The sequence below is a fragment of the Apium graveolens genome, chromosome 10 (genome assembly GCF_009905375.1).
Source record: "Apium graveolens cultivar Ventura chromosome 10, ASM990537v1, whole genome shotgun sequence".
NCBI classification, from domain to species: Eukaryota; Viridiplantae; Streptophyta; class Magnoliopsida; order Apiales; family Apiaceae; genus Apium; species Apium graveolens.
The window spans coordinates 197,748,373-197,820,461 of NC_133656.1; the positions used below are offsets into that span (position 1 = coordinate 197,748,373).

A 72,089-nucleotide genomic window follows, 5' to 3' on the forward strand; every position below is an offset into this window, starting at 1 on the left:
TAAACTCAGTGAGCATGGTAGAATCTCCAGTCATGTGCCTTGAGCAACCACTATCCAGATACAAAATATTTTTTCTGTTAACCTGTACACATCAAAATCAAATCAAGTTAATTTTGGTACCCAAGTTTCCTTGGGTCCTGCCTTGTTAGCCTTTTTCTTAGGTTTACTAGGCTTCCCACCATCATACTTATGTGACTGAGGATCAACCTTAGTCCTACAGATTGACTATGAATCCCATGATCAATTATAGAATTATTATGCACATTTTGATTAACATGATATGGCATAGATTGTGCAAACATGTTATTCTAGTATGACATGCTAAATGACATTTGTGGCATATTGAATGCAGCATAATAGGAATTTTGTGCAAATGGCATATTAGCAAATTGTGCATTCAAATTCTGTGCAGGCATAATAGGCATGACATTCATAGGTAATGTGGGCATGTTGGGAAATGAGGGAGGTGCAGACATGGGTGCAGGTATAGCAGATTTGCAATTAACAGACAAATGATTAACACTGCCACACTTAACACAGATTTTTCTAGGTGCATATTTGTCAGTTGTTTAGTTGTTGTATTTGTTAATTCCTACTTTCACATTCCCGTTGTTCTTCCTTTTAGAGTCTGCCTTGACCTCAATTTTATCCAATCTCCCGCTCAACTGCTTCATTGACAGATGCCCCACATTTACTCTTTTGTTCTCCTTGACTTGGTTTGGTTCTCATGTAGCAAAGTTCTTGGAAACTGATCCATATTTCTCGTTTAGCTTAGCTAGCTTGGCTTTGCTAATAAAATTCTTTTCAATCGACGGATGTGGTTCCTTGTCTTTTGACGGATTATCCTTTTTAGCTGTCGACGGATAAACTTCATCATCCGCTGACTCCACATCCGTTGATACACCTTCTACCAACTCAGGATCCAGTTTCTCCTTGCTCTTTTTCCAGGATTCTTCACAGAATGGCTCTATTCCTTGAACTTTAGCATTTTGAACATGTACATCCCTTGATGACTTCCCAGCTTTGATTACCTCTTGCTCTCGTTCAAACTGCTTTCTCAAAATTTCCTCTTTCTTCAAAGATTCAGTCAATTCATCTTTTGCAATCTTACACTCTATCTTCAGTTTCTCAAACTCAACAAATTGAGTTTCTAACACAGTATTTCTCTCACTTAAAAATAGATTATTATCTTGAATTTTGTGTTTTCTTTAGTGAGTGATTTAAGTGTAACACATAAGTGATATAATTCTGACATGTCGTTTATTGCATCATTACACTCATATTTAGAAATGTGTGCTAGATTAGTAGTGATTACCTGATTGCTTGAAGAACTGACTTCTGCTTCATCTGATTTGGCCATTAGGGCTAAGTTGACATAGCTTATTTCAACATCCTCATCTACCCCGTCAGTTGCCCAATCATTTTCTTGAGCCCTTTCCTTTTGTTTGAGCAGTTCAAAGTACTTCTTTTTGTAATTCACAAGCTCAAACTTCTTTTTCTCATAATCAGGCTTTCTGCATTCATTGGCAAAATGACCACTCAAGCCACATTTGAAACACTTGAATTTAGATTTATCCACCATGTTTCTATTTGACTTGGTTGCTCCAAAATTCTTTTTGAATTTGATCTTGGAAAATCTTCTTGATAGGAAAGCCAAATGTTTATTTATGTCCTCCTTTCATCCTGACTAGGATGGTCTTCATATTCAGCCATTAGCCCCTTTCCTTTGCCTTCACAAATCCTTGAGCTTGGTGCAGATTCCACAGCTTCAACTTTTATCTCTTTCACTCTCTTGTTCAGCTACCAATGCAAGATATCCTCCCTTCTTCCTTCATTTCTCTAACTGTTCATCTTGTTCCAACTCAAGCTCATAAGTTTTTAGAATGCCATACAGTCTTTTCAAAGTAAACTCCTTATAATCTTGAGAGTTTCTAAGAGAGACAGTCATAGGCTTCCAATATTTTGGTAGAGATCTAAGGAGTTTCAGGTTTGAATATTTTGTCTGATAGACTCTTTCATGCAGCTTCAGTGCATTTAATAGTTTTTGAAATCTACTAAAAATGTCACTCAAAGATTCACTATCTTCACAATGTAAGTGCTCATACTGCTGGATTAGAAGTTACATCTTGTTTTCCCTCACGTGTTTAGTTCCATCAAATATTATTTGAATTGTATCCCAAATATCCTTGGCATATTTACAGTTGATAACATTGTCAAATATATCGCTATCAAGATCATTGAACAAAATGTTCATAGCCTTTTTATCTTTGTGCACTTGCTCAATGTCTTCATATGTCCATTCAGATTGTGGCCTTGGAATACTTTGCTCATTGCCTACAGCTCTATCAGCATCTATAGCAGCTCTTCGAGGAACATGAGGACCTTTCTCGATGCAATCAACATACCTTTCATCTTGAGAGAGGAGATGCAGGTGCATTTTCATATTCCAGTGGTGATAGTTGTCTTTATCCAGAAAATGGATTTCCACTCCAACATCCTTCCTACTCATGTTGTTAGTTGCTTTGATCTTTAAACTCTTAGTGTGTCAAGAGCTTACTCTGATACCAATTGTTATTCCTGAACAATCTAACTACAAAATTACATGGGGGGTTGAATGGAATTATGGTTTCTTTTGGAAATTTAAAAACTTCTTACGAATATATATATATATATAACAGTGTTTGAATAAGCTAGTTGCGGATAAGAAGTATTCAAGTATTCAAACACAAAGTAAATAAACAAGGGTGTTTAGAAACTTTCTGGTGGATTGATTTTTTCACCAGAGATATATAAATGTAGAAGATCTCTTTGATGCAAAAGCACACAGCTGCTTATAAAAGTTTTTACAAACTGAATTTGAGAGTACTAAAGATACAACTTACAAATACTCTTTTGTTCTTGATTGTCTTAATTAATTCTTTTAACTCTTTGCTACACTTGATTTATATATCACCAAGTTACATGTGTGATAAGACAAAACATACGTCTATTATCTAGGTCTTATCACATGTTTCTTCATTTCTTTGTCCCATGCAATCCAGATAGATATAACATCTTTGAACGTCCCTGTTTTGCATGGAAAAGGAAAATGCTTCTTGATCTTCATAATCCTGATTACAGGCTGCCACATTCCATTTGTATACAATCAACCCGTGTGACTGTCAAGTCGCTTTCAACTGTTATTCAGATCTGATTGTTCTTTGAGACTTCAGCATTATCAGTTGAGTCCGTTATGAATCATCCGTTGAAGGTGCCTTGAGTCATCCATTGAGAGCTTTGCAGATTATCCGTTGATAGCATTTCTTTAGCAGTTGACACTCTTTCACTTATGCAGAATTGCAATGCATCATCTATTTATAATTTAGCAAACCTATTCTGCATATCTTACTAATAGACAACATGATTGGAATTTTTAACAACTTCTAAACTTCTGAGACATTGTAGTATACATGAATGTGCGACGAACTTATTTAAACATAAGTTACTCCATCATTTTGATGGTTACAAAATCATTTAACTTATCTACTTAGAGTGTTTTGTTGAGTTATCATCAAACCTACAACATATTCCTAACAATAAAAATAAATTATTCATAATTATTACTCATTTTGTGTCACACTTTGTTAGGCCGACACATGCTATACTATACATAATATAACAAAATGGAGTATATTATTCTTCATGATACCAGTTTATATCACGTCTTCATAAATCGATAATATTCATACTAATTATGAGGTTTTGTTAGGCCGAAGCCTGTTTTAATAAAAAAAGATTAATTAGATAAATTCTAATATAAACTAATATTATAATTTAGATAAAAATTAGTTTGAGCCGCTCTCCCGTCAAACACAATACTATTAATAATTTATAATGATTTAGATAAAAATTAGTTGGAGCCGCCCTCCTGTCAAACACAATTCTAATGAAAAAATTATTAAAATTTAGATAAAATTTAGTTTGTGCACCCTTCCCGTCAAACACGATACTAATAAAAATTATTAAAATTTAGATAAGATTTAGCTTGATCCGCTCTCCCGTCAAACACAATATCAATAAAAATATATATTATAATTTTAAAATTTAATTTGAGCCGTCCTCCCGTCAAATACAATACTAATAAAAAATTAAATATTGAAAAATATTTAAATATAAAAAAAATAGACAGATGCAAACCTCTACATATAAAGAATATTGTATTGAATATCTTTACATACACTCAATAGCCAACGTCCTTCAAAATTAAATAAAAAAGGTTACGATAAACAATTTTAAATATTTGTACATCAAGGGTTTATCGGCCCCCTTTAACCTCCACGACCATGGTCTTTCCTTACTCTTTGCATGCTGAGCATTATTTAAATATCATATATATTTGAAAAATCTTCATCTATTATATATATAATAGAGCAACTAGGGGGTTTATTGAGACAATTTATTCATTTAAAACTACTTAATTAACCCTCATAAATATGTACTAATAAATATCAAATTTAATAATATATATTAATTACATTTAACTTGCTAATTACTAATAATTATATATTCATTACGACTCCATTATTGTATAATAATAACTTATATTTATACTTATAATTACATATGTATTTTATAAATATAGACTACAATTTTAATATTTTATATTTTTATATATCTATTATTATCGCACTTAATGTTGTATGTCATATTTTAGTTATTCCATTTATAGTAGAAAAAACTTAAATTCGAACGGAAAAATAAATATTGTATTCTTATTTACGGTAGATACATATAACATTTGGATTATAAGTTCACAATACACATGTACGTATGTTAAATTAATTAGCGTATAACTTATTTTCACACATTTAAAATTCAAATATATACATTATATACATACACAGTGGCGGACGCAGAAATCTTTTTTAGGGGGGTCCGAAAAAAATTTCGTGCCAAACTTTCATGCGTAACATCCGAAAAAAATTTGGTGCCAAACTTTCATGCGTAAACTTTTTTATTTTACTTGAAAGTTTGAAAACCATTAATAAAAAACTATAAGATTTGAAGAATAATTTGTATATATCACCAGTTCACCATGATGCATTACCTGTTCTCCAGGATTTATATGGTTGGACTTATATAAAAATGTAAAAAAAATGTAAAAATTGAAGAGGTATATAAGGTAATACAGCAAAACACGAATTTGGGGAATGGGTTCGATCCTTGGTTTCCAGGGAGAACTACAATACTAACAACCATCTAGGCTATAGTACCAACTTCGAATTTAAACATACAAAATTCAGTCATATTTGGAAATTTAGGGGGGGCCAGGCCCCCTGGACCCCCCAGATCCGCCTCTGTACATACATACATACATACGTACATACACACACATACATACATACAGACATATATATACATATATATATACATAAATACATACATACATGCATGCATGGCATAAAAGATATAAAAATTTAAGGTAACTAACAAAAATAAACTCAATTTTTTCGTAACCGATAAACATGATCTTGTCAAATAATGAATTTCAATACTATACGGTAACAATTATGAAATTTAACAAAATTTTGAACACTTTGAAGTACATCTTTTACAAAAATCATCTATAAGTCATCTGATACAAAATTCAAAAAGTGTGTCTCACACCATAAAATATTTTTCCATTATATGACATGTACATATTAGTTTTGAAATTATGTGTGTCTCATTTGGGTTATAAAATATACATGACAAAAAAATTCATACTTACAACAAAGACTATACACAGATAAAATAACTTCTCGTAACAGAAAATATGTTCCATTTCACAAGCATGTATACAAATTACATAATAATTAATGTTAAATCATGTTCGTGCCTCGCACGGGCTATAGAGCTAGTTTATATATACTTGTTGAAATTTATATTTCTTTTCTATTTTGAATATATTAGTAGCAACTTATTTTTCTTTTGTATTTCAAATAAATTAAAATAAGTTTTAATTATTATAAGTATTTATCGTTTCGAATATGTAAGTAGAATTTTTTTATTTTGAATAAATTAAAATAATTTTTAATATTAATAGCCATGCCTAAAATTTAGAACTTTACACTCAAGAGCTTGTAAAATTAAATAAAAAAAATATTACGGTAAACAATATTAAAGATTTGTATGTGGAAGGTCTGTCGTCTGTTTGTATGCAGGAAATTGTTAAAATATCATACATTTTCGAATAATCTTCATATATATATATATATATAGTTGTTTTAATTTATATTTTCTTTTATATTTCGAATATGTTAGTAATAACTTATTTTTCTTATATTTCGAATAAGTTAAAATAAGGTTTAATTATTATAAGTCTTTTCCATTTCGAATATGTTAGTAGCAATTTTTTTTTTCTATTTTGAATAAGTTGAAATAAGTTTTAATTATTTTAAGTTTTGAATAAAAATTTTAATAAAAAATTTATTCTATATAAACTTGAATTTTATTTTTAATTCTACATGAACTTGGATTTTATATTCTAAAATATAAAACCTAAACAAGGGAATTTTATACACTATATAAACTTGGATTTTATTTCTAATTCTACAAAAACTTGGATTTTATTTTTTTAAATATAGGAACTAAGTAAGGAAGTTCCAATTTTTTAGTGAACTTCAAATTTAAATAGGAAATTACGATTTAAGTTATTTGAGAAAAAAGGTAAAAATTTGTTTAATAATTTCTAAATATGATTGACTTCTAAATATTTATTAGCTTTTCTATTAATTCAAAATGATTGGAATGAACAAATTCTAAATATGATTGATTTCTAAATATTCATTATCTTCCCTATTAATTCAAAAGAATTCAAATAAATAAATTCTAAATAAGATTGACTTGTAAATATTTATTATCTTCCCTATTAATTCGAATGTATAAAAGGAAATTTAATTTTATTGAATTAAAATTTAGGAGTTTTAGAAAAATAGATAAATGATTTAATATTGATATTGTTGATTGATTGATGATTATATCTCTTAAGGTCGTTTGGTTCAAGATGTGGTATCGGGTTGCAATCAAGAATCAGGTTAGAATGATATGGGTTTCTGGTGTCAAATCTGATATCATATCATGTGTTTGGTTCAGTATTGAAATAAATTTTTTTAATTTAAAATATGTTAATTCAATAATTTTATTTTAATTAAATATATTGATTGTATTATTATTTTAATATATTTTAGGTTCATAAATTTCTTTTAATATTAAATATATATATTTAATTGCTTAAATAGAAATTAAAAATGGTAAAATTAAATTTGATACTCGTACCTTTCTCTCGTACCCACCTCGCTATTTGGATATGAAAAATCAATATCTTGGGATTTGAGGAATGAGTATGAAATTTTATATTTTTTGAACCAAATATTATGGGATTGAAATAAGTGAAACCCGTATCTCATTATAGAATTTGGCGAAACAAAGTACGGCTTAATATTTTGATAAATTATAAAATTTTCTTATAAAATGATGATATAAATATTAGCAAAAATTTCACCAGCCAAACAAATCGGTGGATACTAAACCAGTCACAGAAGAAACAGATAACTTCTTAACTCTCTCGGCAGATCAAATTTTTATTCCCATCTTTAATAAAAAAATATACTTTAATTTATATTGTCATTTGCAATGTTAAAGAACCAATGAAGGAGCTTCATTTGAATGGTTGTGGTGAATTTGATGTGTAATGGGAGCTCAAAAGAGCATCCATGCTGGCAAAGGTTTGATCTTTATGTGATTCTTGAATTACCCATTTGTTGTTTTTACATGATTGTATGTATTTATATGTTTTTCTGTGTTTGGTTCTTGATTTTACAGCTAAAGTAGACTTGAATGTTGATTTCACACATAAGTTATGTGCTGCTTTGATGCTTCAGCCTTTCAGGTATGTCAATAATTTGTAATACAGGGGGGTGGCAGAGAGAGAGAGAGAGAGATGCCAATGTGGGTTTTTGACTGTGTAATTGACTGAATTATTTGTTTCTTGAATAGGGGGGGGGGATGCCAATGTGGGTTTTTAATTTCGTAACTGAATTGTTTGTTTTTTGAATAGGGATACTGGTAGTCCACTCTCACTTGTTATTGGAAGGTGGGGAATTTTTTTATATAATTTTGATTTGATTTTTAATGTAAAATTTACATTTTTGATGAAATTGTGACTATTGGGCACTTTGATTTGCAGTCTTTGCATTAAGCATCCTAATTTATTTGGAAAGAGTGAGAAGCTTGATTTATTGTGGGACAAAGGACTTTATGACTCCAATGTGTCAATTGCTTACAGAAAGCCGAGGCCTGAGTGGCTTACGCAACAAACAGTGTTCCTTCAGGTAACTATTTTTTCTGTTATTCGTTCCCTTAACTTGAAGTAGGTAATGTGGAGGTTGCAATGTATGGGTTTGAGAGAACTTCTGTAGTTTCTTAGAATTGCAAGTTTTTTTTATTAAACAAAGTGTTGTCAAATTTTAAATTGTTTGAATGTTCTTTTGCCAGTGTAGCGACCACCTAAATCTTGTAACATTCTTGATGTGAATTTGGTTGTGATCCCGAGTTTTTTATGTGTAGGCAATATACAGCCGAAAAAAATGAAAAATTCAGTTTTAAATTTCTTGTACTCAGATTATAGTGCCACATGCCATAAGTCTTGCTGCTTCGGTTTCCTCAGCTGTGTACTAAGAATTTTGTGCCGTGAAGTTTGTATTATTATCTATCAGATACATAATATAAAACTGTGAGGACCAAATGACATCTTTGGATACCATTATGTGCTTGTAACCTGAATTTTCTTTACTTCCAGCACTCTGTTTCACCTGAAGTCGCTATCCATGGTTTGCCCTTTGACAATTTCTCCCGTTCAGGGAGTGGAGATGTGAATCTCTGTCGCGTATCCGCAGGGCTAGATCTAAGTGAGCCTGCAGGTACCAACTGGAGCAGTAAAACAAGTATAAAGTTCGAGGTGGGTGCCTTACTGAGCGGCCAGGACTCTTTCTTTGTGTATTTCAGTCCTAAATTAAACATTACCATGTGCTTCCTTTTATAGACGAGTTCTCATTGTTGTACGAATGCAGCATGTCCGTCCAATCAATGACAGCGGTCATTCTATCACCAGAGATGTTCATGGCTTTCCAGTGACTTGCAGGTAGCTCAAGATTTTACTATAAGTATATCAACTGGTTGCAGACTGTAATCTTCTTGTGTGAAATCCTTGCATGCAGTGGTGCACATCATGACAGCATGGTAGTACTTAAGCAAGAGTCTCGTTTTGCAAGAGCAAATGATGGGAGTTTCACCAAAGTATATTTTTGAACTCTCGAATCATGATTGAAAATGTTTTGGAGTACGCATCTAACATAATATATAATCTTTCTTATTTTTAGCTCAACTTACAAATAGAACAAGGGATTCCTCTACTATCCAAGTGGCTAATCTTTAACCGGTTCAAGTTCGTTGCATCAAGGGGGCTTAAGATTGGGCCTGCTTTTCTATTAACCAGGTGAAATTCACTTTGTTTTTTGGGTTCTTAGCAAGAAAATGTAACTGAATTTTCAGTTATGTTCAGTACAACCAGGAAGGGAGACTCTAGCTCTTTTTGTAGTAGTACTGGTTATATTTTAAGTCCAAAAGCATGCAATATTAGTTGGGAAGTGTACAGGAGTAAATCATATACATCTAATCTGCCAAATCAGAAGTAGATTCATGGTGTGGGAGAAGCTTGCTTTTATTTTGTAGCCTGTATGGAGTTTTAGTAACTTACATTAGTTGGCGGAAGATTTAGCATTTGAAATGAAGAACAAAGTTACATGAGAGTACGACTACCAATCAACTCAAAACAAGCAAAAGTATTCTCAACAGTATAACCATTTTAGAAAACATTATCTTTCTTTAAAAAGATTGATAATGACGTCTTTGCAAATTCCAGTTTATAGTTAACTTGAACTTTACTACACAGTATTGTTTTTGAGACGTACATGCATAATGAAAACTGTTAGCAGCATTATATGATTAAGCGTTTAATTGGCTTTCTTTATTCTTTTTCCTTTTGTATACTATCCTCAAGTTTGCATCTTTTCCTTGGATAGCCTTACAGGTGGTTCTATCGTGGGAGATATAGCTCCTTACCAAGCATTTGCTATCGGAGGACTTGGTAGTGTGCGAGGATATGGGGAGGGTGCAGTTGGATCCGGTAGATCCTGTTTAGTTGCAAACAGTGAATTGATATTACCTTTGGTATGTAGTAATCTCACTGCACAGTAAAATCCTGATACAACCTCACTTCTTTTCTTTATGAAGTCCTATGTAAAGCAACTCCAAATAGTTCACTAATTACTTGAGGTTTAGAAATATTTTCAAACTCATTGTTTCTACCTTGGAGCCGAGACTTCTTCTAAGCAATAGAAATTTGAACATACTAAACAGCTGTATATCCTTTGCATGCTTCTCTCAAAATGTCTAAATTATCACAGTGTTTATCTAGTTTTTTTATTCATTAGATAACACAGTGAGGCTCGTATACAAATAAATGCAGAATTTAATAATGCTTTGCCTTGGTCTAACTATAAGATTTAGGGTGATGTTTAAAAATACCCATTTTTTGGGTGTAATGGCTGAAAATACCCATTTTTAAAACACATGGCTGAAAATACCGTTTTGCTTACGCATTTTGTAATTGGGTAAGTGTAATACGCATTTGAGAATTGGGTATCCAAGAAAATTACTAAAGATACGCATTTGTAGTTTGGGTATTACCATTGGAATACGTATTTGCCAAATGCGTATCTTAAAAAAAAAAAAATTGGATACCCATTTGACAAATGCGTATCTAGTACAAAATAGGATACCCAAATGGCAAATGCGTATCCAAAACGGTATTTTCAGCCATCTACTTCCAGAATGGGTATTTTCAACCATTTGTACCAAAAAATTGTTATTTTTAACATTTTTTCTAAGATTTACAGTCATTATCTATCTGGAGAGCATATGAACATTATCAATCTGAATCTATTTGTTCTTTGCACCCCATACCTCTATAAAAAATGGAGAGAGACACTGATTTCTGGTTTAACAGCAGCTAACCTCAATAAAAAAATGGAAGAGAGGCATTGATTTTTGGTTTAACAGCAACTAACCAAGTGGCCGGGCAGATTTTATGGGTATTGTTGGGCAAGCTGTCATTAAAAGCAAACTCATAAGTTCTCTAGCATATGGTGGCATCATATTACCAAAAAATATGTGTACTGGAATGTGCTTAGAATTATTAGTTATTGGACGTGCAACACTGAAAGTTGTTCACTGAGTTTTACTTCCATTAAAGGTAGAACCCTTACCCTAAGAATGGACCATAATTAAAAATTAGACATCCCCATCTTCACATATACAAATTAAAAGCTTTATTTTCAACTGGTTTTTCTTCTATCTCTACTATGTGCTACACGAAGGCATTTTGTAATCATCTGTTTGTCCTTGCCCTAAATATTGTGTGCATCAACTTTACAACCTCTAATACCATTATAATTTACGCAGAATCAAATGTGTGAAGGTGCGATTTTTATGGACTGTGGATCTGATTTGGGGTCTGGGCGTTACGTTCCAGGTTATTTCTGTGCATTGTATGTCAATTGCCGTTCTATATTGTGTGTAGTTTTTTATTCTTTATTATGATGAAATCTTAAGTAATTTGACAATTATATGGCAAACTAAACTTTGTGGGCAAAGGTGCACGAATGCATACTTTTTAATGAGATGCAATTTGTTAAGCATCTGTAACTGTTGAAGTTCTATTAACTCAGTATTATAAATCTTTAAAGTCGAGCTTCTAAATAATCTAATATATATATATATATGTTTGTTCACATCTAAATAATCTTATATATATATATATATTCTGTTTTCAATCGTTGCTACTCTACAACTGATAATGGTCTAATACTTTTGGTTTTGATTACCAATTAGCAACGCCTTGTGTTGCTCACTCTCGTGAAGCTAACCATAACATGACCAATTACAGTTTTTTCTCAAACTTTCCCTTTCTTTTTTTGATGAAAATGTTTAGTTCAAACCGCTGAATACCTTGGATTTGAATTTAAAGACTATATTCATGATGAGTAACAGCCTTTTTTAGGATGCGACTACCATTATTGGCTTTTTATAATGGCGTTTATTAGATTCATGGTTCATGGTTGGAACCAGCTAATTGGGGGGTTTGCTCTCATGTTATAACTGCTTGTGATTTTTTAGTATAAAAGCCATATGGGTATTCCATACTTACATTTATACTTTTCTTCTATGGTAATTCAATAATTATCATAGCAACAGAAAACTAATCTTAACTGTAGACTATTCCTAATCTCAGTTATTAATAGGATCTGGTGGTTGAATCTACCTTCGATTGCATATAACTATATATTCTCATTGTTTTTTTAATTTTTTTCAGTAACACGGTCCAAGTTCTAAGCATATACTTGAGTATAAAATTTATGAAATACCGAAATAATTATCTAAAAATAACATTTCCATTCCAATATAAACCAATGAAGTCGTGAGGCCTGCAAAAGCATGTAAGACTGTGAGGTGTAGTAACTTGATTCCTTTTTTAAGTCATCAGGTGTTTATGGGGCATCTGAGGTTTTAGTATGGCTGGAAGAGTATTAGCAGAGCAAGTTACCTTAATATATAGACTTTTACAAAATTTCTCGTCTATCGCAGGCATGATTGCTTTACATTTGATATTCTCTAATTTCTGTATAATCTCGTTGATTAAGCTATTATCAGGCATGATAGTACTAAAATGCTATTGTGTTTTCTTGTTAGTCATGTCCCCACCTCTCCCAGCCACCCTATTTTGTTACCAAGAGCTTAGGGAAGCAAACTTATATATCAGTATCACTTTGAAATTCAAAGAGTCATGTTAATGAGAATTCTGTCCATCTACTAAATCTATGACTCTCAGTTTGTATTACTTCCCCTAAAATGACATGCTCATATTCTGCAGGAGATCCTGCCATGAGACACGGTAAACCAGGGAGCGGAGTTGGCGGTGGATGTGGCCTTCGGTTCAAATTTCCGCTAGGTCACCTTCAGGTGGACTATGCTATAAATGCATTTCAACAAAAAACCGTTTACTTTGGATTCAGCAATGTAGCTTCGTGATATTCAAATATCGTGGCATGGAAGATGCAGACATAGCAATCTCAGATGGCGGCAATGTGTTGTCACACCATTTGACACCTTAATCGAAGAAAAGTTTGCATGTATAGAAGTTGTTTCTTCATTTGTGCTATTTATAGGGTAGATCTAAAATCAAACATGATCAAGTGCCTTTTTCGAGGACTGAAAATGTAGTTTCTTTGATTTTCTTGTTACGTTTTCTCTGACACAAGTACATGTATAAAATCTCATTCAATTTTTATGTACATCTGTAGAAAAATTGAGGATAACTTGGATTATTCTGAATTTTTGACAAACAATTTCAGATTGAAACAATTTGGTGGTTATCCAAACTTTTCAACCGGATAAACAAAGAATGATGTATTTTGTGTGAATTCAACGACCAACCTTTTATTTTTTTCTATCTACATGACCAAATCTGTTGTAAGTATTATATAGGTGTCCAAAAGACATGTCCTAAGACACGTCCATACATGTCCAAAAGACATGTCCTAAGACACATCCTTTGAGGTATGCGGTTGTGTCTAAAAGACATGTCTTTTCACATTAACACGAACCCCGCCAATACCGAAAATCATATTAAACTTAAACAAGCATGCACTCCGCACCCTCCCGACTTGTTTGATGAAATATTACAATCACATTGGTCAACTAGTTAATCCAATTACACTAAAATATCTAACAATCCTCCCCCATTTTAGCGTAATCCATGATTAACTAAACAAAATCACAACAAATAACAAATTTATGCATAAATGAAATATCATGACGATTGAATTTCATATTAGTATATTACACATTCCAGATATTCGAATATCAAGGAATCACAACTGATTGAACCTTTGTTATTCATAATGAATACATGAAGATAATGTACACATAAATTTACATTCTCAAATGTTCTCACTTCGCACTATCCTTTACTAGCCTTGTGTCATAATCCTTCATAAGCATAATAAAGTCAAGTCCTAACTTCTTGAAGCGGCTAAACTTCGTGCTCACATAGGTAGCTCTTTTATTCTTGCACCTGCATATGCAATTTTTCAAAAGAACTATTAAGAAGATAAACTTCAACCTCCTCAACTTGCAGGTCTGAACACATACCTTGGGATGATACTATTAATGTGTTCCAATCTCTAGATGTTAAGCTTTCCACATTGAATTCAACATCTAATGTCATATTAGATGGGAATTGGGTATCTCAACATGAAAAATTTAGATGGACTTTAATCCCACCCCTACAGCCGATTTGTACACAAGATCTCTTCTCAACCCTTTGGTCAAATGATCGGCTAAATTATGTTGAGTTCTTATAAACTCCACTGATATAACACCATGCATGATAAGCTCTCGAATCATGCTGTGTCTAACACCTAAGTGTCTAGACTTGCCTTTGTACACTTCTCTATAAGCATTAGCCAAGGCAGACTCACTATCACATCTGATAGATATGGGAGATATCGGTTTAGGCCACAATGGAATTCATAAATCAGATTTCTTAGCCATTCAGCTTCTTTACCAGCAACTGATAATGCTACAAACTCAGATTCCATTGTTGAGTTAGTAATGCAACTCTGTTTTTTTGATGCCCAAGAAATAACACCTCCCCCAAGAAGGAATACCCAACCACTCGTGGAAGAATGATCTTCTTTATCACAAATCCAACTTGCATCTGAATGACCTTCAAGAACCGAAGGAAATCCAGTATAAGTCAAACCATAATCCATGGTTCCTTTTAAGTACTTGAACACTCGGCTTAAAGTTTGCCAATGATGTGAACTTGGTTTGCTAGTAAACCTACTAAGCTTACCAACAACATAGGCTATATCTGGCCTGGTGCTTATCATGGCATACATGAGGCTACCAATCGCTCTTGAGAATTCAAGTTGAGATACTACAACTGTTTTACTAGATACTAGCTTAAGACTAGGATCAATAGGAGTGCTAACTGGAGAACAATTATTAAAGTTAAATCTTTTCAGAATCTTCTCAATATAATGAGATTGAGAAATTGAAATACTATTTTTCGTACGCTTGATCTTTATACCAAGAATCACCTCAGTCTCTCCCAAGTCTTTCATGTCAAAATTAGATGACAACAATTTCTTGGTTTTATCCACTTGATTTTAGTCAGTCCCAAAAATCAACATATCATCTACATATAAGCAAATTATAACTCCTTTACCAGAAGCATCAAACTTGCTATATACACATTTGTCTGCTTGGTTAAGAAGAAAACCATTAGACAAACCACACTATCAAATTTTTGATGCCAATCTTTTGGTGCTTGTTTAAGACCATACAAAAATTTCTTCAACTTACACACCTTATGCTCACTACCAGGCATAACAAATCCTTCCGGTTGTTTCATATAAATCTCCTCATCTAATTCACCATTCAAGAATACAGTTTTTACATCCATCTGATAAATTACAAGGTTGTGTATAGATGCAAGTGCTATTAACAACCTGATAGTAGAAATCCTAGCAACAGGAGCATAAGTATCAAAGTAATCAATCCCTTCTTTTTGCCTAAAGCCTTGTATAACCAATCTGGCTTTAAATTTGTCTATGGTACCGTCCACTTTCATTTTTCTTTTGAAGATCCATCTGTTTCCTAATGCTTTACAACCAGGAGGTAGATCGCTCAATTCCCATGTGTTATTATTTATGAAAGAATTCATCTCATCCTGAATATCTTCTTTCCAGAATGCAACATCCCTTGATGTCATTACTTCATTAAATGTTTTTGGATCCTCCTCAATAATAAAACAATATTGGTACTCAGACTCAATCTCAACCTCATCTCTTGAACCTTCAACCAAATAAAGTTGAAAATCAGGTCCAGATGATTTGTTTTTTTTTTCTAGCTCTAAAGCTTCTCCTTGGTTCAGAAGGTCCATGAACATCTTCAGTTTGAACCGGGTTCCTATTGAAAGAATTCTGAATCATGTCTCTTGGTCTAGGTATAGATGTAAATCTATTTTCATCAAAGTCAGCATCTCCTGACTCGATAATCGTATTCACAAATACATAATCATTAGATTCTAATACATAGAACCTATATGCAATGGAATGCTCAGCATACCCCACAAAAATACAATCTAAACCTTTTTCACCCAAGTTTCTCCTTTTGGGTTCAATGAGCCTTACAACTGCTCTACATCCCCAAACTCTCTGAAAACTCAATTTTGGTGGCTCTTTATATCAAAGTTCATAAGGGGTAAATTTATTCCTCTTAGTAGGAATCCTATTCAACAAATAACAGGATGTTAACATAGCATCACCCCAAAAACCTTCATTCAAACCCGAATATGATAACATGGAATTAACCATCTCTTTCAAAGTCCTAATCTTCCTTTCTGCCACACCATTTTGTTGTGGTGTATAATGAGCAGTGGTTTGATGTATTATACCAGCAGATTGAAAGTATACTGGATCATAATACTCACCTCCTCTATCAGTTGGCAGATTTTTAATCATAGTACTTTTATGTAGCTCTACTTCTTCTTTATAGATTTTAAATTTATCAAGAGCTTCATCCTTAGTGTTAGGTCACACTATCACTGTAGAGGGGGTGAATACAGTGTTTATTACAATCAAATCGAACTTCAAGAACTTAAGTAACAGAAAACAAACTTTATTGAAACAATAAACTCTGTTACAATCTGGAACTGTTATCTCTCAGTGATGAACAAAATATCACGAGAGCTGCTAGGGTTACAGTTAAATAATATTCTCGATAATGATAACACTTCTAGTGTAAACCCTATGTCTGTGTTTATATATTACACAGTTACAATATAATCGCTAATTGATATGGAATATAATTCTGCTTCCTAATATATATCAATCAGATATCTTTTATTCCAAGTATTCCATTCTTTATGGAATTCCTTCTTCATGCATATCTCTTCTTATGTTTATCTTGATCTTCTTAACTTTAATCAGCTGTTGTCCTTATCTGATCGTCCTTCAGCACTTAAGTTCTGATATCTATCTCCTGATGCTTATCTCCTGATAACATAAGTACTGATATCCCTTAAGTCCTGACTTCCAGTATAAGTACTGATCAACAGTTAAGTACTGATTTGTCCTGTTCAAATAAGATCTGAAATCTAAACATAAAACATATTAGCCATGACATTATCAAATATATCTAACAATCTCCCCCAACTTGTAAATTAGCAAAATATACAAGTTTAACAGATATTTGATGATGTCAAAAACATTAAGTACAAATGCATGAGAATTAGACAAGATAACTACAACTTACAGTCCTTAAAGCTTTTACCAATTCAACTTCTGATAACAACTTTAGTCTGTATACCCATCAGAATTTAAGCAGTTGTAGATCTTCGACTTGGCTTCATCATTTTCTGATCTCTCTGATGTCAGGAGTTGTTCTGAGATAATTCTTCAACAAACATTTCTCAGCATATCTGAATTCATCAATCATTCTCCGTTTGACATCTTTAAGCTCTGCAGTATCTTCACCAGTTTGAAATATTGCGGCTCTGAGATCATTAATCTTTGCTTTTCTCAACTCCTGATCTAGTCTTATGACATAGGCTTTGTCAGACTCTAGATTAAACTCATGCCCCTTAATACCAAGATATGTTCTGATCTGTGCAGTATTAGGCTTCATATCAACAATATCACCATTGTGATTTCTGTACTTTGGAACATATATGCTGTCAGACTTAACAGAATAAAGTCTTTTCTGTCTCTGAATCTGTTCTTTCAAATAGTTTGCAGCAGTCCCTGTCAATCTGTCATCCACTTGAAGTAAGAATAATACATGCTCCAATTCTTCAAAATACTTCAATAGAATGGCATTTTGTCTTATATGATATACCCTACCATCTGTCATGAAATACAACAAGATGTGTTCCTTCAAGTAGGTATGGTAAACCATTTGTACAGATTCCAGTTGATTCAATCTTTCAGGAGTTGCTCCAATACCTGGTTCACTCAAGGAAGTTGGATCATTGGTAGTGTTGTGTACTCTTCTTTCATCAGCACTTCCCAATCCAGTTTTATCTCTTGCTTCCTTTCCAGTAACTACTCTAGCTTCAAAACGACTTGCAGTAGTCTTCAAAGATTGAGTTTGTTTTGCCTTAGTGAATCCTGGTAGGAGTGTTTTTGATCTTCCTTCTGATATCAAGTTAACTTGAGCTGTGTCAGAGGTTACTTGCTTCTTTTGAATATCAGAACTTACAATTTCTTGACTCTGAACAACTTGAGCCATGTCAGAGGTTGTTTTAAGAACTTTTCTTGAAGTCAGAGCAAGATTATCTTTGTCATCAGTAATTTCTTCATCTTCAGGAGGTACATAAACTTTAACAGGTTCACCAACCTTTTCTTTACCCTTGGATCTTGGATCTATCTTTGGTTGTGATTTAGCAAATGTTGCTTCAGTTTGTGCCTTTTCTTTAATCACAATGCCTTTAAGTTTTGGAAGTGACTTTTTACCAGAAGCTTCAGATTTAGATGTGGCTTTCTTTGATTTAAGTCTAGCTTCTTCTTCCTTTAAACTTTCCAAGTCCATTCCTGGATTTTCTTGAAGAAATAACTGTCTTGACATTTCTTCATCAAGATCTAGAAGTTCATCGGAATTTATTCTTTTACCAGTATCAGAACTTATTCTCTTCCCAGTATCAGAACTTATCCTGTGACTTGCAATTTCAGCATTTCTTGATGAGAATCTTTTACCTTGACTATGACCTCCACCCATTCCAGAGTTTCCTTGGTCATCTTTTTCATCATCCTTTCCTTGCAGTGTCTTGTCATCCTTGCATTTGGACTTAATTACTTTCTCCCCCTTTTCGGCATCAGCAGGAAGTAGAAGAGAGATAAGCAATTCCACTGAAGATTGGATTTCAGTCAATTGTGATTGCTGAGAAGCTTGATTTTGCAGAATTTGATCAATCTGTGCTTGTTGACGATCTTGAGTCTTCTCAATATAAGCAATCCTGTCAATAGAAGGTTGAAAGAACTTTTTCTTATCAAGTTTCCAAACTTGTTCCTGCTTGATAAAGTTCTCCTGAATCTTGTGTATTTCTGCATGAGTGGTTGAATGAAGACCTTGTAGATGTTTAGTACTCAATGCAGTGACACGAAGCTGGGTTTTGAAATCATCAGAATTTAACATTTCATCAGATTTAGTCAAGTGCTCAGTAAGCTGTAACGCAGATGGAATACATGAAACTGAGTTCCATTCCTTAGTCCACTCCTGACCTGCAGGAGTTTCACTCCAAGGCACTGGTGGTTCCTCTGTAACAAACTTCTTTACTAGTTCAGACTTAGAAAGAGGAATATGTCCTGAAGGACCTGCTGCATCAGTATCTGCAGTTGGAGCAGCATCACCAGTATCTCCAGCATGTGCAGCATCAGAACTTATAGAATCAGTATCATCTGATATAATAGCAGTGTGAGTAGCAATGGAGGCTTCAGCATCCTCTAGTTGCTGAGCTGATGCTAAGTTCTGATCAACAGCCATATCCTGATGCTCACCTAAAGTCTGATCATCAGTGTCTAGATGCAGAGAAGGTGACTTAGATAATTCCGGAGTTTGAATAGCATCAGGAACAGGTGTTGGCAAAAGATTTGTTGCTGTTGGAGCTTCTAAGAGAATTACTCCAGGCACAACTAAGTGTTGATCAGCATTATCAGCACTTGTGCCTTGATTACCAAGAGACACAGAAGGGGAATTAGCCTTGTCAGATACTGTTTCCTGAGATGGAGTGGATGGAGAAGAAGTAACTGGAGCACATTCTTTTTCTTGTGAGATCAGAGATTCCTGATCCCCTTCCTTAGCTGCTTCCTCCTCATCATCTGAAACTGGCCTTTGTGCCCTCTGTTTCTTGTATTTCTTGTTTGATTTGGATTCTTTTGGAGTTTCAGGAACAGTCATTCGTCTAAGCCTTTTGAGAAGCTTAGAACCCCCAATATCAGAATCCTTCTGAGAAGTTGCTTTCTCAGCTTCATTTACCACAGGTTCTGAAGAAAGAATCTGTTCTTCAGAATCTGATTCATCTCTCAAAGTAATCCTTCTCTTCTTCTGAGGTGTTTGAGAAACAGTCTTTGTTCTCTTTGCCTTAGAAGATGTAGGTTTCACATATGACTTGAGATATGTTCTGAGAGATGGTTGAGAGGTTTGAGGTGGCTGAGTAGAGGTGGTAGGTGCTGATGAACCAGGTTCTGATGTTTGAACATCAGGATAAAGTGCAGTGTACTTCACAGGATCATAGGTGATTAAGGCTTGTTTGACAGAGAAAGGTATTAAGAGGGGTCGTAACACAGCCTTTTTATTATCAGAAGATAATAAATCAGTAAAAGATAGACTTGAAAAAGAATAACAGTCATTGGAAAGGGATTTGCACATGTAACAAGTAAGAGTGAACTGTTTAAGTACGAGTGCCATTAATCTTAACCATAGACTATTAATCTTCCACTTCAACATATTCTAAATTAATTTGAGACTGTTACCAAATTTTATTCACAGATAAGTCAAGTAAAGGGTTAGACTGAAAAATCAGAACTTAGACCTATACCAGAACTTAACAGTCATCAGAACATAATGTCTTTACTCGAAAAAGGAATATCTATCTTAGTAAGTTTTCATACAAGTTCTGAGTTATAGTCTTCAGAACTTAATCATCAGAACATGTAACTAGAACTTGTCCTCAGAATTTGTGCAAAGTGACACAGTGACTGTTTATCTAAAATAACAGAGACCACCACAAAAATTTCATCATTCATATGGAGTGATTTGTGTGTGCATTAAGCTAAATAACCAATAAAGAGTAAAGTCTGATTTACTTCAGTACATCTTAAAAATAAGTCATAATTAAAATTTTGCTAAAGAGCTGTCATTATCCTGAAACTTACTGATAAATAAGTTCATGCATGAGTCCACCTCAACTGTTTTTGTGCTAATTTTATGCATCTTTTTAAATTCTATTTTACAGTGGCTTCTCAGTGTAAGTGAGTTACAACTGCTTATCAGAATGTATGCAATTATCAGAGTATTTCTCCAGTAATCATAGAGTGTGAAAAGTCACCAAGAAAATATTTTGCTTTTCTAATGCATATTTACTTAATACCAGCTATGCACTTGGGTCGTCCCATTCACATTTTTACTCTAGATCTCAAAGGAGTACCTAATATTCTTCTTTGATTCTTTTTCTTCTTCTTTTGATAAGTGAGGTTTATCAGCACTTAGTACATTCAGCAGTTTTACTAGAATCAGAACTTAACAGATGAGTAGCATTATTCTAATTTGTGACTTAGTAATAAGATGAATAAAGTAAACTAAACTAAGCTCAAGTATCAGAATTTGCTTGTGTCATTAGATTTCCACAGAAATAATTACTTCTTTCATGGGATCATTTGTTCATTGAAGACTAGTAGGTCAGTATCTAGCACAATTATCCTCATAGGATTGAACAATTACTTAAACAGACATATCACTTATTAGAGTTAAGAGATATATATCAGACAACAGTCAGTACTTAAAGACATTTATCAATTTAGCATAGAATTCACAAAAAGAGTAATTCTGTAAATACTGATCATATAGTCTGATAACACATAACAAGTTTAAGCAGATTTAGAGAGAAAAAAAAACCTGAAATCATTCCAAGTTCATTTACCAATCTTGTAAAGGTAGCTTCACACAGTGGTTTTGTGAAGATATCTGCTACTTGTTGATCTGTGGGAACAAAATGCAATTCCACTGTACCTTCATCCACATGTTCCCTGATGAAATGGTACCTGATGCTGATGTGCTTTGTCATCGAGTGTTGAACTGGATTACCTGTCATAGCAATAGCACTTTGATTATCACAGTAAATAGGGATTTTGAAATATGTTAACCCATAATCCAGTAACTGATTCTTCATCCAAAGAATCTGTGCACAACAGCTTCCTGCAGCAATATACTCTGCTTCTGCAGTTGATGTGGAAATTGACTTTTGTTTCTTGCTATACCAAGAAACCAATCTGCCTCCAAGAAATTGGCAGCTTCCACTTGTGCTTTTCCTGTCAATTTTGCAACCTGCAAAATCTGCATCTGAGTAACCTATTAATTTAAAATCTGATTCTCTAGGATACCATAATCCTAGATCAGCTGTTCCTTTAAGATACTTAAAGATTCTCTTTACAGCTGTTAAGTGAGGTTCTCTTGGGTCTGCTTGAAATCTTGCACAAAGACAGGTAGCAAACATGATATCTGGTCTACTAGCAGTTAGATAAAGAAGTGAGCCAATCATACCTCTGTAATCAGTAATATCTACTGATTTACCAGTATCCTTATCCAGTTTTGTTGCAGTGGCCATGGGAGTGGATGCACTTGAACAATCCTGCATTCCAAATTTCTTCAGCAAGTTTCTGGTGTACTTAGATTGACAAATAAAAGTGCCTTCTTCACTCTGCTTGACTTGAAGGCCCAGAAAATAACTAAGTTCTCCCATCATACTCATCTGATATCTTGACTGCATTAGTTTGGCAAACTTTTTGCAAAGTTTGTCATTTGGAGACCCAAAAATGATATCATCAACATAAATCTGGACCAAAAGTAAGTCCTTGCCATGGTTGAGATAGAACAGTGTTTTGTCAATAGTTCCTCTGTTGAATCCACTTTCCAGAAGAAACTGAGCTAAAGTCTCATACCATGCTCTAGGAGCTTGCTTAAGTCCATAAAGTGCTTTATCAAGCCTGTAGACATAATCTGGATGTTTGGAATCTACAAAGCCTGGAGGTTGTTCAACATATACTTCCTCCTCCAATTCTCCATTGAGAAAAGCACTTTTCACATCCATTTGAAAGACAGTAAACTTTTTGTGAGCAGCATAAGCCATGAATATCCTTATGGCTTCTAACCTAGCAACTGGTACAAATGTTTCATCATAGTCAATTCCTTCCTGTTGAGAATATCCTTTTGCAACCAGCCTTGCCTTGTTCCTTGTAATTATGCCATCACTATCAGTTTTATTTCTGAATACCCATTTTGTACCAACAACAGATCTATTCTTAGGTCTTGGCACTAAGGTCCAGACTTTGTTTCTTTCAAATTCATTCAACTCTTCCTGCATTGCTTGCACCCAATCAGCATCTTGAAGAGCTTCTTCCACTTTCTTTGGCTCAGACTGAGAGAGAAAAGAATTGTAAAGACATTCATTAGAAGTACCTGTTCTAGTTCTGACACCTGCATCAGGATTTCCAATTATCAAATCAGGTGTATGTGATTTTGTCCACTTCCTTGCAGATGGAAGGTTTTCTCTAGAACTGGATGCTCCCCCATGATTCATGCTGTCTTCGTTTTCATTTTCTGATGCTCCCCCTGAAACTATGCTCTCTGAGTTGGATTCTTCAGCATTTAGATTTTCAGCACTATCAGTACTTGGCTTATCAGAACTTGACGAATCAGAACTTGAAGAGCCAGATGTGTGTTCTGATGCTTCTTGAGATGTGATAATATCTTGAGTATGCTCCCCCTGCATTGGTGCAGCTTCCTTTGACGTAGTCACCACAGTTTCAATAACATCAGAGTTTAATCCATCAGAGTTTACAGTATTAGAACTTAGACTGTCAGGATTTAAGGTATCAGAATATGAATCTTCATTTTCAAATCTCAGCTGATCATGATCAATGCAATCTTCAAGTCCAGTGATCTTCTTGTCATCAAAAGAGACATTGATAGATTCCATGACCACTTTTGTTCTCAAATTATAGACTCTGAAGGCTTTTGTGGAAAGTGGATATCCAACAAAGATTCCCTTATCAGCTTTTAGATCAAACTTGGATAGCTGTTCAGGATGAGTCTTGAGAACAAAACACTTACATCCAAATACATGAAAGTATTTCAGATTTGGCTTCTTGTTCTTCACCATCTCATATGGTGTTTTTCCATGCTTGTTAATGAGTGTTGCATTTTGAGTAAAACAAGCAGTCTGCACAGCTTCAGCCCAGAAATAGATTGGAAGCTTTGCTTCTTCAAGCATTGTTCGTGCAGCTTCAATGAGAGTTCTATTCTTCCTTTCAACAACTCCATTTTGCTGTGGAGTTCCAGGAGCATAAAATTCCTGCTTTATTCCATGATTTTTGCAGAACTCTTCCATTATCAGATTCTTGAATTCAGTGCCATTATCACTCCTCAAAATTTTCACAGAATCTTTGATCAATTTATCCAGACGTTTGATATGATCAATCAAGATAGATGCAGTTTCACTTTTTGTGTGCAAGAAATACACCCATGTGTATCTGGTGAACTCATCTACTATGACCAACGCATATTTCTTCTTTGCAATAGACATGACATTCACTGGACCAAATAGATCAACATGAAGTAGATAATAAGGCTCAAGAATCGATGATTCAGTCTTGCTCTTGAATGAAGATTTTCTTTGTTTGGCCTTCTGACATGAATCACAAAGACCATCAGGAGCAAACACTGATTTTGGCAGTCCTCTCACAAGATCCTTCTTGATTAGCTCATTTATCTTGTTGAAATTTAAATGAGAGAGTTTCTTGTGCCAATTCCAGCTTTCTTCAATTGAGGCTCTACTCATCAAACAGATTGCAGAACCATCAGAACTTGTTGAAAGCTTAGCTTCATAAATGTTGCCACGCCTGAATCCCTTCAGAACAACTCTTCCTTTAGATTTACTAACTATTTCACAATGTTCTGCAAAGAAATCAACATGATAACCTCTGTCACAGATTTGACTTATACTCAGTAGGTTGTGTTTAAGTCCTGAGACCAGAGCTACATCTTTAATGATGACATTCCCAAGATTGATATTGCCATATCCCAAAGTTTTTCCAATGTTGCCATCTCCATAAGAAACACTTGGGCCAGCTTTCTCCATAAAGTCTGATAGCAGGGCCTTATTTCCAGTCATATGTCCTGAACATCCACTGTCCAGAACTAAAATATTTTTTCTGTTGCCCTGCAATCAAAAAGACCACTAATTATTAGTTTTAAGGACCCAGACTTGCTTGGATCCTTGGGCCTTTTTAAGTTTGTTAACATTTGCAGCGGATTTAGCATCAGATTTTATGTTAACAGCTTTCTTATCAGAACTTATACGACCAGACTTTGAATCAGAACTTACACTAGAAGGAACAACAGAAACTTTCTTTAAAGAAGGTTTTATTTGATAATAATCATAGTACAAACTATGATATTCCTTACAAGTATAAATGGAATGCCATAAACTACCACAATGAAAACAAGGATTTTGTGGTTTGTATCTAACAGACTGACTCTTAACTCCTGATTTTGAAGATAAGGAGTTAATATTCTTATTCTTCCTGCAAAAAAAAGCCAGATGGTTAGAACTTCCACAGTTATGACATGCTTTCCTAGGAGCATCAGGAACAGATTTATAATTATTGCTTTTATTCACTCCTTCCTTTCCATTCCTGTTTTTCCTAGGTGATTTTACCTTGTTTGCATTCTTAACATCTTTCAGCTTATGCTTAAGCTGCTTCTTTGTCATTAAGCCTATGTTAACTTCAGCTATCTTTTCCTGTTTTAGTTTGTCAGAAGCTAATTCCTTTTTAACTTCTGATTTCTCATTTTCAGATTTTTCAGTTACAAACTTAACAGGTTTTAACTTCGGCTTTTGCTTATCAACAGGCTTAATTTCTACAGTTCCTTTTTCATTTTTATCTTCTCCATAACCTAAGCCCTCCCTCCAGTTTCCACTGCTTAGCAAATTTTGAGTTGTTTTGCCAGAGTTAGTCCAAGTCCTAATAATCTCTCTCTCCTTTTCTAACTCAGTTTTTAGAGATTCATTCATTTTTAGCACTTCATCCCTAACATAAAAAGCATCATCTCTATCCTTCTGAGTTTGATGGAACATGACTAACTCTTTTTCTAAGAAATCATTTCTTTTCCTAAAAGCAAGATTTTCAGAAGTTAATCTTTCACATGTTAAAGTTTGATCTCTATAACTAACAAACATGGTTTTAAGATATCTTTTCAACTCATTAATATCATCAGTATGAAAAGCATAAGTAGTCTGAGGTACCTTTGTTTCAGCAGCTTCAGAACTGCTCTCAGAACTTGATTTATCAGCATTTGCCATCAATGCATAGTTCTCCTCACTTTCAGAGTCTGAGGTGTCTGTCCAGCTTTTCTGCTTTGTGACAAGAGCTTTGCCTTTGTCACCCTTAGTCTTCTTGCAATCAGGAGATATGTGGCCTTTCTCACCACAATTATAACATTTAACATTGGCGTAATCTCCTCTGTCAGACTTTCCTCCTCTTCCTTCAGATCTTCTGAAATTCTTCTTATCAGAACTTATGCCTTTCCTGGAAAACTTCTTTCCCTTCCTGAACTTCCTGTATGCAATCTTTGTGATTCCTTTCACCATAAGAGCACACAGCTTCATCATCTCCTCATCAACATCAGTCTTAGGCAAGCTTTCAGAATCTGAGTCATCATCACTCTCAGAACTTGATGACTCAGTATCAGACTTTATGAAAAGAGCTTTACCCTTGTCTTTCTTTGAGGAAGGTGCTTTGGGGGATTCCTCTTCAGCCTTGAGAGCAACTGTCCTTGACTTTCCTCCTTTCCTCTTGCTTCTTTGTTCCATCTCAAGTTCATGAGTCTTGAGCATTCCATAGATTTCATCAAGAGTTGTTTCATCAAGATTGTAGTTGTCTCTTATTGTTGTTGCCTTCAAATCCCAGCATTCAGGAAGAGCTAACAGGAATTTTAGGTTGGTATCTTCAAGATCATACTCTTTATCAACCAATGACAAATCATTCAAAAGTTTGACAAATCTATCATATAAATCATTCAATGACTCATTCGATTTTGAGTCAAAATGTTCATACTCTTGAGTGAGTATTGTCTTCCTATTCTTCTTAACTGTTTCAGTTCCTTGACACCTTGTCTCCAGTGCATCCCATATCTCCTTGGCAGTCTTGCAGTTGATTACCCTATTTGACATTACATTATCAATGGCACTATGCAGTAAGTGTCGTACCTTGGCATCCTTAGCAATAGATGCTATATCTTCAACAGTATAATCACTTTTTTCCTTTGGTACGGTCTTTGCTGCTTCTCCTGCAATTACAACAGCGAGCTTGGTAGGTTTGTGAGGCCCTTCCTTGATTCTATCAAGGTATTCTGGATCTGTTGCTTCCAGAAACATGGTCATCCTTACCTTCCATATGGGATATTCAGATGGTCTCAGTATGGGAACTCTGATGGTCTCATATCGACTCTGAATTAATGTCTTTGATGATTCCTCAGTTTTGGCAGGCTTAGTTGGAGTTTCTGTGTCAGACATGATTGTGTTTGGATCTTTAACTGTATGTGTGTTAACAGCAGGCTCTGATACCACTTGTTAGGTCACACTATCACTGTAGAGGGGGTGAATACAGTGTTTATTACAATCAAATCGAACTTCAAGAACTTAAGTAACAGAAAACAAACTTTATTGAAACAATAAACTATGTTACAATCTGGAACTGTTATCTCTCAGTGATGAACAAAATATCACGAGAGCTGCTAGGGTTACAGTTAAATAATATTCTCGATAATGATAACACTTCTAGTATAAACCCTATGTCTGTGTTTATATATTACACAGTTACAAGATAATCGCTAATTGATATGGAATATAATTCTGCTTCCTAATATATATCAATCAGATATCTTTTATTCCAAGTATTCCATTCTTTATGGAATTCCTTCTTCATGCATATCTCTTCTTATGTTTATCTTGATCTTCTTAACTTTAATCAGCTGTTGTCCTTATCTGATCGTCCTTCAGCACTTAAGTTCTGATATCTATCTCCTGATGCTTATCTCCTGATAACATAAGTACTGATATCCCTTAAGTCCTGACTTCCAGTATAAGTACTGATCAACAGTTAAGTACTGATTTGTCCTGTTCAAATAAGATCTGAAATCTAAACATAAAACATATTAGCCATGACATTATCAAATATATCTAACACTTAGTATTCAACAAATAAACATAACAATATCTAGATGCATCGTCAATAAATGTAATGACATATTTTTTATTTCTCAACGAAGGTGTAGCATGAAAACCATATAACTCGCTATGTATCAGTTCCAACACTTCAGATATCCTGTTTACGTCCTTAAAAGGCTTTCTGGTTATCTTAGTTAACATACATGTTTTACATTTCTCATTGTTTATATCAATAGCAGGTATGAGACTCATTTTAGACATATCCTTTATTCTTTTATAATGTACATGTCCCAGTCTAGCATGCCACAATTTAGATTTATTCGAATTATTGGTAGCACTATTAGAAGCCATACAAGCAGATTCATCATCAAATGAGACATTAACATTCAACATAAACATGTCATTACATAAATAACCAAAGCCAACAAAAGTACCATGCTTTGACAAGATATACTTGTCACTTTCAGACACTTGTTTGTAACCACAATTATTCAATACAACACCAGACAAGAGATTCTTTCGAATTCCAGGAATATACAACACATTATTTAATAATACATATTTTCCAGAAGTAAAAACAAGCTTTACATTTCCTAGTCCTTTGATTGGTTCAGTTGCAACATTTCCCATCTTTAACATAGATCCATCTTCGATTGGTTGAAAATCTTCAAACCAACGAAGATCTTTACACACATGACTTGTTGCTCCAGAATCAATCCACCATGCAACATTATCATCCTGCACATAAAATGTCTCAGAGATTAGTGACACATAATTCTGCCCAGAATTATAATTTTGTACTAAAATATGACCTTGTTGCTTTTCTGGATCCTTAGATCCACTTGGACCAGCGTTATGCTTGCTTTTACCAACCCGACAATCCTTCTTGAAATGACCAGGTTTGCCACACTTCCAACATGCCAATTTTGGTTTCTTGTTGGAAGAGGTATTGTTATTTCCTTTAAACTTCCTCTTCTTACCATTGTCTTTGTTAGAATTCTTAGAAGATCCACCATCTTCAACCATACTTACAAAAGAGCTACCGACTTGATTCTTTCCCTTAGGATTATTCTTAATTTCTTGAGCCCTTAAAGCCTCTTCAATTCTGAAGTGACTTCCAAGTTCAACCAAAGTCATCTCTTCCTTATTATGTTTCAGGGTGTGTTTGAAATCTTTCCACGAGGGTGGCAGTTTGTCTATAACACTAGAAACCGAAATGGATTCATCCATTTTCATGTCGTGTTGAACAAACTGTCCCAAAATCCTTAACAGTTCACTATACTGTTCCATGACCGGTCTAGTATCAACCGTTTTATAGTTAATAAAATTACTAACCAAAAACTTTTTGCTAGAAGTATCTTCAGCTATGTACTTGGATTCAAGGGAATCCCACAATTCTTTTCCAGACTCAACATTTTGGTATATATCAAAAAGAAAATCAGACATACCGTTCAAGATGTGACCTCGACAGATGTAGTCATCATTCTCCCATTTGCAGCGTCTTCTAGTTTGTTCTACAGTTTCCTCCTCAATCATTTCTGGCATTGGAGTACTCAAAACGTACACAACTTTTAATGTGGTTAACAAGAAATTAGGGGTGACAAAATCATACACGACCCGAAACCCGACACGAACCCAACCCGCAAAATTACGAATTAGGGTTGAGAATTTTGACTTTCGGGTCGGGTAAAAATTTACCCGAAAAAATCGGGTCATTTTCGGGTTGACCCGAAATACCTGAACCCGACCTGTTTATTTAAATAATTAATATATATATTATATATGTATATAAATGGTAGGTTATATTTTATAAATCATTTGTAATATTGTGTTTTATTATATTTCTATTTTTTTTATATTAATTTGGCATAACATTTTAGTTTTGTAATGATGTAAAATATTTTTTTTAATTTTAATTTTTTTAATTTTTTTTAATTTTTGGGTTATTTCGGGTCAAACAGGTCAATTTCGGGTTACTGGGGTACCTATCAGGTCGGGTTCGCGTCACAATTTTTGAACCCGTTTCGGGTCGGGTCGGGTTCGGGTTAGACTAAAAAAAAATTAGGTACATCTAACACGACACGAACCCGACTCAAAACCCGAAATTACCACCCCTACATGAAATGCATCTTCTTTTACCATCTTCTAAAGTCATATCCCTCGAACTTGTATAGTTTTGCAAACTTGCTAGTAATGTCTTTTACAGATTCGTTGTTCGCCATCTTCAGAAAACAAAATTGTTTCAATCTTTGTAGTAGAAAAATTGAGAATAACTTGGATTATTCTGAAATCTTGACAAACAATTTCAGATTGAAACAATTTGGTGGTTATCCAAACTTTTTAACCGGATAAAATCAGAATATAAGAACAGAGAATGATGTATTTTGTGTGAATTCAACAACCAACCTTTTATCATGACCAAATATGTTGCAAGTATTAGCTGTCCAAAAGACATGTTTTAAGATACGTTCATAAATGTCCAAAAAGACATGTCCTAAGACACATCCATACATGTCCAAAAGACATGTCTTAAGACCCATCCTTTGAGATATGCGGTTGTGTCTAAAAACATGTTTTTTCACATTAACACCACCCCCGCCAATATCGAAAATCATAATAAACTCAAACAAGTATGAACTCCGCACTCTCTCGACTTATTTGATGAAATATTATAATCACATTGGTCAACTAATTAATTCAATTACACTAAAATATCTCACTATGAGTGCAGGTGGATCACCAATGTACAACAATACATTATGGCTACTGTTAAAGAATCAGGGGAATGCCTTAAAAAAGAAATAAAATCTTAATATCCGATGTTTAAAAAGTCCATGCAAACTTAGATTTTTGTAAAACATGTGCTAATATAAACTTGCATAACTACATATTTAAAGACAATTTAATGAAATTAATATAGACCTACATACTTGATTTGATTTTCTCCTAAAAACAAACGATGATATTAATTGTTGTTGTTCATGTACAATCTTAAATCCACTTCTCCTTTCAAAATGTCTAACTTAAATATTTTTAAAATTTACATTTTAGTCGTTTTACTTTTTAATACAAGTTATTAGAAAAAAAAAGTTGCACACTAATATTTCTCTTAATTATATGCTCAGAATTTTAATCCCGCAAAATAATAATCACCAGTTCTGAAAAAAGTAAAAAATCCAAATTGACTTGCATTTTAATTTCAAATTATTTATTATCAAAAACAAATAATAAAAACACTATATCGATAAATCCTAGTTGGAAAAGAAATAAAAAACCAAAAACAAGTAGAAAAGTCATAGTCTCCGATTAGAAGCCTCTAGAATTGAATCCACGGCCCAGATTTGTCCTTCTTCCAGTCGAAAGAACATTCTAGATCACTTCTTTATTTTTGTATTTAATCTCAGCCGTCCATTGTAATCCCCCCCTTCATATAAACACAACACACGACCTCTTTCATACAATCAAGAACCTTGTAAGCTCAAGACTCCACCTTTCCTCAAATTAAACAACGTTTTCATCAAGATGTTTGGAAGGGCTCCCAAGAAAAGTGATAACTCAAAGTACTATGATGTTTTGGGCGTGTCCAAGAATGCTTCACAAGATGACTTGAAGAAGGCTTATAGGAAAGCTGCTATCAAGAATCATCCTGATAAGGGTGGTGATCCTGAAAAGGTACAATCTTTACCCTTTTTTCTTGTTGATTATTGTGTCTAATTTTGTGTTTTTGTATGTATAGATAGGCCAGATGGGTCTGTTTCTTTTTGTGTTAATTTTGATTTGTGTATGTAATTAAGTGTTTATCTGTGTATAAGCCAGATGGGTTTGTGTTTTAAGCCATGTTTCGTGTTTTAATTTTGATTTCTGTATGTATTTTTGTGTTTATGTGTGTATTGATCAGATGGTTTGTGTTAGATCTGTGTGTTTGTTGGTTTTGGATGTGTAGATGTGTATGTATGTATGTGAATTGTAGTGGGTTGTTGTTGAAATTTGGGATTTGATGTAAAGGTTTGATCTTTGTGATTTTGGTTAGGAAAGTTTCGATTTTTATAGTTTTGGTATTGTTTTTGGATTGCTTCTGGTGTAATTTTGTGTCTAATTGCTCTAGATTAAGATTTTAGATTGATCCCTATATTTTGTTTTGCGAGCGTGTGTGTAGAATTTACTAGTGAAGACTAATAATGTTGTTTTAGTTCTAGAGCTACGACTGTGGTTAGTTTGATTGATGAATAGTTGGTGGTGCTTTGTGCTTTTGAAAGGCGGAAAATCTTGTTTTTGGTTTGGTTATGTAGTTTCGTGGTTAATTTTTGTAATCCATAGATTAGAGTCTGTATATTATTGGTTATTGTGTGTAGAGTCTTGGTAATGTTGCGGTAATGTTATTAGTCTTTCTTTAGTTATGTTTTTGGATTGATAGATAGATTATTGGTATCTACAGTTCAAGGAGATATCTCAGGCTTATGAGGTTTTGAGTGATCCCGAGAAGCGGGAGATTTATGATCAGTATGGTGAGGATGCACTCAAGGAGGGAATGGGAGGTGGTGGTGGCGGCCATGACCCATTCGACATCTTCTCATCTTTCTTTGGTGGTGGAAGCCCCTTCGGTAAGTTATACAACAATGTTGTCAAGTGTATTGTATCGAATTGCTGGTGATGTTTCTTTGTTTGTGTTTAATTGTAGTAGTTGTTGACAATTGCTTTGTTGATTATCAGGTGGTGGTGGTAGTAGCAGGGGACGAAGGCAAAGGAGAGGAGAGGATGTTGTGCATCCCCTTAAGGTCTCGCTTGAGGACTTATACAGTGGTACTACAAAGAAGCTTTCTCTTTCCCGCAATGTGATTTGCTCTAAATGCAATGGGTGAGTTAATTACTTCTGTTTCTCAGCTTGGTTGTGATCAAATATTAGGTTCTTATGTATTTTAGTAGTATGAATGTTCATGGGTCTGATGTGATATTTTGTTTATGACAGTAAGGGATCAAAGTCTGGGGCATCGATGAAATGTGCTGGTTGCCAAGGGTCTGGAATGAAGGTGTCAATCAGGCATCTTGGACCTTCTATGATTCAGCAGATGCAGCATCCTTGCAATGAATGCAAAGGAACAGGAGAGAGTATTAGCGACAGGGATCGGTGTACCCAGTGTAAGGGTGAGAAGGTTGTTCAACAGAAAAAGGTTTTGGATGTCGTGGTGGACAAGGGTATGCAGAATGGGCAGAAGATTACTTTTGCTGGAGAAGCTGATGAAGCGGTATGACTCTTTCTGGATCGCTAATTGATATTGGAATCTTCTTATATACGTGACATCTGACTAATTGGTTTTTTGTATTGTTTTGCAGCCTGATACTGTCACAGGAGATATTGTGTTTGTCTTGCAGCAGAAAGAACATCCCAAATTCAAGAGAAAGGGTGATGACCTTTTTGTCGAGCACACTTTGTCACTGACTGAGGCTCTTTGTGGGTACCAGTTTGTCTTGACTCATCTGGATGGCAGGCACTTGCTGATCAAGTCTAATCCCGGAGAAGTTATCAAGCCTGGTATGTGTAGCATTAAGATTTGTTTTGATTGTTTATTTTAATGTTGCTTAATGATTCTTAGGCTTGACTAATGCTAATGTCTTGGTCCGAATGTGCACAGATCAATTCAAGTCGATCAGCGATGAGGGTATGCCAATGTACCAGAAGGGCTTCATGAAAGGCAATCTTTACGTTCACTTCAACGTCGAATTCCCTGATTCCTTGACCCTTGACCAGGTCAAGGCACTCGAGGGCATCCTTCCACCAAGGCCTTCTCAGCAAATGACCCCGATGGAGTTGGATGAGTGTGAAGAAACTACATTGCATGATGTCAACATCGAAGAGGAGATGCGAAGGAAACAAGCTCAGGCACAGTCGGAGGCTTACGACGAGGATGAAGATATGCATGGAGGAGCTCAGAGAGTGCAATGTGCTCAGCAGTAGTGAATCCTAGTGTTTGATAAAAATGGAAGTTATGGTTTTGGTGGTTGATTATGTTTGTACTAGCAGCAGTGGATATTGCTGTATGTTTGATATTTATAGGAATTGTATTGAACCTCCTTGAGATAATGGCGTCAAATTTTTGTTGCTCTGCATCTATTAAGGTCTCTCCCATGAATATTTAATAATCTTCTTTTAATAATCTTGTGCTTTGATTTGATGTGATTAAAAATTTGCATGCTCACCAGACTGTGAATTTGTGTTTGGTGAATACGACTGCATGATTTCTTGTTCAGTAATGCGAGATTGGTAATGCTTTTCCTTCTTTCTTAAAAAATTTGCAGTAAGCTTAAATTCTCAAGTGATGAGTTAAAATTTTGATAATTAACAAATGGTGAAAAATCAACAAATATGTTTACCAAATTTTTATGAATTATTGTAGAGGTGTCAAATTGGTACATGAAATGATTTCCATATGGTTTGATTGGTTAATAAGAGGGATGGGGTCAGCAATCCTACCGAATTCTAAATGAGACCAAAAAATATACGATAGAAATAATTTGTTTTTGTCTAATCCTACCAAATGTCAAATCATCAAATATTACGGATACATAATTTGATAACTTTGACATTACTCAAATATTATACTAAGTCATTTATACACTCAAATTTTTTTTAATGCTAAACTTTCATTAAGAATTAAAAAGATCATTTATAGATTCAAATTTTTTTTGTACTAAACTTTTATTAAAAATTAAAAAGGTTGGGAACTACATTACCTTATCAACTCATACTCATGTTCAAAAAATTCGAAACCCGAAATTCAATCAAAAAAGTCCGAAAAATCCGATCCGGAAAAAAACTCGACCCAGTTCGGCCCGGCCCGCAGGTCTTAAATGGGCCTCCTTTTTCTCGGAAACCCGGCTCGGCCCGAAACCCGAAAAAATAAAAAAAACCTGGATAAAAGTCCGGTTCGGCCCTGATAAAAGCTCGGGTTTTTGAAAATCCTGATTAAAAAACCGATTTTTTATATAAAATTTAAAAATATACAATACTTTTAATGATATTTAATATAATATATTATAATATTAGAAGCAATTAAGATATATATAATTATTTATATATTATATTAAAAATAATTATTTATTTTAGTGTCTAAACTACTCAATATGATATATCAAATTTTTTTTTTTCCGGTATTTAAATTACTCATAATTCGAGTTATAAAATATTAAAATATTTTTTTAATATATAAATAACAAGTCCGGATAAAGCCCGGTTCGGCCCGGCCCGCGGGCCTAAAACGGGTATTTTACTTTTTAGGAAGTCCGGCCGGTCCGATCCGATTTTAAAAAAAGCCCGGCCCGGTCGGTTTTTTAAAAAACCGAGATTTTAACCCGAATAAAGCCTGGCCCGATTGGCTTTTTGTACATCTCCGACTAACATCCATTTCTCTATTTAAAATATAAATCAACTTTTAATTTTTATTTCAGTTGATCAAATTCTAATTGAATTTACAAATTTTCAGAACTTATTAACAAATAAATATAATGTTATATAAAACTATTTCTCAATTTTCCTAAATTACAAGAACGTGAATTTTTTTAATTATTTTAATTCAAAAACATTAAAGATTAACAACCAAAAAAAATCAGATTTTTTTTAAAACCCAGCTACAAGTACAATTCAAAAAATATAAATATAAAGGAAGTCGTAACTCAGGAAAAACTGAAACGCAACTCAAAGCTCTAACCACCCTTCTCTAACATTAAAAGCTGTTAAACTTGTTTGTATCTTATTAACTATTAAGCCATTGGTTCTTGTTTGTTGAACTGAAATTAACTACAAAAATGGATGCCAAGCAGATAAAGCTCACAACTTTAATAATCTTTGCTGCTTTGATGATCAACCCTTCACTTCAATCCACTACCTCTGTCAAATACTGTGGTTAGTTTGACTTTCTTGATTTGACCCTTTTCTTTTAACTAATGACCCATCTTCTTAGTTTTGATTTTTTAGTTTTAAGTTGTGAGATTTCTTGATTTTATCATTTTATGTTTAGGGTTTGTTAGAAAGTTGTTTTATTTTTAATGGGCTTGTTTTTGTTTTGGTAGGGCCCTTTTTGTGTAGAAGTTGAATTTTGTGTATGATGGACTGATGATGGCAATATAAATGGAATTTAGTAATAAAGATGTTTAGGTTTTTTTTTGAATAAATTTATTGAAATATGTTACTACATGTTTGTGAATTGATTATATTTGATTAGTTATTGAGAATGTTTGGAGGGGGATTGATGTTTCGAATTCATTATGGTTTGCTGTGAGGACGGGCCCCTATTGTTAAGAAGTTGGATTTGATGTGTGATGGGAGTATCACTTGAAATTTAGTACTGATAATGTTTAGGCCTTTTTTTTTGAATAAATTTATTGAAATACGTTACATGTTTGTGAATTGATTACATATTTGATAACTGATTAGGTATTGAGTATGTTGATGTTTTGAATTCATTATCGTTGCATTGGCTTGAGAATTTGGGTGGGGTGGGGGGGGGGGGTAGAGTTTTGCCACAAGGTTACTGGAGGAATGCTAATATTGTATCGATTTTGCAGATAGGAAAGCTGATTATGCTGTCAAAGTGGAAGGGATCGACATGATTCCTTTTCCAATTGTGAGTGGACAACCGGCTACCTTTAAGATTTTAGCTTCCTCAGGTAAGTCAATGTTATGTAATTATATATTTTTTGTATTTTGTCTGAGTATATATGTGACTGTCGTTTATTGTTGAATGTTGTCAAGAATCGTACATCTAATAGATAGATATGCAAATTTCCTTATCTTTTGATGCGTTATAGTCTGAGAGGTTTGCCTGCTTTTGTTGGTTACCACACGAGATGATAAGCCTTAAGCTTGTCCTTGATTTACTAGAAGAATTTATATGGGCAGTGATGAAGAAAAACATTAACAATAGTAACATTAACAAATAAACTATAAGCCTTAGAAACTGTTGATCGTAGAACACCATTGATCATCACTCTCAACGATTTTTTTACATTTGGTTGGATTTTTTGTTGACTTGGACCGAAAACCAGCTCATCACCTTGGAGGCTGTGCAGGTTTATAATTGTATTGTAGTTTCAGAATATGTTGATGGTTTCCAATTCAAGGGTTTTTGAGCTAGAAAATTTCTTAATCCCTGTTTCGTAGAAGATTGTAGATGTTCTTGCAATACACTGCCGCTACCTCCTAGTTATACTCCTAATCAATCTTTGGGGACTTAAATGCTCCTGCTTTTAGAGAAAAGGCTAGTCACTGAAAGTGAAATATAATATCACACACAGGCGAGTACCAAAGGAAACTTCAGAGATCTTCTTGTAAGTTGTAAACCAGTTGAGCTAATTACTTAGACCACTGCTATTATATGGCAACTCCTTTCCTAGAGCAAGTACAATGCTAATGCTAATATGGATTTAGGTATTTATATATTTTGGCTCGGAATGTGATTTATTTTGCTGCTACACTCGAACTTGTAGTCCAGTGTTTGTGCTAAAATGGCTATACTTATTGAATTTATTTGTTAAAACTCATGTAACAAACAAATCATCCCTTTTACTTATTTGAAACTGATGTGGCAAGGATGGCTATAACAATTTTTGGTTCTATATTTAGAACTAATTACTAATTATCCATTATGCAATTTGCATTGGAGTGATCATTCTGTAGATCTAGTTCTATATTTTGGTTATATAATCACTTATAGCTGTGCACCACATTTGCTCAATATATGTATCAACAACACCATGAGTGAAATATTTTAACAATATAAGAGGCTGTGGCCATGACCTTGATCAAGCTATCTACTTTCCACTGATAATACATTATTTTTATAGGTCAACCAATATATGGAGGAAAAATGTCTCTTCAGGTTTTGTTTTTGGGGATTAGTGTCCATTCAGAATCCCACGATATCTGTGAGAAGTCAAGGTGCCCTATATCAGCCGGTAAATTTGTGCTTTCGCACACTCAAGTTCTACCTGGAATCACTCCTGCTGTAAGTCAAAATTACTAGAATAGATATATACTTGATGCACCTCTTCTTAATATATTATATATTTTACAATAGATTAGACCTATACATCGAATCTTTTAAAATTTGAGGAGTTTTACCTAATTTTCGTTTAGACCGACTCACGTCGGTTAACTGAATGGAATGTGTTAAAAACAATTGGGATGAAATCCTTGTTACTTCAATGAATAGCCTGTTAAAATTAAGTCAATAGGTAAATTAAATTGGTTGTAGGCGTGATAGTGAAAAGTTTTCGTGTACAGACGAACCGCATCCAACCGCCCAACCGCTCGTAACCGAACCGCATTTTGCGGATAATCGCGAAACGCGGGTTGGTTGTAGATTTAAATTTTAAAAACCGCTCATTCGCGGTTTGGATGCGGTTTTAAATTCTTAAAAATCGCAAAATCGCAACCGCAACTCGCAACATATATTTATAATAAAATATATTTCCAAAAATGTAGTTGATATCATATAAATTAATAAGTATACACATTTATTAACTAATTTTAGATTAATGTAGACTTCGTTCATAAGATTCACAATCATTATAAAATATATAACCAAAATAAATAGAAAATGTAATTAACATGTAATTTTATTTTTATCCGTTTCTTTTTCTTTTCTCCCGCCTCCATATTTTTGTATGTTTTTAATATCCTTGCTCCACACGGAACATTAGTTTGTATTTTATTTTTGAATGTAAATTTATCATGTAACTTAAACTTGAATTTATTAATATTTCGAATTTAATTTTTTGCAAATTATTAATTATTTTAAAGTAAGTGGTTGAACAGCAAACCGATCTGCAATAACCGCAAATTCGCAACCGCAATTGACGCGGTTAACCGCAGCTGCAAATGCGGTTGCGGATGACAATTTTCTAAAACCGCTCTTCGCGGTTTGGTTCGACTTTTACCCCCAAACCGATCCGATCCGAACCGCGTACACCCCTAGTGAAAACATCACTTTCTTCAAGGATTTATTGCACCCTAATTGTTTATATATAATTTAATAAGTGGTCACCAGTGAAAGTATTTCTACATCAAACACAAAGCTTTTAGTCAGAATTTTTATTAAAGTACTTGGTGGAACAAGGTTGAGAATGTGTACATACTCCAAGTGTTTATAATATATTTCCCCTTTGAAGCTAAAACTTTCCTATATATAAGTGGTTATTAGTTCAGATATATATAAGCTGACCCTGTGTCACAATCTGAATATATTTTATTCTGTTAATGAGTGAAGAAAAGTTTTTCTCCCCTCATATTTACGAGATGGTACACTACGTCAACCAGCTTCATGTTTTAGTTGGATTTTGTACCTTTGCCTTTCCCCCTGTCAGCCCTCACCAGGCTATTGGTCCACTTGTTTTTATCTGTACATAAGTCATCAAGTACAATAAAACAATCTCTAACTACTGTAAGAATGGTCTAGACCAAAAAAGTGGATGCTTGGATAGCTTTACTGTTGTATGAAGCTGAACCAATCTAAAGAGATTAAAACATCTGAAGATTTAGAATCTCCGTGTGGTTTTGGATAATGTTTATCGTTCATGTCTCCCTCCCCGTGTAACAGATATGAGTGTAGTACAGCTAAACTCTAGTTTTCCTTGTTAAATATGTTGCTCTTCTCAGGGATCTTACACTCTTAAGATGAGGATGACTGATGAGTTCAACAATCAGTTGACTTGCATAAGCTTCAACTTCAAAATTAGTTCGGGATTGTATGAAGCAGCTCTTTGAGGGCCCGAAGCAGTTGAACTTGTTTGGGTCAATAGTGATGAGCTCTCTCTAAGTGGGATACTATGTTTTCTACTCAAGATGTTGTAAATGTACCACTTTATATGTTCCTCACCTCATCAACCACTGATTATATGTTTCTCACCACTTTATATGTTCCACTCGTGATTAGTTCATCGCAAGTACAATAAATCTATGTTAATTAAATTTCTGCTTGTATATATTATTTCTGTTGGAGTACCATATTGCTAGAATGAATGGACACTATTGTCTTGTTACTTGTTTTTAATGTTTGTTAAAAGTTCTGTTTTGTATCACTTGTAATAGTTATAGGCTTACAGTTATATCACGTATGATATTGGCTGAAATAATTCTCTTTTGCTCTAACACTGAAGTTCGACACACGTACTGGTACTTGGTGTTTTTTTTGAAATACTGTATGCCCAAGGTTGTAAAATGTTCCATTTTATTCCTTTTACTGGTTAGAATTTGCAAATATATCAGTGAGTTCTAGCTGAATTAATTTTCTATCTCCCCCTATTTTTGTCAGGACTATATTCCCCTTTAGTAGTTATACAAAAAACTGAAAGCCTCATTGAGTTTTATGCAAATACATGCAATATTTGCCAAGAAGTTGCCATTTTATAAGTTTGAGGTGCAGAGTGCTTGAAGTACAATATGTTAATTGTCAGGGGTCGATAGTCTGTTGCAACCAAGGATTGAGAGAGATTTTATCGCAAAGGCCTATCCCCCGAACCCTGGCAAAAAAGGCGCATGAGAAATTCGATGTCTTGTTAATTGTCAGGGTTCGATAGTCTCTCAACCAAGGATTGAGAGAGACTTTTATTGCAAATGCCTATCCCCGAACCCTGGCAAAAAAGGCGCATACGCTGGCAAGGATGATGATGTATCCCTCCCAGAATGTCCAGTTTGGCATAATGAAATTGATAAGCATGCATATTTTTTATTTTTTAATTTCAGACGTGATACGTAGTTTGAATTTGATACAGTAAGCCATATTTTGAATTTTGACAAAATCCCCAACTTTAGTTTTATTTATGTAGTAATTACAAGTTAATAGTTATTACCTAACATTAAAAATAAATAATTCCTTCACTTTGAATGTTGGTCTCTTCGTCATTGTACAAGGTTACATGTGTGACAAATTCAAGAATAATAAGCAAGACTTGCAATGACAAAAGCCCATGCTGCACTTTTCTCCTATAGTGATGTGTTTGTGAAAAGTATGATAAGTATAATCTCAAATTATCCTTTGAAACTACAAAAAGAGTATAATCCGACTATCTGAATACAATATACAGGTATGGAATAATATATATGATAGACAAATCATTTGCTTCCTCTGTAACCGAATAATGTCTAATAAGATCTCGCAATAATTAACGGGATCAGGTCTGAAACATTTAGCATAATTAATTTTATTCTCTCTTAGACGCTAGAATACAACAAGTACTACTATCCCTTGTTCCTCACGCATATAAGACAACAAATGGCAGAGTGAGTCCCCGGTGATGAAAACCAAAACAAGCGCATAGTGACAGAATCACACTCCTTGTGTTCACTATGTATGCCACTGGATTATGTGAAACCAAGAATCCTACTTCCGGTCTAGCTGAAAAATCATTGCTAGTAACTCAAGTAGTTTCCAGGAAATGTGCTCAATGTTTCCTATTGGAGGATTCCAACACATTAGTAGTCACACTAAGCAAGTTCACTATGTGTATAAATGTGCTCTACTCTATTCCTTAGAGCTGTAAAATTACCCTCTCGGCTCCTCAACTCAAGGTCGTGATATCTTCTCTACTAGTAGCAAGATAATTTGATAGATATGGATCAAGGAGCTCACGTCGATTATATATGCAAAATGGAAAATCGAGGTCAAGATCAAAATTTTGTCTTTCCTGATATTCTTTCAGGTAATTTTATATGATTATAGTAGTTTTGCTGCTGTTTGTAACAGGAGGGTGGGGAAGAATATGACTGAAAACTATAGAATGCACGGATTCTTTGTTTATATTTTATTTTGTTCCATTTAGTTATTTCCAAAAAACACACTGAAAATGCATCTTGAGGTTTTCAGCTACACTCTTTGTATAATGTTTCTTGTAATCTTATGATCAGTCTTGTTATATTGAATACTTGTACAGATGAAAGTGATGATCAAGAAGTTGGCACAAGTGATTTCCGCGAGAAGATAACAATTAACTTCCAGTTGTTGGAGGTCTGTAGAGAGTTATCAAGAACAGAACAAAGCCTTAAACTTTGTTTGAAAAATACGGATATCCCTTTTTTGGAATCAGTAGTGGGGCCTGGACTCGATAGCCAACTGCAGTGGATCCTCTTAAAACTTCGTATTACTTCCGCCATGTTGGAAGCTGCAGTTGAGAGGACTAATTCAGGATCAGCCTCAGAGGTTGAAACCAGAAAGCTGGATAGTTTTGCCAATTATTTGATGGAGATCACTAGACTGATAGATCAAGACATTACTGGCAATCTTATTTCAGAAGAAGTTGTTGAATACTCTTCTCCAACTACAGTACGCGCATATGCAAAGAAGTTTGGTGGAAAGATTTCTTCAGTTGAGGCTCAGATCAACGGCCTCCATGACTGGGCAACAACATTGGGCCTTACATCTGCTGGATGCGGAGAAACAGTCTGTCTCCCAGATAATAAATTTATCGTGGAATCAGTGACAGAAGATGAAAGAAACGACTCAAGTACGGTGGGTTTGGAGGAAGATATTCAGGTTATTACAAACAAATTGATAATAGGCCACTCAACACCATCTCTAGTAGCAATAACTGGTGGAAAAGGTATTGGAAAAACAACTCTGGCCAGAAAAATTTACAAAAATCCTGAGGTTGTTCATCATTTTCCTTGTCGAGCTTGGGTGACTTCACCTCTTGATTTTGAACCCAACTCTTTTTTGTTTAGCATAGCAAAGCAAGTTCTCGTAGGCTTTGCCGTAAATGACTCCATTGAAAAAATAAAGTATAAACTATCAAATTTGTGGGGGTTTCAGAGGTATCTAATAGTCCTCGATGATGCACATGCAATCGAAGAAGCCACTAAGACTCTTCTTGACCTGTGTTCAAATCAATTTAATGGGAGTAAACTCTTGATCACCACAACCAAAAGAGACCTTTTCAAGGCTTCCCCAAATTGCTATATTCATGAAAGGCGAGTTTTAGGCGATGAAGAAGCATGGGAGTTGTTCAATGCAAGATTATGTTTCCAGGTAGATCAAGAAGTGGTACAATTGGCGCGAGAAGTTGTAAAGAAGTGTTCGGGTATCCCTTCATCAGTAGTAAAGTTGGCAGATTTCATGTCCAGCAAAGCAGCGACGCAGGAGCAGTGGTTTATCACCCTCAGCCGGATGAATGATCCCCATGCATCCCACTATCTTTCCCTGGCCTCCAGCTCTGATCTTATGTCATCAAGTAACAGACAGTGCCTTTTGTATTTTATACTTTTCCCCAACAGTGAAATTCCTGCCAGGAGATTAATTGTATTGTGGGTTGCTGAAGGACTGGTAGATCAATCACCAGATAGTGCAGAAACACCAGAATCCGCGGGCGAGAAGATTCTGAACGAGTTAGTCCAAAATTGCATGATTCAAGTTGCAAAATGGAAGCCAAACGGAAAAGTTAAAACATGTAGGCTAAACTACGGTTTGATGGATGCTTTACTGTTGGAAGCAGGGAAAGCTAACTTTCTCAAAAGCAACTTACAAGCCGCTGCCTCAAAGTCATCCAAAAAGAAAGGCAAAATCCTTCGAGTAGCCGATCATCTTGACAACAATTCTTCCATTTTTTCACACATTCACGAGAATGACAGCATTGGTTCTTCTTCCTTTAAGAATCAGTACAAGCAACTCATTTCATTTATTTCATTTGATTCACGGGAAGGGCCTGTACCTGGACAAAACATAGGAAACTTCATTCATCGAGGCACTACCTTGAATTGCTTTAAAATGATTTGTGTAGTTGACCTTGAAGGCACCTTCAGGCCTAAATTACCAGATTCAATCAAAAAGCTATCTCAACTTAGGTATCTTGGCCTTCGGCGCACCTATACAGAGCTACTTCCCGCATCAATAGGGAAATTGTTAAACCTTCAAACCTTGGATTTAAAACACACTTGCCTCAGGAGCCTCCCTGTCTGCATATGGAAGCTGCAACAACTTCGACATTTGTACTTGAGTGAGAGCTATCGCAGCAGGATTATGGCCCCCGGAAGTTCTAGTTCACTTCTCGACATCCAGACTTTATGGGGTGCCTTTGTAGATGAAGAAACACAGATTGAATATGGTCTGAACAGATTGAGCAATCTTAGAAAGTTAGGTTTGGTATATAGGTTACCAGTGAAACAGCAGGGTATATTAGCCGATTGGATATCAAAATTGCATCACCTGGAATCCTTGAGGCTGAGATCAGTTGATGATATGAATAACCCATCTCTCCTTTACTTAAAAACTCTTTCAGGCCTCAGCAAGCTGTCCAGTCTGTATTTACTTGGAACACTAGCCAATCCGTTTGTCCTGGAAACATTTCCAGGAAGCCTGACTGAAATTACTCTATCACTTTCTGGGATATTTTTTGACCCAATGCGGGTGCTGGAAAAGCTGCCATATCTAAGAATCCTCAACTTATATGCAGGCTCATATACAAAAAAAACAATGGTTTGCTCGTCAGGAGGATTTCCTTTGCTTCGAGTTCTAAATTTGTGGAAGTTAGAGGAACTTGAAGAATGGATTGTTAAAGATGGATCCTTGATAATTCTTAGACATTTAGAGATTAGATCTTGTCTAAAGTTAAAAATGATTCCAGAGGGTCTTAAACACCTGGAGCATTGCCGAGAACTCAAGTTAACAAGTATGTCTGATGACTTAAAGGCCAGGGTTACTAAGGATAAAGGTGTAGATTGGCAGAATATTGCACATATCGCTTCGGTTGTTGTAAGGAACTGATATCTATATTTTTCTACTTATCTTGATCCATGCATTTTGTTTTCTGTATACTTTGTTGTGATGGATCCAAATATATGTCTTAGGCTTCTCCTATTAATTAAGTTTCGATTCAAGTTCTAGTAAGTAATATGTCTATGATCCCAGTCTGTTTCCTTGTATCTTGCATTAGCCTATATTGATAACAGCTGCATACTAATTTCTTGAAGCCTTCAAGAGAAATTACCCAGGAGACTTAAGATTTGAGGGAGTTTGTTATACATGATCCATATATTTACTTCCAATATCATCTACAAATTCTATGTTTGTGTTCAATAAAACAGTATTCAGATGGGAAGTTTCTGTATTTATTAATTCAGACACAAAATAAGAAGATAATATAAGTTCTACATAGAAACAGAAAAAAATATGATTTTCAGATTCTGCAGACAGAAATAGTTTTCCTTTAGGTATAAATATTGTGATGATTATTGTAATGGTCTTCTTGTAAGAGGTGAGAATGAAGAAACATGTTTTGACTGAATTTTTCTAGTACAGAACATTCAAAATGAATGGAAGAAAGGGATGAGTTCAAATTATAACGAGGAACTAGTGAACTCTTCTTTAAATTTGCCAAATTGAACTATTACGCTCTTTCCCACCAAAAGCATTGTAAAATCATCCTATAGATTTAACTACCACACTCTGATGTTTCCAACAATTTCTCACTGAAAACTGAAATTTCATTTTGAAGGTTTTAATTCTACACCTGTGTAAAGATTGCCGTATGATTATGATTTCTACTGTTATATCAAATTCTTGAATAGAAGAAACTTATGATCTAGAAAGAGGTGTTCATTTATTTCTGAAAGAAGATGACAATAAAATTCCAGTTGCTGCAGGTCCCTAAAAAAGCTATCAAAAGCAGAAGACAGACAAAAACTTTATTTGAAAAACACGAAAATTCCCTTTTCGGATAGCCAACTTCAAATGATAAGCTCTTATAAAATACGCACATATATATATGCAGGCGTTCTGGTGAAAGATTTCATCTGCAACATTGAGACTTTCCTCTACTGTATGTGAGCAACAATCCCGTGAATAATATATTTATGAGGAAAATCAAGTTTCCTACTATAGTCTTTTCATATTTGTAAAAGAAGTCATGCAAAATCAAAACACAATAATATTAAGTGTAACGTAAAAATTACGAGGTCCCCTTATAACAATATTGCTTAATCGATGTTAAAAATTGTGAATTTATGTACTGCTGTAGTCTACTTCAATGTTCCCCAAAAAAGAAGAACTTTGATCATGGGTAACGCAGGGTCAGTTGGTACATCGAGACGCTCAATAAAGCTTGACCGAACAATTCACAAAATAAGCATTGTGATTGTAAGGAGATAGTTTAAAATGGTTAGTTTAAGATACTTGGGCCTGAATTATTTGACCATAGTTTAAAATGGCAGGGATACTTGGGCCGGGATTATTTGACCTGAAATTATTATTTTAATATTATCTTTGTATAAATAACTAACATGCATGCTTTTTGATTCTATGAAGCGTAAACATTCATTTCCAATTTATTTTCTCAAACAACGGCTATATAAATGTATTTTAATTTCATGTTTTAGTAATATGTTATATTTTAATTACGTTTTTTGTCTTATTTAATTAGCATATTTAAAAATTTAATCACTTTTATTTGATTATTATAATTTAAAATTATTACTTAATTAAAATTTTAAACTTGTACAATCGGATTATATTTGCAAATCAAATAAATAAGTTAATAATCGAGTTAATGAGTAATGTATCATCAAATTAGTGTGATCAAATCTAACAAAAAAGAAATTATTATGATTGAATATACAAGTAGAAGTATAAAATATTATAAAAATAATTTTTAAAGTATGTTGAAGTGACCCCTGCATTGGAAACACTCGTCCATTTCATTCCCCAGATTACATTGTCTTAAGTGTACCTGAGAATGAGGTATGTTAAATTTTGAAAGAGGCACTCCCATTATGGGTGCTCTTAGAGCATATGCACTGCAAACCCATTTGGGGTATTGGGCCGCGCAATATGGCATAGATAGATAAAAGTAAAGACCCACCGCATTGGACGGATTTAAATAAAACAGTCCCGTCCCACCACCCCAGGCCGGACCAAATCTATTACTTTTTATTTTTTTATTATTATTATATTTTCTCCTGCTGCATATCTCTGCAAGCTTTATTTACTGTCAAAAGATAATATTAATATTATTATTGTAACGCTTACTTATAAACGATAATATTTCTCTCTTATAAATACCAATTCTCAAACCCATATTATTCACACTCCTTACTTCTCAAAAAATTATTGGCAAAAGATGAATCCAAATAATACCCCATCTTCAAATCAAAATTCAAATACTCAAAATCCAAACCCTCAATTTTCATATCCATATCCAAATCCTTATTTTCCAAACCCACAAAATTTAACTTTATTTCTCAAAATCCGAATTCTCAATATCAATTTCCATATTCTCAAAATTCCCAGTTTCCATTATACTGGAAGCGGTTGTTTCATCTGATCTATGGATATGACATGCATTTTTTGGAGTTGCTGGATCAAATAATGACATAAATATTTTAGATTAGTCACCAATATTTGATGATGTGCTACAAAGTCGTGCTTTAAAGGTAAATTATACTATCAACGGAAATAATTATAATATGGGATATTACTTAACTGATAGAATATATCCAGAATGGGCAACATTCGTTAAAACAATACCACGTCCACAATATGAGAAAAGAAAATAATTTTCAAAATATTAAGAAAGCCAACGAAAAAATATTGAACGAGCGTTGAGTGTGTTATAGTCCCTTTTTGCAATTGTACGTGATCCGACACACTTTTGAGACAAAGCAGATCTTGGAAGAATTATGAGGGCATGCATCATAATACATAATATTATTGACGAAGATGAAAGGGACACATATGCCACTCGATTTGGTCCATTACCAACTTATGATGATGCAACAAATAGCTTATCACAACCAAACTTAGGTGAAGAATCTCTGGTGCCGTATGAAACATATATTCAAAACAATATGCATATACGTGATAGACATGCACATCGTCAGTTACAAAATGACCTTATTGAGCATATCTCGCAATTCCACGAGAATCATTAATTTTTTTTATTATAAAGTTTAAAATTTAATATTTTCTTGTACGCTCTTTTTTATTTCATGATTTTTAATAATATGATGCATTTAATTATTGGGACATGTTTTTTAATTTAATAATATTTTTAAAAATTTTAATCACTTTAATTTAATTATTATAATTTTAGTATTAAGAAACTAAATTTAAAATCAATTTATAAAATCATTTTATTAAATATATATAATAATAATAATATTAGAGGCCCTACAAAATGTGGAAAGTAGGCTTTGTACTAGAGGGATTGGGGTCATTTTTTTCACAAACCCACTTCGGGGTGAGGTGGCAAATTATTTCAGTGGGGGGCAGGGGAGGCGACCCCCAACGCTGCGGTTGCTCTTAAGGTCACTATACGTCCATGACCGATCAGATAACTACCAAATTCTACTATAGGATTGGAACAAAATTTCCATTATATTATGAATTTCAATATTCAAACAGATGAGAAGAAGCTATAAACATCAAACATAATCTACAAAATACTTCCATTGATAAATTATAAGCAAAAAATCAATTAGCACAACATATACGATCAGTACAAGGATATAAATCCATAAAGCAAACTAAATAACCATATATAGCCTTAAAACATTGATTCTTCCCTTTAGAACTGCATTAATCAACCTAGTAATGTGTAATAACTCGAATTTTTGAGACCTTGTAAAACGTTTAATGAATAGTAACCCTGACAGACGGGAAAAACTTTTAAGCCCACACTATGTAGTGTATGAGAAAATGAGATTCGGAGTCGATATTACGACTATACGTACCAAATGAGTGTATGTAAACGCTATTAGTTTTCGAAGAAAACGAACTTTGAAAAACGACCGTATTTACGACTTATCGAGGATTATGGGAATCACAATATAATTACGAGATTAAAATCCTACGGATTTATATTCAAGTAGTATAAATAAAAATATAAGGAATAAATACAAAAGGAATTACTTCGTAAACCAATTACGAGTAAGTATTACGGAGAACGTTTAAGTAACCGAGCGAACGCGTAAACGATTAAATAAACGTAACGCACTAACTAAACTATGGTAAGGAAGTAACCATGGTTACTTCATCAAATAGTGATCTAACCATAGGATGATCAAGCTAGCTAGCAAAATAGTGTGCTAAGGAAGCTAACCTTGTAGTTTAGCTTGTAACCTAGTAAGCTACAAAGATTTGTCCCTAGATATGCAACCAAGAATCAACCTAGAATGCTATACTAGGAGAATAAAATCAATTGCAAAGATATCACCTCATCTTCCTAGAAGCAACCTAGCAAAGCATCCAAGAGAAGCAACCAAGAGGAGTATAAATACCCCCCCATCACTTTGTTCCATTCGGCCATATTGAAGAAAAAAGGGAAATCCAATTCAAAAACTCCAAGTTCTAGCTCTTGTAAAATCACTCAATTAATTCTCAAGCCTCCTAGCAACTAAACTAAGGTAAAAAAATTCTTTCATCTCTTTTTATCAAGGTTTGATGGGTAGAATAAATTCAAGAAACTCACTAGTGAATAGTGTGAATAGTAACCTCTCTTTAGTTTCTTGATTTCAATGGTGGTTTTAGGTTCTAAAAATCATACCAAGCACTTCCAAGCCTCCACCATCCTCAAGAAAACATCTCAAGCTTTCAAGAAAGGTAAAAATCTTTGGCCCAACTTTATTTAAGATTCATTTTAAGATCCATTTAGTATGTGGTAGTAAACCTAGTGTAATGAGTGTATTTGGTAAAATCTTGATGATTAAGTTAAGTAGATTTAAGGTTGGTTGTTGTTGTCTCAAGAACATGATGTTCTTGAGAGGAGTTTGTGTGTTGATGATGATATGATGATTGTTGGTGGTTGTGTTAAGAGTTAGGGCATAAACGAAACCCCGATCGTAAACGTAACTTCGTTAAAACCAACAAATCATAACTTTAAGTTTCTGCAGAATGTCCCGAAGTTGTAAATTATAGTTTCTTGAAAAATAACCTTTGTTTAGGATAGAAAATGTTATAAGGATTGTTTAGGAGCTTGAATCGCTTGATTCCGATTTACGGATCAAAAGTTATGATCGTTTTACTTAAAGTGATTTACGCGACAAAAACTGCTACGAATTACGAATTTTGAAAATATAAAGGATAGACTTAAAAGTATTCATAAATTATGAGATTTTTACAGAGAGTAATATATTGAGTTTCCTAACTGCCATAAAAATTTCAAGTGAAAATAATGATTTCTTAATTTTTTAAAAATATCGGAGCCGAGACCGCGCGAGTAGAAACCGTGAGGATCCATAAGCGGAGCCGACGACGATAATAAGAATGAACCTAAGATACTTAGGAAAATGAAGTGACCATAATGTGAATACGACTTAAAGGAATGATAAGGGTAGTGTAAGTTGAGAGGATGCATAATAAGTAGCGCATGAGTGCGGGTTGCCGTAAATTAGAACGGAACCTAACGAAATGAAATGTATTTATGGTTATAGATTTCCGAGCGGAACATAGAGCATCCTCCACCTCGAGATACCCAGTCAAGTTTACGAACCCAACTCCATTTTTATTGTTGTGTTGTGAAAGAATTGTTTTACTATCATTGCATAATTACCATGCTTGCCATGATACATAGTTGTTGAATTTCGCATAATATAGCGATGTTGTACGATAAAGTATATATCGTGAAATGTTATTTCGCTTTAAGCGTGACGTATTATATAAGACCGAGAATCGGTCGGGATTTAAGATAAAACCTAGGAATCATTTCCGGTGATATTATAGGACGGTTATAAGTCCATAATAGTACATTTTTAAGGGGACTCATCGTCCACTTACGAAACATTAAAACACCTCGAACTTTTATTAAAACAATTTCCCAACAATCTTATTCCCTCAACTATATTTTATTGTTCGAATAATAAATACTATATACGTATTCTTTATTATGGTAGTAGTATACTCCAACGATTAATTATTTCAAAACCGATTAATCATTATAGATTAATTAATTATGTAGACACAAACTAGTTGAAGAATATTATTTTAAATAATTTTTTAGAGAGTAAACTCATTCGAGGTTTGATTATTATCGATTATCATTTAATTATTTATTAAAGAGTTTATTATTGATTTAAAAATCATAGATCCTGATTTAAAACATACTTTCTGATTTCGGATTACCATTCGAATAATTTCAGATCGTTGGTGAATATTATCCCGACTTATTAATATTTTGAATATAGTTTCAAGGAGAAACTTTTCCCCCTTATTTAATTATCTGTTGACAACGGTCAACTCACATCCTTAGTACTTGCTTCGAAACTTTCGGAAGTACACACACATATATATATATATACAGTAAAGCTATGCCTATCAACAAGCAAAACGCTTGGAGGAACTTCGATGTGGTTCGAGTTCTCGAAATATGATAGGATTTCCTAAAGGACAAGGGAGGGGTAGAATCCAAGTACTTCATGTATTGGATAGACTACTGGTACCGTAGGAGACGGTACAATATGTACCTATGGACCTGCGAAGTGTGTGCATACCCGAAATGAGGACACATAGCCCGTATGCGGCAAGTGTGATAACCAAGATGTGAAGGTGTCGTCCCTCTACTAGTATAAAAGGTTACTTTTATCGCAGTACGACTGATCATCGTATGCGGTGGCTCCAATGAATGTCCTAATTCTTCCAATTAGAATTGTGATGCAATATCATAACCCAAGCCTAGGTGCTAGGATTACTATTAAGGTATTCGCAGGATATTAAAATCCTTTAAAGAATTGTTTTCGTGAGAAGGTGTGTAACACCAAGGAAAACTATTTTCGAATAAAACAGAATTATCATATATGATGTTATCATACAGTCATTTCCGCACTGTACATTATTATGCTGGGTGTTATAGCTCACACTTGTTTTCTTAAATTGACACAATACAACAGTGAATCAAGATGTCGGCCATGAGAACCACAGCCAGGAAATGGGTAGGAAATGGCCAGCTATTCCGTAGGTTGTTTGGTGCTATACCACAGGTAGTCAGAATAAGCTGGATTAGTTTTCAGTTGTTTATAGTTCGGCTTATTTATAAGTATGACTTATGTAAGGTAAGAAACAAGAAACGTATATTTGGCCGGCAGACTAACCTTACCTAAAGGTCACTCCCCGGTAAGACTAATTATATTTGGGTTGTAATAAAATTACTCTAGTGATGATGGTTCGTTTCCAAGACAATAACCTATAAGTGTGTGTGTGATAAATGTGGGGTCGTGAAGCGTGAGTATTTACATATTGTAGTGTGAGTTTGGATGTCGTGGCTTCCGAGACTCCTGACCCCGGGTTCTGGGGCACCACAAAAATGGTATCAGAGCCTTAGGTTATCAAATCTTGGAAACGATAGGACATAAAATACGTAGACATAAGAATAATAAAATAATCAATTAGAGCTCAAGTCGAGTTCGTCGTCGGGATACATGGGTAGTCTTGACCGTTTTACCCTCAGAGGAATTCCAACTCTAAGTTAGTAAAACCTTGCCTATTATTTCAGGTACCAGTGGAGCCTAGGAGGGAGGTTGATCCTGTTGATGATGTCATGATTCCTGAGCGTGACCCTATTCCCGAGCCAGAGAGCCCACCCATTGATGATTCGGATGATGACCCTACTGAGAATGTCCTAGAGGAGGAGAATGAGCTTCCTGTCCCCTTAGCTAATGGCGTAGTCTGGAGAGATGTAGAGATGTACCCTCACCAGGCTATTCGCTCTCCTACACCACCCCTAGGGATCCAGAGCCCTATGTCCTATACTGATGATAATGAGGAGGAGGCGATACGCGCACAGTTCCATGAGGTTCATAACATATCCTCTACTGACCCAGATTCACCGCTACCACCACCGGCGACCATGCATGTAGCCGTACACGACTGGATAGTGAGTCAGCTTAATGCTGAGATCACCGCGGCATCTGCTCGCATTGCGGAGTTATGCCAGGCACTGACAACTGAGAGAGCCACCCGACTAGAATACCCAGGAGATTTCAGAGCTGCTTTCCCAGCCATAGCCTGTAGAGAGATCGATGGGATCGAGCTCCGTACCAGGGTTCAGATGAGGATGACATCAGTGGGAGGATACATCCCGGTAGTTGATATAAAGCTGATGATTGTAGGAGCGATGAGGAGGGTGCGTGACCTCACTCGCAGTGATAGTGACTGAGAGACTAGTGACTAGACGTAGACCTTGAAGAAGGATGGGTAACTTGTCACCAATTTTGATAGGATAGCTAGTAGTAGATAGCGTTCCTAGCCCTTCAGGGTACATGGCTTATGTATTTTCATTTCAGTATTCAGAACTAGTAGTGATAGATTGTAATCAGGCATGTATGAATTCGACTAGTTGTTTCATCCCCAAGATATAAATGGGAGATCTTATTAATATATATCTAAGAAGTTATTAAGAAATGATGTCTATATTATTGCAGTTTATAAAAACCTGCTAGATAATAAATGACATGCTTACATACGAATAAAATAATCTAACTGTTATAATTACAGTTATGTTGACCAATTTTCATTATCAGAACAATGCCACCCCGTAGAAGAGGAACCAGGGCACAACCCACAGAATCTGTTAACCAACAACGAGGTGAACCTGACCCTATAGTGAATGATGAAAGTGAAGAAGACTTAGACTATAATGAATATGATGAGGAAGAATATGTAGAAGAAGAGACTGAGGGTACCCATCAGGGAGGGAACCCCATGAATGAATTTATGGAACTGTTAAGAGCAAATCTGAACCAACAACCTATTCCACCACAGCCACATGCTGCCCAACAGACTGCAACTACTGCCTTTAGAGCCTTCAAATCTCTCAAACCCCCAGAGTTTCTAGGATCTTCCGATCCTGTTGAAGCACGGGCCTGGCTCAAAGAGATAGAAAAGTCCTTCGAGATACTAGGTGTTGAGGAACGACATAAGACCATTTTCGCTTCTTACATGCTGAAAGGAGAAGCTAACTACTGGTGGGAGTCTAAACGAAACCTAGAAACTGATGTTGTGATTTCATGGGATAGATTTACCCGACTGTTCTTAGACAAGTACTTCCCTAGGTTTATGGAAACCCAGATGGAGATTAGGTTTCTGGAGTTGAAACAAGATAAGATGACTGTGGCATAATATGAGGCCAAATTTACCGAGTTGTCGAGATTTGTGCCTGAGTTTGTGAATACCGAAGAAAAGAAAGCGCGAAGGTTTCAGCTTGGTCTGAAACAGTGGATACAGAACCGAGTAGCAGTGTTAGAGCTGATAGACTATGCCACCTTAGTACAGAAAGCCTCGATTATTGAAGCTGGCAGTGAGCAGAGTGTGAAGGAGAAGGAAAATAGGAAAAGGAAGATATGAAGCCAAGGAATAGGAACCAGGAACGGGAGCCTTTCGAGCAGGTTCATCTGGGGAGCGGTGTCCCAATCTGCACGAGGCCCCGAATTCAGAAAGGCCCCGAGTGAGAGCGTTGGCCAGGGCGGCGGATAATCTAGGGCAACATTTCATAGCCAACCACGTGCCCCAATACCAGAGTGTCAGACCTGTAAGAAGAGACACCTTGGAGTGTGTACCCATACAAGAGCCCCTCTGAGATGTTACCGGTGTGACCAAATCGGACACCTTGCCAACAGCTGTACCCGGTCCAATATAACGTGTTTCCAATGTGGAAAGGTAGGACATATGGGAAAGGATTGCCCAACGTTGAAGCCCCCAGCCTCAGGGATGAGCAAAGCTGCATCCAACCAACCCCCAACTGCTAGGACCTTCAACATGACTGTTCAGGATGCTGTCCGAAACACTGACGTGATAGCAGGTACCCTTTTGTTAAATTCCGAACATGCAAATGTCCTATTTGATTCTGGAGCAACCAAGTCTTTTATATTTCAAGATTTTGCTAAAAAGTTAAAACTTAATGTCATACTCTTACGTGAGATCTTACGAGTGGAAATAGTAAACAAAGAAATAATTTCTGTAAATCAAGTACACCCTAAGTGCAAGTTGAAATTAGAAGGGAAGATCTTCGAGGTCGACCTAATCCCATTCGTATTAGGAGAATTTGATGTAATCTTAGGAATGGATTGGTTATCCAGTAACGGAGCGCAAATAGATTGTGAACGGAAGAAAGTAAAGATAAGAGTACAGAATGAAAAAGAAGTAGTGTTTAAAGGTCAACGACAGAACCATAAATTTCTAACCATGCTTCAGGCAAAAAGATTGTTAAGGAAAGGTAATGAAGTCTATTTGGCTTATGTGATAGATACCAAGAAGGAAGTCCCTAATATACAGGACATACCCGTAGTAAATGAATTCGAGGATGTATTTCCAGAAAACTTACAAGGATTGCCACCTGACCGAGAAATAGAGTTCGCTATAGAGTTAGCACCAGGAACGGCACCAGTATCCAAGGCCCCATATAGGCTAGCCCCAATTGAGATGAAGGAACTAGCTTCTCAACTGCAAGAGTTATTAGATAATGGAATGATAAGGCCCAGTGTGTCGCCATGGGGAGCGCCAGTACTGTTCGTAAAGAAAAAGGACAGCAGCATGAGAATATGCATAGACTATCGAGAGCTGAATAAGCTGACTATTAAGAATAAGTACCCTCTTCCCAAAATTGATGACCTATTCGATCAACTCAAAGGAGCTGTACATTTTTCCAAAATAGATTTAAGAACAGGATATCACCATTTGAAAATCAAACCGGAAGATATACCGAAGACTGCTTTTCGCACTAGGTATGGACACTATGAGTTCTTAGTTATGTCATTTGGGTTAACCAATGCACCCGCAGCCTTTATGGATTTGATGAACAAAGTGTTCAAAAAGTACCTGGATATATGTGTGATAGTTTTTATAGATGATATTCTGATCTACTCAAAGACAGAGCAAGAACACGCAGAACATTTAAGGATAGTCTTAGAAATCTTGAGGAATGAGAAATTGTATGCCAAGTTCTCGAAGTGCGAATTTTGGTTGAGAGAAGTTCAGTTTTTAGGACATGTGGTGAGTAGCAAAGGAGTTTTAGTTGACCCTGCCAAAATAGAGGCTATATCCAATTGGGAAAGACCAACTACCCCAACGGAGGCTAGGAGTTTTATGGGTTTAGCAGGATATTACCGAAGATTCGTGCAAGACTTTGCTAAGATATCTGGTCCACTGACTAGACTTACCCGGAAGACAGAAAAGTTTGTATGGACAGAGAAATGTGAGGAAAGTTTTCAAGAACTGAAAAGGAGGCTGGTGTCAGCACTAGTACTCGCTCTTCCCGATGGAAGGGGAGAGTTTGTAATATACAGCGATGCATCGCTTCAAGGATTAAGATGTGTACTGATGCAACACGGCAAAGTTATAGCGTATGCCTCTCAATAATTGAAGGAATATGAGAGCAGATACCCTACGCATGATCTAGAATTAGCAGCCATAGTATTTACCCTGAAAATTTGGAGACACTACCTATACGGTGAGAAATACGAGATCTACACTGACCATAAAAGCCTCAAGTATATTTTCACTCAAAAGGAACTGAATATGAGACAGAGGAGATGGTTAGAGTTGATAAAAGACTACGACTGTGAAATTTTGTATCACCCAGGTAAAGCCAATATGGTGGATGATGCCCTTAGTAGGAAGGAAAGACTCAAGATGATAATGACATCGAATGAGTTGATTAAGGAATTTGAGAAGATGGAAATTGACGTGGGGATGACCGGTAGGGGAACAGAAGGATTATTTGAGATTAAGCTAGTGCCAGAGCTGACTGAAAAGATACGAGTATGTCAGGAAAAGAAGATGAGTGAGGAAAGAGGAGCATTGACCGGTGAAGAAGTGAGATGCGAGAAGGATGAGAAAGGGATCATGAGGTATGCGTCCCGAATTTGGATTCCAAGTGTGCAAGAGTTAAAGGATGAGTTGCTGCACGAAGGGCACAACTCTAGATATTCAATCCACCTAGGAAGTACGAAAATGTACCGTGACCTTAAGGAATATTATTGGTGGCCTAATATGAAAAGAGAAGTAGCAGAGTGGGTCAGCAAGTGCTTGACATGCCAGAGAGTGAAGGCTGAACATCAGTGACCTAGTGGACTATTACGACCCCTAGAGATTCCGGAATGGAAATAGGAGCATATAGCCATGGATTTTGTGACAGGATTACCAAGAACAAAGACCAATCATGATGCCATATGGGTTATCATAGATAGATTGACCAAGTCCGCACACTTCCTACCAATCAATGAAAGATACACCGTAGAAAAGTTGGTAGATATTTACTTGAAGGAAATTGTAGTAAGACACGGCGTAGCCATAGTGTCAGATAGAGATCCAAGGTTTAATTCCCGATTTTGGAGAAGCTTCCAAGAATGCGTAGGCACCAGACTAAACATGAGTACCGCTTACCACCCCCAGACTGATGGACAAAGCGAGAGGACTATTCAGACCCTAGAAGATATGCTATGAGTATGTGCCATTGATTTCAAAGGAAATTGGGATGACCACTTACCCCTGATCGAATTTTCTTACAACAATAGCTATCACGCTAGCATAGGAATGCCCCCGTATGAAGCTCTTTACGGAAGAAGATGTCTCTCTCCCCTGTGTTGGGATGAAGTTGGAGAACACAAGATATTAGGACCAGAGTTAATCCGGCAGACCAGAGAAATGGTAGGACTCATCAGGAAAAGACTGGTAGCAGCCCAGGACAGACAAAATAAGTACGCCGACCAGACCAGGAAGGATAGGGAATATGAAGTAGGAGATTCTGTGCTATTGAAGGTATCTCCATGGAAAGGAGTGATGAGATTTGGAAAGAAAGGGAAGCTGAGTCCCAGATTCATAGGACCCTTTAAAATTTTGAGGAGAATATGACCTCTAGCTTACGAGATCGCCTTGCCTCCTAATTTGCAACAAGTGCACAACGTGTTTCACATGTCCATGTTAAGGAAGTACCATACAGATGCACGACATGTAATAGAGTACGAGCAGGTAGATTTACAACCAGACCTAACCTACATCGAGCAGCCAGTAAGGATAATGGACCAGAAAGAACAAGTGCTGAGGAACAAAACTGTAAAGCTGGTTAGGATCTTATGGAGAAATCAAAATATTGAGGAATCAACTTGGGAACTTGAAGACGTAATGAGGAATAGATATCCCCACTTCTTTTCTAATTGATTCCGGGACGGAATCCTTGTTAGAGGGGAAAACTGTAATAATTTGAATTTTTGAGACCTTGTAAAACGTTTAATGAATAGTAACCCTGACAGACGGGAAAAACTTTTGAGCCCAAACTATGTAGTGCATGAGAAAATGAGATTCGGAGTCGATATTACGACTATACGTACCAAATGAGTGTATATAAACGCTATTAGTTTTCGAAGAAAACGAACTTTGAAAAACGACCGTATTTATGACTTATCGAGGATTACGGGAATCACAATATAATTACGAGATTAAAATCCTACGGATTTATATTCAAGTAGTATAAATAAAAATATAAGGAATAAATACGAAAGGAATTACTTCGTAAACCAATTACGAGTAAGTATTACGAAGAACGTTTAAGTAACCGAGCGAACGCGTAAACGATTAAATAAACGTAACGCACTAACTAAACCATGGTAAGGAAGTAACCATGGTTAATTCATCAAATAGTGAGCTAACCATAGGATGATCAAACTAGCTAGCAAAATAGTGTGCTAAGGAAGCTAACCTTGTAGTTTAACTTGTAACCTTGTAAGCTACAAAGATTTGTCCCTAAGATATGCAACCAAGAATCAACCTAGAATGCTATACTAGGAGAATAAAATCAATTGCAAAGATATCACCTCATCTTCCTAGAAGCAACCTAGCAAAGCATCCAAGAGAAGCAACCAAGAGGAGTATAAATACCCCCCCTCATCACTTTGTTCCATTCGGCCATATTGAAGAAAAAGGGGAAATCCAATTTAAAAACTCCAAGTTCTAGCTATTGTAAAATCACCCAATTAATTCTAAAGCCTCTTAGCAACTAAAATAAGTTAAGAAAATTCTTTCATCTCTTTTTATCAAGGTTTGATGGGTAGAATAAATTTAAGAAACTCACTAGTGAATAGTGTGAATAGTAACCTCTTTTTGGTTTCTTGATTTCAATGGTGGTTTTAGGTTCTAAAAATCATACCAAGCACTTACAAGCCTCCACCATCCTCAAGAACACATCTCAAGATTTTAAGAAAGGTAAAAATCTTTGGCCCAACTTTATTTATGATTCATTTTTAAGATCCATTTAGTATGTGGTAGTAAACCTAGTGTAATGAGTGTATTTGGTGAAATCTTGATGATTAAGTTAAGTAGATTTAAGGTTGGTTGTTGTTGCCTCAAGAACATGATGTTCTCGATAGGAGTTTGTGTGTTGATGATGATATGATGATTGTTGGTGGTTGTGTTAAGAGTTAGGACGTAAACGAAACCCCGATCGTAAACGTAACTTTGTTAAAACCAACAAATCATAACTTTAAGTTTCTGTAGAAAGTCCCGAAGTTGTAAACTGTAGTTTCTTGAAAAATAACCTTTTTTAGGATTAAAAAGGTTATAAGGATCGTTTAGGAGCTTGAATCACTTGATTCCGATTTACGGATCAAAAGTTAAGATCGTTTTACTAAAAGTGATTAACGCGACAAAAACTGCTACGAATTACGAACTTTGAAAATATAAAGGATAGACTTAAAAATGTTCATAAATCATGAGATTTTTACAGAGAGTAACATATTGAGTTTAACTGCCATAAAAATTTCAAGTGAAAATAATGATTTCTCAATTTTATAAAAATATCGGAGCTGAGACCGCGCGAGTAGAAACCGTGAGGATCCATAAGCGGAGCCGACGGCAATAATAAGAATGAACCTAAGATACTTAGGAAAATGAAGTGACCATAATATGAATACGACTTAAAGGAATGATAAGAGTAGTGTAAGTTGAGAGGATGCATAATAAGTAGCGCATGAGTGCGGGTTGCCGTAAATTAGAACGGAACCTAACGAAATGAAATGTGTTTATGGTTATAGATTTCCGAGCGGAACATAGAGCATCCTCCACCTCGAGATACCCAGTCATGTTTACGAACCCAACTCCATTTTTACTGTTGTGTTGTGAAAGGATTGTTTTACTATCATTGCATAAATACCATGCTTGCCATGATACATAGTTGTTGAATTTCGCATAATATAGCGATGTTGTACGATAAAGTATATATCGTGAAATGTTATTTCGCTTTAAGCGTGACGTATTATATAAGACCGAGAATCGGTCGGGATTGAAGATAAAACCCGGGAATCATTTTCGGTGATATTATAAGACGATTATAAGTCCATAATAGTACGTTTTTAAGGGGACTCATCGTCCACTTACGAAACATTAAAACACCTCAAACTTTTATTAAAACAATTTCCCAACAATCACATTCCCTCAACTAAATTATATTGTTCGAATAATAAATACTATATACGTATTCTTTATTATGGTAGTAGTATACTCCAACGATTAATCATTACCGATTAATCATTATAGATTAATTAATTATGTAGACACAAACTAGTTGAGGAATATTATTTTAAATAATCTTATAGAGAGAAAACTCATTCGAGGTTTGATTATTATCGATTATCATTTAATTATTTATTAAAGGGTTTATTATTGATTTAAAAATCATAGATCCTGATTTAAAACATACTTTCTGATTTCGGAATACCATTCGAATAATTTCAGATCGTCGGTGAATATTATCCCGACTTATTAATATGTTGAATATAGTTTCAAGGAGAAACTTTTCCCCCTTATTTAATTATCTGTTAACAACGGTCAACTCACATCCTTAATACTTCCTTCGAAACTTTCGGAAGTATATATATATATATATATACAGTAAAGCTATGCCTATCAACAAGCAAAACGCTTGGAGGAACTTTGATGTGGTTCGAGTTCTCGAGATATGATAGGATTTCCTAAAGGACCAGGGAGGGGTAGAATCCAAGTACTTCGTGTATTAGATGGACTAATGGTACCGTAGGAGATGGTACAATATGTACCTATGGACATGCGAAGTGTGTGTATACCCGAAATGAGGACACATAGCCCGTATGCGGAAAGGGTGATAACCAAGATGTGAAGGTGTCGTCCCTCTAATAGTAGAAAAGGTTACTTTTATCGCAGTACGACTGATCATCGTATGCGGTGGCTCCAATAAATGTCCTAATTCTTCCAATTGTAATTGTGATGCAATACCGTAACCCAAGCCTAGGTGCTGGGATTACTATTAAGGTATTCACAGGATACTAAAATCCTTTAAAGAATTGTTTTCGTAAGAAGGTGTGTAACACCAAGGAAAACTATTTTCGAATAAAACATAATTATGATATATGATGTTATCACACAGTCATTTCCATACTGTACATTATTATGCAGGGCGTTATAGCTCACACTTGTTTTCTTAAATTGACACAACACAACAGTATATCAAGATGCCTGCCATGAGAACCACAGCCAGGAAACGGGTAGGAAATGGCCAGCTGTTCCATAGGTTGTTTGGTGTTGTACCACAGGTAGTCAGAATAAGCTGGATTAGTTTTCAGTTGTTTATAGTTCGGCTTATTTATAAGTATGACTTATGTAAGGTAAGAAATAAGAAACATATATTTGGCCGACGGACTAACCTTACCTAAAGGTCACTCCCCGGTAAGACTAATTATATTTGGGTTGTAATAAAATTACTCTAGTGATGATGGTTCGTTTCTAAGACAATAACCTGTAAGTGTGTGTGTGTGATAAGTGTGGGGTCGTAAAGCATGAGTATTTATATATTGTTGTGTGAGTTGTGTGAGTTTGGATAGCGTGGCTTCCGAGACTCCTGACCTCGGGTTCTGGGGCGCCACATAATGGTTCTTCCCTCCATATCGCAAGTTCTTACCACTTCCTTCTAGTTGTTCATATCCTTTTAGTGAAACAAGACTCTCTGTGCACTTGACAACTAAAGTATTTTGTCTATGGATTGTTGATGTATATTATCTTTCAACAAAGTTAGTAACTTGTAGGTACACTTTCATCTCTTTATTTTTGTAGTAGTCATAAAATATGCATTTATCATCACCATTTAGTGTAACAACATGTCCACTACCTGAGAAACAACATACTGTACCCAATTTTTATAAAAGTCAAGGTCAGGCACAAAATTTTATTTTTCAAGAACCATCGTCCAACAATGACCATAGACTATAAAATGATTTATAACCATCATCAGCGGAATGAAAGATCGCAGCAACAGAACCTCTGAAATTTAAAATATTCGACTTTTTTATAGCTTGCATTAAGTAGGAAAACTTGGGTACTCCGAAAGCCTCATTATGCAAATCAAACCACAATATGCCAACATATCCTTTCAAATATAGAACCCCCACAATTGTAATTTGAAAACGTTGTAAATAACCGACAAAACAACGTTATATCGTTGTAGGAACTTCAATTTGTACCCAAGAATCAGAATATGCTGAGTACACCTCTGCTTTTGTAAATATCTATGAAGACCATCACCCAAAACTAAGAACCTTGTAGTCATCGGAAATAGAATCGAAACCAAACGCTAGACTCGTTGAAATGTGTGTTCTGATTTTAGGTATCTTAGGATTAGAAAGTTCCTTATAGTCAAGGGATTCCCTAGATATATAAATTTACCACGTATATTGGAAAGACAAATAAGACCGTTACAGTGACTAATAAAACAAATCTTACCGCCAAATTGTGGTGGCAGGCTGACCTTAGTTTCCATAACCAGTTTTTAAGTACTAGTTGGAGCATTGACACATAAATTCCACATCATCACGTACAACTGAAAGTATTTGTCCTAAATCCAATCATGAGATTGTAATAGTGAGATCTAGAAGATGATAACTTTAGACTTAAACAGTTCCTGGTCATAGGATAACTAATCGAAAGTTAGTGAATCGACAAATATTGGTACATACTATGCTAGCTCCATTCGGGAGAACGTCTGTTCTCATAGGCATTTGTGTGGTGACACTATAGCTAGTATGTAGGTGCTTATTAGGGAATAAGTTCACTGAACATGACTCGATAAGTTGTATAACTAATGGAGATTACTCACGTGTCAATAGTTATTCACTGAGTGATAGTTGTACAAGTGTCCTTAGACTTGAGATCGTTAAAGTTATCTTGTATATAATGAACTGTGCTTTGGTTTAGTCCTTAGTCTCAAGGACATCCATTAGGTCTATTCTGGACATAGGAATTTGTGTATGGAGATAGTTAACATCAATAGAGGATCTACCCCTTCCAGTATAGGAAGAGAATATCCTATGTTATTCTTAGTATGCGAGTTCTGGAATCTCTGGCCAGAGTGTAGGAAATTAGAAAGGAGTTTCTAATTTGCATTAATATGAACTTTGCATTATGAATAAGAAATCATATGATTAAATTTGATAGGCCTGGCACGAGATCCTTGCCTTGTATTTAATCAGGATATTGTAAGGGTAGAAGGAATTCATTGTACGGTAACTAGTCACTGACAGGTTCTTGGTATTCTAAGCAGTGAATTCATATTATCCAGATAGTCGCGATATGTTGAGAAGCATCACTCGTGATATAGAATAAATATAATTAATCAGTTAATTATATTTAATGAATTTTAGAATTCATATAAATAATAGATAGAATGTTTATTATTATTATTTCTACTACCTGCTTAATATTGAAACTACAGGGTCACACCATAAAAAGATTAATTTATTGATGAATGTATTTTGAGAGAGCAAGTTGTTTTCTCAAGAGTTTAGAAAAATAATAATGATTAAAATAGTTTTAATTATTATTTAAACATTTTATAAGATAAAATGTGGGATTTATATAATAATATATATTGATATATTAATTATATGAAAACCTAATGAGCCCTATATAAAGAATGAGATGAGAAGGGTTTTGGTATGCACTTGTATTTTTGTGAAAACTTAGTTGCCACCCTCTCCTTCTTCTTCATATCTCTCTCTCTCTCTCTCTCTCTCTCAAAAGAAAAGGGCACCACTTTTATAAAGCTTCATCTTTATAAAAGCTTCATCGAAGGATTATTCTTGATGGATACCAGTAGAGTGCTTCACACTCTGAGGAGCAACTGCTAGCATCCATTATTATAAAGCTTCGATTTTCAAGGTATGATTACGATTCCTCCGCTCCCTTGATTTTATATGTTTTTCTATATGTGGGATACATGGTTTTACGGAATAATTGTTATATCATGCTTCCGCTCGTCCGTAAATTCCTTCATTGGCATCAGAACCAGGTTCTGCATATAGAGATTCATATAAAAAAATTCAGATTTTTTATGCATGTATGGATTTATTATGATTTTTTCAATTTTATTTAGATTTAATTATGAATTAATTCAAAATAATTTTTGCATTGGATTTTGACCACTGATCTAGGTTCTACAAGTGTTATAGATCATCTAGGTATTGTTAGTCATAATTTTGTGATATGTAGATTATTTGTTATGATTTTTTTAAAATTGTTTTAATTAAAATTCATAAAATAATTATGCATGTGAATAAATATGAATTTGATATTTGCTTCCATCCATTGGCTGACCTTGTAATTGTTGCTACAGTAAATGAATTCGTTAGTTTTTTTGGGACATAAATGCAATAATAGTAATAAAAGGGGCCAATAATGATAATAATAATAATAATAATAGTTATTATTAATACTACAATAAATGAATTCGTCAGTTTTTGTTTTGGGATTTATATAATAATTTTGAACTGTTTATATTCCCGGAAGTGTTTTAAAGCTTGTTTTAATTGCTTTTAAATACTATAATAAATCCATACATCAATATATATCAATGTGTGACATGATATTACCTGCTTGCTTACTTGTTTATTTATTTATTTTTATATGAGATATATGCCTATGTTTACCATGCGATGATAGATTTAGGCGAACTTAAATCAAAATAAGGTGTACTCTAGAAAATCTAGAATATGAATCGTTTCTTGCCTTAACAATAATATTATGAATACAATCATGAGATTCTTGTGTTTGTGAAACATGTAATTAAATATGAATTTTCAATATTGAGAGAAAGGATGATTCTGTCAAAAGCGGATTTTGATCTGTAAGAAAGGGGTATTAAGTGACATCTCTTGACAATGCCCCCCGATCTGGGAATCATCTAATTATCGATTATTGATTTGAAATATTTAATTTAAAAGGAAGAATCTCTTTATAATATGATTATTATTGTAACATAATATAATCCTTCTAAAATTAAATAATATCAAGTACTAATTGGCCAATGACACAACAGGCTTGGGTCGGTCATAGCCTTCCAACATGGTAGAAAGTAGTTCTCATTTTTAAATCATTATCGTTTCTTGCTACAACCGAGGGCTTTGATTTTGAAATAAGAAATACTTGTCTATTGCATAGAGATGTGTATAATGAATTAGAATCTAATGGTCGTTACGTGCTATAGCCGTGGGCCGTTAGAGACTGATTCAATTGTATGAAATGTTGGGTTAGACTTGACTTAGAATATTGAGTTTGTCGTGCTACAGCCGTGACTCAAATTATTCAAGAGGCTAAATTTTAATTAGGGAATAACATAAGATGTAATTGACAAGAGTTTTCTGCCTATTGAACATCACATGGCGTTTCTTGCTACAGCCGAGGTTGTGTGATAGATGTTGGATTTTTAACGCAGCGGGGGCATGGCAAAATACTTTTACACATATAAAATCCAAATAAAAGCATACAGATCATGAATAAAAATTCGAGGGATCGAATCTAACCTTTAAAATTAATTCGGAGACAACGATCAGAGATCCTTAGCAGTTGCTCCTCAAGTGTGAAGCACTCCACCGGTATCCACCAAGAAAACGATGTTAAGGAGGAGGAAGGAGGTGGAGAGAATTGGGTTTTCCAAACTTTTTGGGTTTTCGGGTTCGATGTGGGTTAGAATAAAATAGGGTCTATAATAGTGTATTTATAGGTAAAATTTTCAGCTGAAATTTTCCCATAAATACTATTATTATTATCCCATTTATTATTCTCATTAATAATTAAAACACCTTTTAATTATTAATCCTTTTTCTAAACACTTTAGAAATAATTCTCTCTCTTGATTTAATTTCCAAAAATTAAATCCTTAATTAATAATATTAAGAACTTTTCTTAATTAATTTATAATCAATTAAATCTCATTTAATCAATTATTAAATTTGCTAATTAATTATTTATTTCATAAATAAATAATTATTAGCCATTATTAATTAATTCCTCCACCATTAAATCATTCTCTTTTTATGGTGTGACCCTGTAGGTTCAATATTAAGCCGGTAGTAGAAATAAATAATAATAATAAAACTATTTTATCATTATTTATATAAATTCTCTAATTTATTAAATATGATTAATTAATTAATCACATTTATTCTACATCGTGAGGGATACTTCTCAGCATATCGCGACTATCCGGATAATATGAATTCACTGCTTAGAATACCAAGAACCTATTCAGTGAATAGTTACCGTACAATAAACTCCTTCTACCCTACAATGTCCCGATTAAATACAAGGCATGGATCTCGTGTCAAGCCTATCTAATTCAATCACTTTGCTTACCATTTACTATGCGTAGTTCTATGCAAATTAGAAACTCCTTTCTAATTTCATTTACTCTGGCCAGAGATTCCTGAACTAGCATAAGTGGATCAGCCTTGAACATTCGCTTCCTTCACTGGAAGGGGTAGATCCTTTATTGATCATACACTATCTTCGTGTACAAATTCCTATACCCAGAAGAGCCCTAATAATTGTCCCTGGAGACTAAGAACTAAACCAAAGCATAGTTCGGTGTACACAAGATGACTATGATGACCTCAAGTCTAAGGATACTTGTACAACTATCACTATGTGAACAACTGCTGACACGTGAGTGAACTCCATCAGTTGTTCAGCTGTGCGAGTCATGTTCAGTGAACTTATTCCATAATAAGCACCTACATTCTAGCTATAGTGTCACCACACAAATGTCTATGAGAATAGACATCCTTCATAATGAAGCAAGCATAGTATGTACCGATCTTTGCGGATTATTAATTACCAGTTAGTAATCCTATGACCAGGAACTATTTAAGTTTAGAGTTATCATCTTTTTAGGTCTCACTATTATGATCTCATCATAATCCATAAAAAGCTTTACTCTAAACTATGGTATATCTTATTTAAACACTTAAATAGATAGAGCCCGTAATAAAAACAAAACAAGTCTTTTATTAATATCAATGAAATCAAAATAGATTACATAAAAGTTATTCCTAAATCCTAATACATGATTGGACTTAGGACATTTTCCTTTCAATCTCCCACTTGTACTAAAGCCAATCACTCTGGTATCTAATACCCATCTTGTCTTCATGACGATCAAAGTGACTTTCATAAAGTAGCTTTGTGAGTGGGCCTGCTATGTTGTTATGTGTGTCAACTCTAATTCAATACAATACAAGAAATGTTACCGCGCTACCACTAACCCTTTTGTAGACGCATGGTTCATCTGCATTTTTGATAAAATCAAACTCTTTGATTGTCTCATCAAAACGAATGTTCCAACTTTCGAGATGCTTGCTTTAAACCACATATGGTTCGCAGTAGCTTACACACTAGGTTTTATTTCCCTTGGAAAGAAAACCATCTGGCTATTTGCCAGATCTCATAGTCGTAGTAAGCAGCAATCGCAAGCAAAATCCGAACTGATTATAACAGGGCTACAGGTAAAAGGTTTCATCAAAGTCAATCCATTGCCTTTGTTTGAATCCTATTCCTTTATTTGAATCCTTTTGCCACAAGCCTGGCCTTATAGGTCTTCACCTGGCCATCTGCTCTAATCATTCTTTTGTATCCCGTATACATAGAATTCATTCCGGATTTCATGGCACTATGCCATTTCTCTGAGTCAACACTACTCATAGCCTCATTATAGGTCACAGGGTCGTCATCATCAATGATCGAGAACTCATTGTCATTCTCAATGACAAGGCCATAATACCTCTTAGGTTGGCGAGACACTCTCCCTGACCTATGAATGGGCTGTTCCACAAAAGGTTGTTCAGTCAGAACAGGTGTTTCCACTCGATCTGTAGTAGTTTGTGCTTCTTGAACTTCATCAAGTTCAATTTTGCTCCCACTGTTTCCTTCAAGGATAAACTCCTTTTCCAAGAAGGTAGCATGTCTGGAGACAAACACCCGATGATCGGTGTAAAAGTAATACCCTAAAGTCTCTTTAGGATATCCCACAAAGCCACATTTTACGGATCGATATTCCATCTTATCTGGGTCAACTTTCTTGACATAAGCTGGACATCCCCAAATCTTAACGTGTTTAAGACTCGGTTTCCTTTCTTTCCATATCTCATACGAAGTTTGAGGAACAGATTTTGGAAGGCACCTTATTCAGTAAATATGCTGAGGTTTCCAATGCATAACCTCATAGGAATACTGGAAGATTTGCATAGCTCATCATGGACCGAAATATGTCTAACAAAGTTCGATTTCTCCTTTCAGATACCATTCTGGAGGAGTCCACTCGGAGACTATACCATTTACTTTGAGATAATCTAGAAACACTCCATTAAAGTATTCACCACCTCGATCTGATCGAAGAGTTATAATACTATGTTTGGTTTGTTTCTCCACTTCATACTTATACTCTTTGAACTTTTCAAAGGCTTCAGACTTGTGTTTCATCAAACACATATCCGAATCTAGATCTATCATCTATGAAAGTAATGAAGTATAAAAATCCACCCATGGCTTGCGTAGACATTGGTCCACATACATCTGTGTGTACCATTCCTAGCAAATTTGCAGTCCTCTCTCCATGTTTACTAAATGGAGACTGCAGTGCCACTATTAAGTGAGATTTTCATCATCCCTTTTCTTTTATTAGTTTGTTCAATCTGAAGTAAATTATGTCACATATATATACAGACCATTATTTAAAGTACCACGTCCATAAAGAATATTATTTCTAAGAATAGAACATTCATTATTCTCAATAATAAATCAAAATCCAGCCAAGTCTAACATGGGAATAATATTCCTCACAATCGAGGGAACAAAATAACAATTATTTAAAACAATAGTCTTTCCCGTAGGCATATGTAAATGAAATGATTCTACATCTACAGCAGCAACTCTTGCTCCATATCCCATCAGTAGAATCACCTCCTCTTCCTCAAGAGTCCTACTTCTCCTTGGTCCCTGCAACAAATTGCAGATTTGAGAACCACAGGCGGTATCGAATACCCAAGTAGAAATGACATATTCACTTTTATCATGAACATACCTGAATCAGAAGCGGTAGTCTCACTACCCTTCTTCTTCTTCAATTCTGCAAGGTAAACCTTGCAGTTTCTCTTCCAGTGCCCCACCTTTTTACAGTGAAAGCAAACAACTTTGCTCTTGGGGTCTTCAGCTTTTGGTGGAACCGGCATTTTCTCACCTACTTTCTTCTTCTTGGAAGAGTTCCTCTTCCTTTTCTTAGGATTGGAACCTTCACCAATTAGAAGAACAAAACTCTTCTTAGGGGGAAAATTCGATTCCGCAGTCTTCAACATATTGTGGAGTTCAGGCAGGCTGACATCCAACTTATTCATGTGAAAGTTCACAACAAACTGCGAGAACGAACTCGGAAGCGATTGCAAGACCAAGTCTTGGCTCAGCTCCCCATCCATGGCAAAACCAAGTTGTCCAAGATGTTCAATCAAATTGATCATCTTAAGTACATGGTCATTCACAGATGATCCCTCAGACATCCTACAACCGAACAACTCCTTCGATATCTCATATCGAGCTGTCCTCCCTGCCACATCATATAACTCTTGTAGATGCATGAGGATAGTGTGAGCATCCATATGCTCATGTTGCTTCTGTACCTCAATGTTCATGAAAGCTAGCATGATGCATTGAGCAACATTTGCATCATCTATCCACCTACGATACACAACATGTTCATCATTATGTGCATCACTAGCAGGTTCAGTAGGCTTAGGTGAGTCAATCACATATTCCAGCTTCTCAATCCTGAGAACAATTCTCAAGTTTCGAAGCCAGTCAGCATAATTAGGACCAGTCAATTTGTGAGCATCTAGTATGCTCCTGAGTGATAGTGCAGAAGACATAACGTACAAAGTAAATCTGTAAATGATAAACACATAACAGCACTTAGCAAATATTCGATTTCATTTTAAAACACTACATGAATCGGGTCTTTATTCATAAGTGGCTCCCACTAGTTTACCTAATTTATTCAACCCCCTACGTGAAAAATTAAGCATTCATAATGCTAGTGGGAATAGGGATCCTACATTCTATTACACGACCTCGGCTGTAGCACGAACCGCCATGTAATGTTCAATAGGCAGACAACTCTTGTCAATTATATCTCATGTTATTCCCTAATCTAACTTTAGCCTCTTGAATAATTGAGTCTCGGCTGTAGCACGACAAACTCAATATTCTAAGTCAAGTCTAACCCAACATTCCGTACAGTTGAATCAGTCCCCAAAGGCCCACGGCTGTAGCACGTACCGACCTTTAGATTCTTATTCAATGTACACATCTCTATGTAATAGACAAGTATTTCTTATTTCGAAATCAAAGCCCTCGGCTGTAGCACGAACCGACAATGATTCAAAAATAAGAACTACTTTTCTATCATGTTGGAAGGCTATGACCGACACAAGCCCGTTGTGTCATTGGCCAATTACTACTTGACATTATTTAATTTTAGAGGGATTATATTACGTTACAATCATAATCATATTATAAAGAAATTCTTCCTTTTAAATTAAATATTTCAAATCAATAATCAATAATCAGATGATTCCCAGATCGGGTGGAGCATTGTCAAGAGGCGTTACTTAATAACCCTTTCTTACAGATAGAAATCTGTTGTTGACAGAATCATCCTTTCTCTCATATCAAAAATTCATATTCAATTACGTGTTTCATAAACACAAGAAACTCATGATTGTATTCATAATATTATTATTAAGGTTATGAAACAATTTCACTATACTAGGTTGTCTAACAAACGCCTTATGTTTATTTAAGTTCACCTAAATCTATCATCGCATGATAAACTAAGCATATATCACATATATCAACATGAATAAACATCAAGGTAGGCATGTTACATCCTCTAGCATATTAGTCTAAGCATTATACATCTCTATGTATCACATGAAGTATTTAAAAGCAATTAAAACAGTCAAAAATAGCTTTAAAACACTTCATGGAAATATAAACAGTTCAAAACTTTTATATAAACTAAAATTGATCACTCCATTAGATCCGTCTCGAAAAAACGAATCCAACGGTATATTGCACGCCTAAAACGGAGTTACGAAACTCCCAGAAAATCAATTTTAAAATCAACAGAAGGGCTGTAACGCATTACAGGAACGCGTTACAAGCCCTCTAACGCATTCCGGTGATGCGTTACACCCCTTTTCAGCCATTAAAGGGTGTAACGCATTCCGTGAATGCGCCATAGGTGTGTAACGCATTTCCGGAATGCGTTACACCCTTATTTTTTTTTAATTTTTTTTTTGTTTTTCTGCAACAGCCGTCACCAACCTCGAAACTCGTGCCGCCGTACATCTGACTTCTCTGTTCTACTTTTCTATCCGTGCAGCAGAAAAACCACAGACAAAGTACTGATGTAGATATATAGCAGACAATACAAACACATTTATATACTATATATACATATATTTATACTTATTTAATTACGAATTTAATTACAATAACTTCAAAAATTTATAATAAAAAATCTATACATCATAAAATTATGAAAAAAATACCCAGACGATCTACAACACTTGTAGAACCCAGATCAACATTCAAAATTATTCTGAGAAACGATTTCTTATCAGACAAAATTAATCCATGAT

General features: G+C 35.0%; 6 protein-coding genes across 7 annotated transcripts; 4 read left to right on the top strand and 2 right to left on the bottom strand.

Moving 5' to 3' along the window:
* The first annotated feature begins 7,521 nt into the window (after positions 1-7,521).
* LOC141693057 (outer envelope protein 39, chloroplastic) lies at positions 7,522-13,426 on the top strand. 2 transcript variants are annotated; one of them, XM_074498055.1, is made up of 11 exons: positions 7,522-7,745; positions 7,843-7,909; positions 8,078-8,113; positions 8,207-8,351; positions 8,819-8,977; positions 9,090-9,160; positions 9,237-9,315; positions 9,399-9,514; positions 10,101-10,248; positions 11,542-11,627; positions 13,010-13,426. In XM_074498055.1, exons 1-11 carry the CDS (start codon positions 7,712-7,714, stop codon positions 13,032-13,034), a joined length of 966 nt encoding a protein of 321 aa, XP_074354156.1. In that variant the 5' UTR covers positions 7,522-7,711; the 3' UTR covers positions 13,035-13,426. The 2 variants fall into 2 exon arrangements, with proteins under 2 accessions (XP_074354156.1, XP_074354155.1); XM_074498054.1 differs by having other exon boundaries at positions 11,542-11,611.
* Positions 13,427-14,558: 1,132 nt separating this feature from the next.
* Positions 14,559-15,266, bottom strand: LOC141691565 (secreted RxLR effector protein 161-like). The gene has a single exon (XM_074496295.1). It carries the CDS (start codon positions 15,264-15,266, stop codon positions 14,559-14,561), a length of 708 nt encoding a protein of 235 aa, XP_074352396.1.
* An 89-nt stretch (positions 15,267-15,355) lies between these two features.
* LOC141691567 (uncharacterized) lies at positions 15,356-29,692 on the bottom strand. The gene is made up of 2 exons (XM_074496298.1): positions 28,351-29,692; positions 15,356-15,999 (listed from the first exon to the last, which is right to left on the bottom strand). Exons 1-2 carry the CDS (start codon positions 29,690-29,692, stop codon positions 15,356-15,358), a joined length of 1,986 nt encoding a protein of 661 aa, XP_074352399.1.
* Positions 29,693-31,592: 1,900 nt separating this feature from the next.
* On the top strand, positions 31,593-34,252 carry LOC141688792 (dnaJ protein homolog). Its single transcript, XM_074492906.1, has 6 exons — positions 31,593-31,819; positions 32,583-32,748; positions 32,858-33,002; positions 33,114-33,390; positions 33,479-33,677; positions 33,778-34,252. The coding sequence occupies exons 1-6, from the start codon at positions 31,670-31,672 to the stop codon at positions 34,098-34,100; spliced, it is 1,260 nt and encodes a 419-aa protein (XP_074349007.1). The 5' UTR covers positions 31,593-31,669; the 3' UTR covers positions 34,101-34,252.
* A 1,562-nt stretch (positions 34,253-35,814) lies between these two features.
* On the top strand, positions 35,815-40,182 carry LOC141693520 (uncharacterized). The gene is made up of 4 exons (XM_074498653.1): positions 35,815-36,044; positions 36,707-36,808; positions 37,985-38,145; positions 39,798-40,182. Exons 1-4 carry the CDS (start codon positions 35,948-35,950, stop codon positions 39,903-39,905), a joined length of 468 nt encoding a protein of 155 aa, XP_074354754.1. The 5' UTR covers positions 35,815-35,947; the 3' UTR covers positions 39,906-40,182.
* Positions 40,183-41,751: 1,569 nt separating this feature from the next.
* Positions 41,752-44,892, top strand: LOC141691568 (putative disease resistance protein At1g59780). The gene is made up of 2 exons (XM_074496299.1): positions 41,752-41,839; positions 42,071-44,892. The coding sequence occupies exons 1-2, from the start codon at positions 41,752-41,754 to the stop codon at positions 44,890-44,892; spliced, it is 2,910 nt and encodes a 969-aa protein (XP_074352400.1).
* The last annotated feature ends 27,197 nt before the right edge of the window (positions 44,893-72,089 follow it).

What these genes read in the sequence shown, in the direction of transcription:
- LOC141691568 (XM_074496299.1), top strand. Translation starts at nt 41,752, where the DNA reads ATGGATCAAGGAGCTCACGTCGATTATATATGCAAAATGGAAAATCGA. An exon ending in CTTTCCTGATATTCTTTCAG is followed by an intron (nt 41,840 to 42,070) that starts GTAATTTTATAT and finishes ATACTTGTACAG; the next exon opens with ATGAAAGTGATGATCAAGAA.
- LOC141691567 (XM_074496298.1), bottom strand. Translation starts at nt 29,692, where the DNA reads ATGCCAGAAATGATTGAGGAGGAAACTGTAGAACAAACTAGAAGACGC. An exon ending in CAATGAGAAATGTAAAACAT is followed by an intron (nt 16,000 to 28,350) that starts GTATGTTAACTA and finishes ATTTGGTTGAAG; the next exon opens with GTTCAAGAGATGAGGTTGAG.
- LOC141693057 (XM_074498054.1), top strand. Translation starts at nt 7,712, where the DNA reads ATGGGAGCTCAAAAGAGCATCCATGCTGGCAAAG. An exon ending in TTGATGCTTCAGCCTTTCAG is followed by an intron (nt 7,910 to 8,077) that starts GTATGTCAATAA and finishes TTTTTTGAATAG; the next exon opens with GGATACTGGTAGTCCACTCT. An exon ending in AACAAACAGTGTTCCTTCAG is followed by an intron (nt 8,352 to 8,818) that starts GTAACTATTTTT and finishes CTTTACTTCCAG; the next exon opens with CACTCTGTTTCACCTGAAGT.
- LOC141691565 (XM_074496295.1), bottom strand. Translation starts at nt 15,266, where the DNA reads ATGAAAGACTTGGGAGAGACTGAGGTGATTCTTGGTATAAAGATCAAG.
- LOC141688792 (XM_074492906.1), top strand. Translation starts at nt 31,670, where the DNA reads ATGTTTGGAAGGGCTCCCAAGAAAAGTGATAACTCAAAGTACTATGAT. An exon ending in CTGGAGAAGCTGATGAAGCG is followed by an intron (nt 33,391 to 33,478) that starts GTATGACTCTTT and finishes ATTGTTTTGCAG; the next exon opens with CCTGATACTGTCACAGGAGA. An exon ending in CGGAGAAGTTATCAAGCCTG is followed by an intron (nt 33,678 to 33,777) that starts GTATGTGTAGCA and finishes GAATGTGCACAG; the next exon opens with ATCAATTCAAGTCGATCAGC.
- LOC141693520 (XM_074498653.1), top strand. Translation starts at nt 35,948, where the DNA reads ATGGATGCCAAGCAGATAAAGCTCACAACTTTAATAATCTTTGCTGCT. An exon ending in TACCTCTGTCAAATACTGTG is followed by an intron (nt 36,045 to 36,706) that starts GTTAGTTTGACT and finishes TCGATTTTGCAG; the next exon opens with ATAGGAAAGCTGATTATGCT. An exon ending in TAAGATTTTAGCTTCCTCAG is followed by an intron (nt 36,809 to 37,984) that starts GTAAGTCAATGT and finishes TTATTTTTATAG; the next exon opens with GTCAACCAATATATGGAGGA.